General features: G+C 40.6%; 1 protein-coding gene and 1 long non-coding RNA gene across 2 annotated transcripts; one reads left to right on the top strand and one right to left on the bottom strand.

The window, feature by feature from the left end:
* Positions 1–18772: 18772 nt before the first annotated feature.
* LOC311054523 (transmembrane protein 104-like) lies at positions 18773–61394 on the bottom strand (the record flags this gene model as incomplete). The annotated part of the gene is made up of 8 exons (XM_084070537.1): positions 61202–61394; positions 60071–60141; positions 57033–57154; positions 54992–55076; positions 50092–50185; positions 47316–47408; positions 23420–23519; positions 18773–19040 (listed from the first exon to the last, which is right to left on the bottom strand). The coding sequence occupies exons 2-8, from the start codon at positions 60113–60115 to the stop codon at positions 18773–18775; spliced, it is 807 nt and encodes a 268-aa protein (XP_083926663.1). The 5' UTR covers positions 60116–60141; positions 61202–61394.
* Positions 61395–63753: 2359 nt separating this feature from the next.
* LOC311055473 lies at positions 63754–67161 on the top strand. The gene is made up of 3 exons (XR_014601796.1): positions 63754–63834; positions 66295–66321; positions 67007–67161. It is a non-coding gene; the product is annotated as an uncharacterized lncRNA (long non-coding RNA).
* The last annotated feature ends 4928 nt before the right edge of the window (positions 67162–72089 follow it).

Raw genomic sequence — 72089 nt, 5'->3', positions numbered from 1 at the left:
TACCCCCACTTACCAATTCCAGACATTTTAAGACATTTGTAGGCCTTGAATTGCAGAAACTAAATTCAAGGCATTTTAAGACTTTTTAACTCTTTGACTGCCAGAGTATTTTCATAAAGTACTCCCCCAGTGCCAGCTATTTTCGTGTTTTTTTATTTTTTTATTTTGTAATTTTTCATTCAAACAAATTGTCTGAGTGCGGTTTTAAACACGTACGACAAATCTGCCACTAGAGAGCAGCAATAGACAGCTTGATCAGCTCGCTGACTCACTCACCCAGCCTATAGATTATAGAAGTGGACCTATCCGTTCGTTTTTTATACCGTGTGAAAAACCGTGTGTTTCCCTATTCTGGACGAAAATGACCGGGGAAAAAAAATGAAAACCGGAAACGGAATCTGCGTCATAAAACCGGATGCAGGTGTGGGTGAAGTAAGTGGAACTCGAAAGCTAGATTGAAAAATAAGCAGAATAGCGCGATCATAAATTAAACAATGAACGCGCGTCTAACGCGTCGACGGCCAACTAGCAATTGACGCGTTATCGAGTCAACCGCAGTCAAAGAGTTAGAATCCGCAGAAATCCTGGGAAGATCCGCAGGAATCCTGGGAATAACAATTGTCAACCAGCGCCAGGGCGCAGTTTCTTCAGCCTAATTGGAACTGTAACCAAATGATGGCCCGGTGCAGGCCGGTGCAAAAATAAATAAAAACCTGCTGCAAATAGCTGCCTGGTTCCTTTTAAACGCCTGGGGTCCAAATCGATTTTGCGTATTAAACACCCGGGCTACTATTTGGACATATACGGTAGTCAAAAAAATAGCAATGGAATGATGCATGATGACATAATGTGGCCTTACTAAATATGAAATGTGACTAGGAGCTGCTATAACGTACTTTTACCCAAGGTCAATGGAATTCCTTTCTGGACTGGTCATTGATTTATGCCATAATTAATTTATGAGCAACAGCTTGCTCTCTGAATTGATTCTGTTGGTACAGGGTGGGCATGAGGGTGGGCAGCAACATTCAAAGAAAAGAAAAGAAAATTAATCAAGCAGGACTTTACATCAGCTCAGAAAGGTTCTGGTGTATTGCCATCCACTCACTACTTTGCGTGTGGCCTATCAGTTAGGCCGGTCATTGTTAATGATGTGGCCTTTTTGATGGCATTGGTATTGGCAGAAATGTAGTCGATGTGTCGCCATTTTAAACAAGTTTCAACCTGGCGTCCCTATTATAGGCGGAACATTTTCAAAAGTTTTCAAAGATGATCAAAAAGTGCCATCTATGAATAAATAATTACATTAAATGAAAATACCAGATCTACAAGCTCACAATGTGTCAAATGTATAGGAAAGAAAATTTTTATTTTTTTTATTTTATTTAAGTGGTTAAATAAAATAAAGTAAATTATATGTACCCGTTTGCTTGTTCACTGTATAAAGTTACATGTTATTTTCATATATTGATGTTTAATATGCATACATATTATTTGATCTATCAAAAAGTTATTTTTGTAATTGTTTCATTCATAAAATGTTATAAAATGTTCTCATATAATGGCTTGATGAACCGTCCAATGGAGAGGTGGTGCCATCCTTGAGAGGTTTTCGTTATTGCTTTCAATGGGGTGACGTTACGCTCACTTTCTAGATAGAAACTGTATCAAATTGTTTATTTGATGTTTTTTATTAATTAGAAGATGTTGGACTTTTTGATAAAATTAGACGTTCGGGAAAATGTTTGGACTTTGTGATAAAATAAGGGTCAAAACATTGTTAATCGGTGGTCTAGGACCCCAACAAACCCGGCACCAGTCGGGCTCTAGTCTCCTGGGGGCACCGCATTTCATTTAACCCTTTAAGACCTGCGGCGATAATTAAAAAAAATCTAAATCTTATCATTTTTTGAAAAAAAAAAAAAAAAAAGTTTAAGATTTTTCAAAAATAGCAGATCTACAAGCTCATAGCGCGGCACTTGGTGCCGCGCTATGAGCTTGTAGATCTGCTATTTTTGTATAGCCAAAGAAAGCTAAAGTGACACAGATGCGTTCCAGGTCTTAATGGGTTAAACATCTACACGTGGCTAAACGGCAGCCAATGCAAACATAAGCAACAGATAAAAGAAGGATGCTTCAGAGCAGATATGGAGTGCATCGATTTCCCATCACCTTCGCCACCCCCAGTGAGGAGAAAAATTAGTCGAGGCATTTAAATTCTGGAGGTTCATTCAGAATCCCCTCCAGCAGGGTAGACTGTTGGGCCACCGGCTGCTCGACAATGCATTGCAATTAAGTCCCTGTGGTGTTTAACCCAGTTAGACCGGTAAAGCATCTGAGTGTCATGTTTAGATTCCTTTGGCTATTCAAAAATAGCAGATATACAAGCTCATAGTGCAGCACTGAGTGCCGTGCTATGAGCTTGTAGAGTAGATCTGCTATTTTTGGAAAAACTCCTATATAACCTGCTGCGATTGTCTAGTGGCGAGGGTGATGGGAAATCGATTTACTATGGTAAATCTTTGAATATGTATATATCTTTTTTTAAAGCGAGTGTTTAACTCAAATATTTGCTTTTGGGGATTCTACAAATGTCTTCTAAATCCAAAAAACGTTTAGAAAAATGTTATATATCAGCGGTTCTTAAACTTTTTCATGTCAAGAACCTCCCAAAATGACATGTATTTGAAAACATTTTGTTTTCCGGGGATCCCCAGAAGCAAGGATTTGAGTTAAAATTGTATACATATAATTCAAAGATTTGAACGCATTTTCACGATTTCTTTCCAATAAAAAAATAGCAGATCTACAAGCTCATAGCGCGGCACCGAGTGCGAGCATGTAGATCTGCTATTTGTTGAATAGCGAAAGAAAGCTAAAAATGACACCGATGCGTTCCCAGTCTTAAAGGGTTAACAAGTGACATTCTATGTAATAACTCACCGGGGGACCATCAAGGACACGAGATGTTTAATTGAGGTCTGAAGGGGGACTGGGGAGTGTTCCTGCAGGGGACCGGACTGGAGTGTCCACACAGAATGTCCCACTGTTGTGCTTAAACCGGGGAAGCTTTAAAAAGGCCATCAGTTGTGATATTAAAACATCACTTTAAGCCAGGGATTCTCCAGGACACTTAGTTTTGGTATGCATTTGGCCAGACATCTGTACACTCTTGGGAGTTACAGCTCTGTACTTTTTTCAACTTTTTACGGTATAGCAGTGTATATTGTTCAAAATGGCCATTCCACATGTGTTTTTTGACAACTTCTCTGAACATTAGTTTCAGTCACGTGTATCTGCCCCCGACACTCACACAAAAGAAAAAAATTACCAAAGCCCTACATACTTTCATATGTTTTGATAAAAGTTTCATAAAATGTGCCCCAAAGGACACCAGGGTTAACCCATAAAGACCGGGAACGCATCTGTGTGTCATTTTTAGATTTATTTGGGCTATTCAAAAACAACAATCTCATAGTGTGGCACAGAGTGAGCTTGTAGATCTGCTATTTGTTTTTAAAATCGTGCAAGTTTGTGCAAATCTTTGATATATATATATATTTTTGAAGCGAACATTTGTAACTCAAATCTGTGCTTTTGGGGATTCTACAAATGTCTTATAAATCCTAACAGTTTTTTTTTTAAATTTTATTATGTTGCTATAATATCAGTGGTTTTCAAACCTTTTTCCATATCAAGGACCCCCAAATTGTATGTATTTGGCCGTGGACCCCCCCCCCATCTCAAAATATGCTGTTCCAAGGACCCCCAGAAGCAAATATTTGAGTTACAAATGTTCACTTTAAAAGAGTATATATTCAAAGATTTGCTCACATTTTCGCGATAAAAATAAATAAATAGCAGATCTACAAGCTCACAGCGCGGCACTCGGTGCCGCGCTGTGAGCTTGAAGATCTGCTATTTTTTGAATAGCCCAAAGAAATCTTAAAATGACACACAGATGGGTTCCCGGTCTGGGTGGAGTCTACAGTAGGTGGAGCGTAGAATGGCCAGTTATGCAACAGCCTTTACAACCTCCTCCAGTGACCATAGTGAAGCTCACAGATAAGATATGCCACACAAAAGCCCCCGTCTCCGGACACAAGACCCCCCTCATTCAACATGCACGGATAATGTGCGTAAGTTCTTAACCCATTAAGACCGGGAACTCGTCAGTGTCATTTTTACATTTCTTTGGCTATTCAAAAATAGCAGATCTACAATTTGTTTTTAAAACAAACATCAAATCTTTGCTTCTGGGGATTCTACAAATGTCTTCTGAATCCTAACAGATTTTTTTTAATGCTATAATAGCAGTGGTTCTCAAACCTTTTTCATGTCAAGGACCTCCAGGGCTGAACATATGTTGTTCCAGGGACCCCCCCCCCCCAGGAGCAAAAATGTGAGTCACAAAAGTTTGCTTTAAAAATATAGATATTCAAAGATTTGCACACATTTTCAAAATGTTTCAAAAGAATTGCAGATCTACACGCTCACCAAGTGCCGTGCTGTGAGCTTGTATATCTGCTATGTTTGGATAGACAAAATAAATTTGTGTTCCCGGTCTTAATGGATTAAGAGAGAAAGCCCGCCCGCCAGGCCCCACCAGACAGCAGAATTAATCAGTGGCAGATCAAATTTCCACCAATTGATCTTCTTAAGAGCTTTTTTTTTCTCCCCCCTTTCTTCCATGGAGCGGGATGAAGATCATGGCTGTCACGCTCCCCCAGAACAAGACTGTTGGTGTGTGTGTGCGTGTGCGTGTGCGTGTGCGTGTGCGTGTGTGTGTGTGTGTGTGTGTGTCTGTGTGCTCATCATTATGGAGTAATTAGTCCGTTTCAATGAATAAGAAACCTCGAGATCAATAGAGGCTCTGATGTCTTAAACACGAGGTTGATGGACTTCATGATGCGGCGATTCTCAACTGGTGGGCCGTGAAGGTATTACAAGTGGCCCCCCAAATAATTGGTAAAAGAACCTCAATTATTAAATTATGTTTCAAATCCATCAGTGAACTAGAAAAAGTGCTCCTCGGAGCACAGGTCTCCGCCAGGTCAGGTACGTTATTGTGGCCTCCTGGTGGCGCTATAATAGGCCAATGTGAAAAGGGTGCCATTTATTCTTAGGCTTTTCACGGCAATCGGACACTGCATTCATGATTTGAGGCATTTTGTTCCAAAAATGTGTCTTGCTAAATTAGACCTGCTGGTGGCGCTATAACAGGCCAATGTGAAAAGGGTGGCATTTCTTCCTCGGCCTAGTGGGAATGTGCGTGTGAAATTTCACGGAAATCGCACACTGCGTTCATGGTTTGAGGCTTTTTGTTCAAAACGGACCAATCCTGCAAACTTTGGAAGCCAACCTTAGCCAATGAGGATGGAATATGGGAAATCAGACGGATCCTTGTTGATCACATGACTATAGAGATACTGTGTACCGATTTGCATGACGTTTGGATAAAATCTGTAGGAGTAATGTAAAAATGCACAAATCGGCCTCCTGGTGGCGCTATAACAGGCCCATGTGAAAACATTGGGGCAGAGGTTCTGAATTGGCATCCAGGGAGTGTGTGTGCACAGTTTTGGAGCGAACAGGCCAACGGTGCCGGAGAATAGCTGCTAACACACAGACAGGAGGGACACACGGACGGACGGACGGACGGACGGACGGACGGACGGAGGGTAAAACATACTCTCTCGCCATGCCTTCGGCCTGGCGGAGACAATCAATGACAACTATGTCATATATTGTGTAATCACAAAGCAATCATCCCTCCAGGTGATGGGAAATAGGTCTCAGGCTATGGGACAGGAACTAGACAATCGCAGCAGGTTATATAGGAGATGCGTCCCGCCGGGGCTATGGGAGATGAGCCAGACAAACGCATGCGTGCACACCGTGGGCGGCGTTTGCTGCATTGGATACGGCGAAAAGTGTTGGCACGCGTCCGTTGTCGAACCGTTTCACAAGTTGCCCCATGTGAAACGGATGTAACAGAAGGCACAGAGTGGCCTGGTGACGCACAGACATACTGTACATACAGAGAGAGAGAGAGAGAGAGAGAGAGAGGATTTAGAAGACATTTGTAGAATCCCCTAGACGCAATAAGATTTGAGTTACAAATGTTCGCTTTAAAACTTATATATATATATATATATATATATATATATATATATATATATATATATATATATATATATATATATATATATATATATATATATATATATATATATATATACACATACTCAAAGATTTGCACACGTTTTTCACGATTTTTCAAAAATAGCAGATCTACAAGCTCATATCGCGGCACTCGGTGTCGCGCTATGAGCTTGTAGATCTGCTATTTTTGAATAGCCAAAGAAATCTAAAAGGTTGCAGTGGTGTAAATACATTTACTCAAGTGCCGTACTTAAGTACAATTTGAGGTATTTTTGTTTTACTTTACAGGAGTGTTTTCTATTCCAATATTTATCTCAGAGGTAAATATTGTATTTTTACTCCACTACAATTATTTGAAAACTTTAGTTACTAGTTACTTTGCAGATGTAAATTATTACATTAGAAAAACATACATTAACCACTTCATCCCTATTTCATACATAACCTATTTGAAAATAGCCGATCTACAAGCTCACAACGTGTCGCATCGCGACACGTTGTGAGCTTGTAGATCGGCTATTTTCAAACATTTTAGTACTTTAAGTATATTTTTTGCCAATACTTTTGTACCTTTACTCAAGTAACATTTTGAACACAGGCCTTTTACTTCCAACAGAGTATTTTTTATATTGTGGCATTGCTACTTTCACTTAAGTAAAATATCTTTAGTACTTCTTCCGCCACTGTCATGTCGTGATGGTACGTTTTCTCCAAATGAGGGAATGGCCAGGCCTTTTGTAGGATTTCTACATGAGGAAGAGGCTGGGAGGAGACGTTATTCGCACGTTGCTCTGTCCGCGGTGGAGAGGTAAATAAACGATGTGAAAAAAGGACATTTATTGTGTGGGCTGGCTTGTTTTCTCCCATTCATGATATTGTTTAGCCGTAGCACCTCGAGACTTCTGTTTAACCCATTGAGGCCTGAGGTTCCGATTCTGCAAAATGTCTTCTAAATCCCAACAGTTTTCTGAAAAACCTACGTTTCTATATCAGTGGTGCTCAAGCTTTTTCATGTCAAACCCCCAAAATGATATGAATTTGGCCGCGGACTCCCATCTCAAAATATTTTGTTCCAGGGACCCCACAGAAGCAAAGATTTGAGTTAACGTTTGCTTTAAAAGAATATATATATTCAAAGATTTGCACACATTTTCAAGATTTTTCAAAAATAGCAGATCTACAAGCTCGTAGCGCGGCACCGAGTGCCGCGCTACGAGCTTGTATAGCTGCTATTTTTGAATAGCCAAAGTGTAAAATAATGCTTTTTAGTTCCAGGTCTTAATGGGTTAACCCATTCAGACCTGAGGTTGGCTCTTAAAAACGCCTTCTAAATCCTGACCTGAAGTTTTCTGAAAAAGTATGAATTAAAAAAGGACAATAAATGTATGTTGCTATATACCAGGGGTGATGCAACTTTGATGATGGAGAGGGCCACTATATTTCCACACTCACTCCAGAGGGCCACATTGCATTATACTGTCGGGCAGAACCCTCTTATAGCTGTATTTTAACTTTTTTTCCGTAATTAATGCTCTACTTCTGTCATTCTATGTCACAAAACACGTGCAAAAATGCAAGCTCAAAACGCGTTGCTGTGCGTTGCGTTTTGAGCTTGTAGATCTGCTATTTTTGCTATTTTTTTATTGGAATCCTGAATTATTATTTTTTGCTATGTTTTTATTGGAATCCTGAAAAGTAACATTTTTATTTCAAATGCATTTAGTTATACTTATGTTAACTTTATGAAGTTGAATACAAATACAGTGGACATAAAAAAAGACAATAAAATGTTAATACTAGTCATCAACTCATTTTCTGCCAATAACGCATATATGCGTTCTTTAGAATCCATCACTTGCCTGCCAAGTTTTTTTTTTTTTTTTTGAACCAAGGAGATATGATTTTTCGAAGATCTAGACTCCTATCCACTTCCTTGTTAACTTAAAACTTAAAAATTCTGTATCTCGGCTCCTGAGTACTTTTTTAATTTCAATGAAAAATCTCTGGCAGACAACTGCAAAAAATCTGAAATAACTCAGGCAGGTTAAGTGTTAAGCTACTATAATATAGCCTGAAGTAATTAAAGCGGGTCATGTTTGCATGTTTGGAATTCTAACAGCTGAAATCAATAATATATCAGTAATCCGATATTAACCTGTGGGCCGCATTAAGTGAAGGTGTATGCTATATACTGTACATAGCAACAGGAACCCGAAAAGGGGTTCCCGTCCTGAAAGGTATAGTTACAAATAGGGCTTTCCGCCCAACATGGGTTAATATGGTGTTGCGGGCGTTCTGCTTTGCAGTGCTTTCTCCCAGGAGACGTTATTCCGCCAACAAACCACAACTTCTATTGCCTCATTTAACACTTTTAAAGCCCGTTTTTTTTTCTTTCTTCAGGCTCCAAAAGTGCCTCTTGGATATGCCCTCATGCCGCGTGACACCTCGCCGAGATTGCGTAAGTCGTGTTGTGACAGCGAGCCAGTAAATGAAGAGCAAATATGTAAGGCCTCCCGTAGACAGCAGCGTTCCATCCAAGAAACCCACCATGACAGTGCGAATATACACATGCAAATAATGGCCCGGTAAAGTTATTGATGGAAGAAGTGTCTTTCTGAAAGAATGAACTCAGTGGTGTAAAGTGACTAAGTACGTGTACTCAAGTATCGTACTTAAGTACAATGTTGAGGTATTTTTACTCTACTGGAGTATTTCCGATTGTCGGCACTTTTACTTCTACTCCACTACATCTCAGAGGCAAATATTGTATTTTTACTCTACTAAAATGATTTGAAAACTTTAGTTACTAGTTACTTTGCCGATATAAATTATTGCATGAATTGAGTACAAGAGGATCCTATTTAGTTAGGGTTCGTTATTTGAACTGTACCTTCAGGTGCGTTTTGTCTGCAAACTACCAAATGAAGTATTCAATCAATCAAACACATAATAAAACATACATTAACCACTTCAGCCCTATTTTACACCTAGGCTATTTGAAAATAGCCGATCTACAAACTCGCATCGCGACGCGTTGTGAGCTTGTAGATCTGCCATTTTCAAACATGTTAGCACTTTTACTTTTGGTACTTTAAGTACATGTTGATACCAATGCGTTTGTACTTTTACTCAAGTCAATTTTGAATTCCGGACGTTTTACTTGTAACAGAGTACTTCTAAATTGCAGTATCGATACATTTACTTAAGTAAAACATTTGAGTACTTTTTTTCCCCCACCACTGAACAAACTAGGCTAAGATGTTAGGCTGTTTTCTTTTTTTCCCCCTTTTTTTTGTCACCTCTCCCTGTGTCCCTGCTTGTTGCCCTAGTGGCTGTCAGGAGTGGACTACTGCCGGAGCAGGTCTAGTCATCTGCAAAAAGGGACAGCTGTTACGGGACCTAAAAATAACCCACAATCTGTCGGCCCGCTCTGAACAAAAGCACAGTGATCGCTGCGCAGCGTCCCGTCCGCTGGGGAAATCTGCCAGCGCTGAAGAGATTCACACGAAATCTAACACACGTCCAGTCGTGACAATAGGAGCGAGGTGTTTGGCGTGTTTAGGCCATAGACTGTAAAAAAAAAATGAATGGACAAAGTGACGCAATTGGTTTCTACAGACCGTAAATGAAGACGATTTTTCAGCTATTTGAAATCCACCATCTTTAATATATATTAACCCATTAATACCTGGAACGCATCTGTGTCACTTTAGATTTCTTTTGCTATTCAAAAATATCAGATATACAAGCTCATAGCGCGGCACCGAGTGCCGCGCTATGAGCTTGTATATCTGATATTTTTGAAAAATCGTGAAAAAATATTTTTTTGATTTTTTTTTCAAAAAACTGTTAGGATTTAGAAAATTCTTAGAAGCGGCCTCAGGTCTTAAAGGGTTAACAAAGCAACCGGAAATCAATCGCTATATACATGCTATTGGTTGGGTAGCTTGTCAATCAAGAGCGGGGGGGCGGGGAATGAATGCTATTGGTTGTGTAGCTTGTCAATCAAATCATCCCGCCCCCCTCCTAGAGCATACCCTACTTTATTGTCAATTTTAAAATAAATGGGACCATAGTTTAGCAAAACGCATACCATGATGATTGAAAAAAAGACTTTTAAGGTTTCATGACATTCAGTTTTACCACACATTAAAAGTCTTTGTCATGGTCCTTCAAACGCGTATAAAAAGTTTTAACAAAAAAATCCACTCCATTGATCCATGGCAGGTGTTTTTCTCTCACATTTCTAAAGCCTTTTCAACTGCAATGAAAAAAGAAATCTTTGCCTGCGGGTGTCGCTGTTGAGGGATTTTGCCTGTCTGAATGTTCAAAGTTCAGATTTTTTGGGTGTAATTGAGGTCATAAAACCGCCACAAAAACATAGAAAATAAAAAAAAGTGAAAATGAATGTCATAAAACCTTTAAACTAGCGACTGGAAGCATATAGTATTTATGACAACTAGACCATACCCGGTCGACGCATCCGTGGGGGGATATGCGCACATGATCTGGCAACCCGGGAGGCGACATTGTTTGACACATAAACGCTAATAAGAAGCTGAGATTTGATGAAATTGAAAAACGGGCTTCACAGTTAAGTTCAGATGGTAATGGTCAATGGCTGTGTGCAAAATCAGAGCAATTGGTCCAGCCACTGAGGAGAACCGGGTAGCTTCACCTACCACTACAGACGGGTTACTAGAATTATAGTAGGATGTGTATAAAGGTAATAAAATCAAGTCTAAAGTTTGTCAAAAACCCAACCACTTGCATTGAGAAAAAAATATTTCTGACACCAGCACGGGTAAAACAGCGAACCTACAGGCCATTCATATGAACTTTTACTTCCTATATAGACTCAATTTCAAAGCAGGAAGCTGGGCCCTTGGTTTAGAATCAGAGTCCGGTCAATGCCTAGGAGCTCTGCGATAAGGCTAGGTGTCCACCGATGCTCGTGGACGAACCGCGACACGAGTACTCGACGCCGCGGCATAACGTGGCCCAGACTGCTGGGAGTGACCCAGCAGGTCGAGTTAAGGTCACAAAGGAGGAGGAGGAGGAGTAGTAGTAAAGCTTTTAAGCTGTTGTGGACGTTGTTCCATCCTGCAGGCCACGCAACAAGAGTACCCCCCCCCACCCAGGAGAGAGTCCATCCATCAATGCAACATCACAAGACATGAGCCCCCCAGGTTCTCTGCTTCTTACTATCTCTCCTTCTCTCTCTCTTTCTCTGACATTATTATCCCATTAAGACGGGGAACGCATCTGTCATTGTTTGATTTATTTGGCTATTCAAAAATTAGCAGATCTACAAGCTCATACCGCGCTACGAGCTTGTAGATCTGCTATTTTTTGATGAATCTTAACAATGTGTGCAAATCTTTGAATAAATATTTCTTTTTTTTAAAAGCTAACATTTGTAACTCAAATATTTGCTTCTGGGGATTCTACAAATGTCTTCTAAATCCGGGTTGTTGTTTTTTTTAAACGTACCGGTATGTTTCTATATCAGTGGTTCTCAAGGACCCCCAAAATCATATGTATTTGGCCGCGAACCCTCATCTCAAAACGTTTTGTTCCAGGGACCCCCCCAGAAGCAAAGATTTGAGTTAAAATTGTTTGCTTTAAAAATACGTATATGTATTCAAAGATTTGACACATGTTCACGATTTTTTCAAAAATAGCAGATCTACAAGCTATTACATTAACCACTTAAACCAAAGCATCCCGATTCTGAGTGGATCAGGTTTGGTGTACAGGGAAAAAAGAGCAGACCAAGTACACGTTTTCTAAGAGGGTTTAAGTGGTTAACTGTCTGAAAATGCACATTAACATGAATCCAACACAACACTACACATGTCTATGAAGCCGTGACAATCTATGAAAGAGTTTGATCTGCAACACAACGTTGTGTTGCAGATCAAAAAAAACTCATGGTTTCGCCTGCCACGCACCTATTAGTGCATAAGCATGAACGTTTGAGTGCAGAGAAATGTGGCATATTTCATTTGATTGCTTGGCCATCCACATACAATGAAAAACAACAGCATCTGCTGCTGTGGGTAGACGCCTCTGATCAACGGCGTAACCCAGCAGCATGTATGGAATTACAAATACACAAAATCACCCGAAAGGGAAGGCAGTTGACTGACCACACACAGACGCGTGTGTGCACGCACGCATGCACACATGTGTTATTTTTGACAGCATTTGTTTAATTGGGTTTTAGTCATAGTATTTTGCATACTGGAATGAAGTTCCATTTTAGGTTTTTGTCATATTTTGGTCATCTGAAATGTTTTAGTTTTAGTCGACTAAATCTACAGTTGATTTAGGAAAAAAATAAGTATTTTGGCAAGCCTTAATGGCGTCGTAATGCCTGATTTAGACTTAGCTGTGTGCCGAAAATAGCCAATCTACAAGCTCCCAACGCGTCGGGAGCTTGTAGATCGGTTGTTTTCGGAGCGCGACACCCGCGCGCAACCAAGCACAAAATGGCGTGTCTTAATTCTACTGGATCTCTTCTCCACTAGGCCTCCACAACATTTTCATCTAGCTTGTATTCGTTGACGGTATTGTCAATATATTTAGTCATAGTTTTAGTCATCATAGCTTAGTTTGTATTAGTTGTTGTCAGTGAAAAAAAGTAGTCGACGATCATTCTTCGTCAGTCTTCGACACAATTAACATTGCTCATGACCAGGGACCACAGACACACACGCGCACACAAACAGCCTGGGCCGACGCAAAGCAGGCAAGCCGCCAGCAAACCAGGGTGAAGTGAGGCAGGTTGAGGTCACACACACACACTCACCAGGTCCGACAGTTCAATACAGTTCAAACGTGGGGGGGGGAAAAAGGAGAACAAAATGAAAGATGAATGTTTCAGAAGAAGAGAAGCACAGTATGGCCCCTATATCTCACACCCTGACACATTATTGAGCAGAGGCCACAATATGTCACAAAATTTCTGTCTGGTGGTGTGTGTGTGTGTGCGTGTGTGCAGACATACATACAAATGTGTCAGAAGTGGATCTTTGGTGAGGGGGGGGGGGCGATTTTGATAACTCTTTTCACCTTAGTTGGGTGCTATACGAAGTACTACCTTGAAGGGAATAGTGCATTATTTAGACTTCATCATTCAGTGTGTGGCCCAGTGTCTACAGGGCAAATTCAGACCGCAGCATTTTTGTTTCCCTCCGGGGAACGTTCTCCGTCGTATAGGATCGTGCAAAAATGAGTAAGTCTCGTCGCAATTTGACCATTCCGGAGTGAACGAATGGGAGGGGCAGGGGGCACTGGACAAGACATTGCCGCTACTGTGTACATTAACAGCTGTGATGAATGTTTTATCAAAACTCAAACATTTATGTGATTCGTTGGGCGGTCATCTCTACCGGGGGGGAATCTAATATGTTTCCGCAGGAAGAAAAACAAGTAATGGCAAAACAATACTCAAATGCCTGTAAGCTCAAGACAAAAAAGCTAATATCAAGAGAGAGTAGCTTTAACCCATTAAGACCGGGAACGCATCGGGTGTCATTTTAAGATTTCTTTGGCTATTCAAAAATAGCAGATCTACAAGCTCATAGCGCGGCACCGAGTGCCGCGCTATGAGCTTGTAGGTCTGCTATTTATTTATTTTTTAATCGTGAAAATGTGTGCAAATCTTTGATTATACATAGTTTTAAAGCGAACATTTTTAACTCGTGTTACAACTTCTGGGGGGGGTCCCTGGAACAAAATATTTTGAGATGGGGGTCCACGGCCAAATACATATCATTTTGGGGGGGGTCCTTAGCATGAACAAAGTTTGAGAACCACTATAGCATAGCGTCATAAGTTTTTTTCAAAAAACTGTTAGAAAACATGTGTAGAATCCCCCAGAAGCAAAGATTTGAGTTAAAATGTTAAAATATATATATATTCAAAGATTTGCACACGTTTTTCAGGATTTCTCAAAAATAGCAGATGAGCTTGTAGATCTGCTATTTTATAGAATAGGCAAAGTATACAACAATGGTTTAAGTGGCTACACAGATGCGTTCCCGGGCGCAATGGGTTAATAAACTGTTGAGGAAGTTCATTCTAGGTTTTCGACTGAAGAGTGGCCCACAAGGTTATTTTTTTACATTGAATGCCGGAGGCCTCGTTACAATGCTCGCAGACAAGGTCAACATTAAACATGGCAACAAACAAAAAAAGAATGAGCAAGCAATTATTATGGAAATATGCTTGTCATTTTATAATCATAATGAAAGGTATGAAATCTTGCAAAACACTCTAGAGAAATGGCCTTGAACAAAAGTCTGACCTCAATGAAGCATTGCATGCGACTAAGGCTTAAAAATTAACGTGCCCTGTTGTCCTCACTGTTCATTGATGTTACTTGTATATCTTTTACCGAAAGCAAAGAAAACCAAATGTATCCATTGCTAACTCTGAGTCTGTACGTGTATCCATCTCTACAGGCCTGTCCTCACCGATGCAACTAGTTGCAACTCCTTGCAACAAAACCGTTTTAAGGCCAGTCCACACCAAAGCAACTTACGGGTTCATTTGGTTACATGTGTGCAACCTCAGAGTGAGTATTTTACTGTGTATACAAGAATATATATATTTTTTTTTTATCTGCGATGAGACTGATTCTGATTAACTCATTGAGTGCCATTGACGTGTTTCATGTATTTTACCGCAATGGCGCAACGTGCCAATGACGTGTTTGATGTGTTTTGGAAAAAAACAGGACCCAAGATATCATCATTTGAAGATTTTCTGCTCCATTCACTTCTTGTTTAACGTATTACTGAAAAAGGCTGTATCTCGACTCCTGAGCATTTTTTTTTTACTATGTATTTTTCAATGTTATTTCCAAAAGGCAGACAATTAATGTCAACACGGTCCAATGACCTTGTTGACATTTGTGAAACCACACAGTGCAACCCTCAGTGATTAGCACCCATCAGGGGATCGATTATACTTGAGACAAATATTCTGTGACTACTTGAAAAAGGTATAAGGAAATTGGAAAATTGCTGGCACAGTTCGCAATTATTTTTTTTATTTCATTGGCACTGAATGAGTTCCCGGATTGAAGGGGTTAATAGTACAACAGCCAATAATGTCCGACTTTTCTTGGGACACCCTGGTCAGCGCCCTATAGCGATGAATAAGTACTCGTACATCAGAGTTCCTGGTTAGTTTACGGCTTACCGTTTGTACACTCCCTTTAGAAAACATTACCAGTCCAACCACAAGAAATCAGCAGTTGTCTGAACCAGACAATATACGTCGTCTGCTCATAAAAAAAATCTATATAGGTGTTAAAGCCATCAATTCCCCCCACCCGGAACAGTTTTAACCCATTAAGACCGGGAACACATCTGTGTGTCATTTTGAGGTTTCTTTGGCAATTCAAAAATAGCAGATATACAAGCTCATAGCACGGCACTGAGTGCCGCGCTATGAGCTTGTAGATCTGCTATTTGTTTTTAAATAAAATCGTGAAAATGTGTGCAAATCTTTGAATGTATTTTTTTTTTTTACTCAAATCTTTGCTTCTGGGGGGTCCCTGGAACAACATGTTTTGAGATGGGGGGGTCCGTGGACAAATACAAATCATTTTGGGGGTCCTTGACATGAAAAGTTTGAGAACCACAACATATGTAAAAAAAATAATAATAATAATTAGGATTTAGAAGACATTTGTAGAATCCCCAGATACAAAAATTTGAGTTACAAATGTTCGCTCAAATATAGTATAGATTTGCGAAAAATGTTTCACGATTTTTCAAAAATAGCAGATCTACAAGCTCGTAGCGCGGCACTCGGTGCCGCGCTACGAGCTTGTAGATCTGCTATTTTTGAATAGCCCAAAGTATAAAATAATGGTTTAAGTTAGGGATGTCCGATATTATCGGCCTCCCGATATTATCGGCCGATATTAGCATAAAAATTGATATCGGGAAAATATCGGTATCGGTTTTTGAAAAAAAAAAAAAAAAGGGTTTTTTTTTTTTTTTTTTTTTGGGTTTATAAATAAGTTACAGGAGTTCTTACTGTATATGGTGTGTGTGATATGAAATTTGAGCTTACCCTAATCACAATAATCCCCGCATATATCGGTATCGGTTGATATCGGTATCGGTAATTAAGAGTTGGACAATATCGGTATATCGGTTATCGGTAAAAAAGACAATATCGGACAACCCTAGTTTAAGTGGTTACACAGATGCGTTCCCGGTTTAAATGGCTTAATACAAAGACCGCAGCGGCAGCACACAGTGTAAACAAACCAAGAAGGGTGTTCCAATAAATCAGGCTGATTCAGTTTGCTTACACACGAGGCGAGGAGGATTATCCTATTTGAGATAAAAGGGTGGAGAGAGGGGGGAAAGAATCCTTTATTAGCCAATTGTTTTGGGCTCGTCTCTGGCAGTTTTTTTTTGGTTTGGTTTTGTTTAACCCATTCAGACCGGGAAAGCATCGGTGTCATTTTAGATGTTTAGCTAAAAAAAGCGTACTTCGGCTATTCAAAAATAGCATATATCTCTGCTGTCCGGCAAAAACCAGCTACCTCCAAAATGTTCATTTTTCAGGAAATGAAACAAAAAGTGGAGTTAGGAGGTTTTAGGGTAAAGGCTGTTCATTAGCACTGATTTATGGAAAATAATTCAAAGGCCCCACTTCGTGTCGCGCTACGAGTTTGTAGATCTGCTATTTTTGAAAGATCTGCTATTTTTGAAAAAAATCGCGAAAATTGAAAGCGAAACATTAGCTTCTGCGGGGGTCCCTGGAACAACATGTTTTGAGATGGGAGTCTGCGGCCAAATACATGTCATTTTGGGGTGGTCCTTGACATGAAAACGTTTGAGCATCCCCCGATTACAGCAACATAAAACTGTTAGGATTTAGAAGACATTTGTGGAATCGGCCTCAGGTCTTAATGGATTAAATGAGTGAGGAGGGTGATAGGAAGGAAGGAGAGAAAACAAGGGGGGGGGGGGGGGGCAGGGGGATAATACAGAAGGAGATCAGCGCATCGATCACCGTCAAGAAGGCAGAGTTAAAGCAAGGAGCGAGATGCGCCAGACTTTTGGTTCTCTTAACCCTTCCAGACCGGGAACGCATGCGTGTAATTCTTTTGATTTCTTTGGGCTATTCAAGAATAGCAGATCTACAAGCTCGTAGCGCGGCGCCGAGAGCCGCGCTACAAGCTTGTAGATCTGCTATTTTAGAAAAATCGTGAAAATGTGTGCACATCTTTGAATATACATACATTGTTTAAAGCGAACATTTGTAAAATATTAATTTTGTTCCAGGGACCGCCCAGAAGCAAATATTTGAGTTACAAATGTTCGCTTTAAAAAAGATACATATTCAAAGCTTTGCACACATTTTCACGATTTTTCAAAAATAGCAGATAGTTACACAAGCTCGTAGCTACGAGCTTGTGTAACTAAGCTATTTTTGAACAGCCAAAGAAACCTAAAATGGCAGAGATGCGTTCCCGGATTGAATGGGTTAATACTTCAAGGTCACATGCATACTTTGTGTCTGCAGCGGCACCGGGATGGGGTGTCAGGGAGAAGAGGTGCAGTGGGCTGAAGTCACTTTAGCATTGTCTCGAGCACTACTTGAGTACAATGTAAAAGGTACTTTTAATACTACTAGAGTATTTCCATGTCTTAATACTTCTACTCTACTACAACTCAGAGACACCGGTATTGTACTTTTTACTCCACTACAATTATTTCACGCTCATAGAGTGCCGCGCTATGAGCTTGTAGATCTGCTATTTTTGAAAAATCTTGAAAAAAAATGTTTTAGATTGTTTTCAATTTTTTTTTTATTAGGATTTAGAAATCATTTTTAAGAATCGTCTCAGGTCTTAATGGGTTAATGTTAAGAATCAATAATTTGCCAATAATCAAATATTCAAGCAGTAAATCAAAAGATTGTCAATTTGTTTCAGAAATAAGTAGATATATAAGTTCACAACGCGTCGCGATAAGCATCTATTTTAGAATGGCTGAAGTATGATATAGGGATAATTATAGCCCAATAATGTCATATATATTGTGTCTCTAAAATGGTCATTCTGCATAATGAGCACTTGCATGTTTGCTACTTCTATGCTAATACTAATAAAGTGAACCTTGACCTTGAGTTGAGTACCATTTTGAATGTAGGACTTTTACTTCCATACCCGTCGGGGGGATATGAGCCCCCCAAAGTATGTGCAGTGTGCGTCATGCGCTGTGCACACACAGTATATCAGGGATGGAAAGGGACTTTGTACTTGGTACCTGCAACACACACACGTGTGCGCGTCCCGTCGCCGCGTCGTGGAGCCACAGCGAACACACACACACACCCGCTCATAAACAGTTCCAACACACACACACACACACGCACGCACGCACGCACGCACGCGCACGCGCGCGCCCTGTCTCGAACACGCACGAATATTGTGCGTGTGAATCTGCGTGCTTGTAGCATGAAGATGATATCCAAGGTGCTCGTGTAAATGAAAGTCCTTTATAAGTGCCAGACGGCAACAGTCTTAACAGAGTGGGTCTATGGATTTGACGGAAGTTTGATTCATTCATCCCCACGGTCCCAACGACCCACACCCCAGAGGGGACGGAGGCGGGAGGCAGGGGTTTGTGTGCGTGGCTGCCAGACCCTCCAGGGAGGCCGCAGGGGGTCGAAAGAGAGAGAGAGAGAGAGAGAGAGAGAGAGAGAAGAGGGTGGGCGTTTGCTGCAAAGTACTTACCAAAAACACCCTGTAGGCGTCCTTCCGGGTGACGGCGCCCCAGCACGCGTCCGTGTCGTTGTACTTTGTGCCTTTGGCGCTGCATGAGTGGTTCCCACTGCAGAGGAGGGACAGGCAGAACCGCACGCACGCACACACACACACACACACACACACACACACACAGAAATATGGAATCACGATTTCACTCTGAAAAGTGTCTGCACCGGGAAAGAATCAGTGTCACTTTTAGACTTCTTTGGCTATTTTTGGGGGAAAATATTTCTTTTTTTTTGCAAATCTTGAATATACAAATGTTTTTAAAGCGAACATTTGTAACTCAAATATTTGCTTCTGGGGGGTCCCTGGAACGATATATTTTGAGATGGGGGGGTCCGCATTTTGGGGGTCCCTTGACATGAAAAAAGTTTGAGACAACATACGTTTTTTCCCCCAAAAAATTGAGGTTTAGACATTTGTAGAATCCCCCCAGAAGCAAAGATTTGAGTTACAAATGTTCGCTTTAAAAAAAACATATATTCAAAGATTTGCACAAACGATTAAACGATTAAAATAAATAAATAGCAGATCTACAAGCTCATAGCGCGGCACTCGGTGCCGCGCTATGAGCTTGTAGATCTGCTATTTTTGAATAGCCAAAACGGTAAAATAATGCTAATTAGCTCAAATCTAAAAGATGACACAGATACGTCCCAGGTCTTAAATGTGTTAGAAGAAAAAAAATGTCCCCACTTGATGTTGCAGAGCGGACGGGGGATGAATGAAAAAAGGGAGGGGCACGGCGACGCGGCGCGTCTGGCGTCTCTGGGTGGAAAATTAATGAGTGTCACTCAAGAGCCATCACGAGACAGCGCCGCGCCGGTGGTGGCAAAGTGTGCGACAGGGCTGTAAGCGTCGATAGAATCATTAGGAGCCTGCCTGGGCCACCTGCAGTCTGACTCTTAACTCGTTAAGACCGGGGGAACGCACCTGTGGCATGTTTTGATGATTTCTTTGGCTATTCAAAAATAGCATATCTACAGGCTCATAGCGCGGCACTCGGTGCCGCGCTATGAGCTTGTTTTAAAAAAATTGTGAAAATGTGTAAAATTCCTTGAATATATGTATTTTTTTTTAAGTGAACATTTTTCAAACATTTGCTTCAGGGGATTCGACCAATGTCTTCTAAATCATAACAGTTTTTTTTTTTAAACTTATGTTGCTATATATGTCAGTGGTTCTCAAACTTTTTTCATGTCAAGGACCCCCAAAATGATATATATATATATATGGCCGTGGACCCCCATATGAAAATATTTTGTTCCAGAGACCCCGAGAAGCGAAGATTTGAGTTACAAATAAATACAAAAATATCTATATTCAAAGATTTGCCCACATTTTCCCCGATGTTTAAATAAATAGCAGATCCACAAGCTCATAGAGTGCCACGCTAGGAGCTTTTAGACCTGCTATTTTTGAGTAGCCCAAATATGTCTAAAACAGTGACACATATGCGTTCCCGGTCTTAACGGGTTAACCCATTAAGACCTGGAACGCATCTGTGTCACTTTAGATTGCTTTGGCTATTCAAAAATAGCAGATCTACAAGCTCATAGCGCGGCAGCGAGTGCCGCGCTATGAGCTTGTAGATCGGCTATTTTTTTGAAAACATTTTTAAGAATCGCCTCAGGTCTTCACGGGTTAAGGGAAAAGAATGTTGCTTTCAAGTGTCGATTCATCTCGGCGCGCTTGGCATGCGGCGGAGGTTTGTGATCGTAATGAGGCTTTTTTTTTGGGGGGGGGGGGGGGGGGGGTTCAACGCCTGCTCTCGCTCTCCGTGCCGTCGCCGTGTCGGGTGGAGAGCTTATACGTTCAAAGACGTTACTTTTTCACGGAACACAATAAAAAAAATAACCTGTGTTACGACGGATTCAATGTGTTAGTTATTATTTAGTCACAAGCTCTTGTTAATTATTGTCATTGGTTTAAATATTTATAAATATTTATAAAGCGCACAAAACCTCTCCATTTTGGCCAAGTATTATAGGTGAAAATTTAAAAAAAGATATATATGTTTTTTTTTAGCTATATAGCGGAAATAGATGACTTACTAGCTCACAACGCATTGCAAATTGACACTTTCTGAGCTTGTCGATCGGATATTTTTGACAAAGCAGCCCTAATTTACGGGGGAAAAAAACATAAAAAGTTGAAACACGGACACACAAGGTTTCCGCCGAGCAGCGTTGACGTGAGAAGAGGTCGAAACGCAGTGTTAATGTCCTATTGTCGCCTGCTCACTCACCTGTGCTGCCATCTAAAAAAAAAAAAATGTTTTTATGAACGCCCATAAAATAAGCCTTACACAAGCCCTCATGGCTCATTGAGCACCCATGGGTGATGCTAGACGAGAGCATTGAGCTATAATGGGGGGATAGATGGTTCATTGTATGGGGGTTGTGTTCAAAAAAACGCAAACGTTTTGGCCACATAACTTTCATATTCTGTATTGTTTGAAGTCACATGCCTCTAAAGTGTAGACCATTATTTGAACGTGCACACGACTATGTTATACCTCATTTCTATTGGAAAACATGTTTTAGAGATTTCACTCATGTTCTGATTATTCAAAACACAAATAATAAGCAGCTGGGAACTTGAGTAGTCTTTTCACACAGAGGCAAATATTGTACTTTGTACTCCACTACAATTACCTGAGAACATTAGTTGTTAGTTACTTACAGATTTAGATTATTATTACAAAGCATATATTAACCAAGTAAGCCCTATGTTATTCTTCAGCCATTAAGACCTGAGGCGATTCTTAAAAATGTTTTCTAAATCCTAACAGTTTTTTTAAAAAAGATCTAAAAAAAAAATGTTTCAAGATTTTTCAAAATCCATGGAGAGTTGTAATTTTAAATCTATTATTAAATGTTTATTCTCCAATATAAAGATTTATAAAAACAAAACAAAAATGGGTTAATGAAGTATTCAAATCAATAAATCAATCAGTCAATCAGTACTGCAAGTATATTTCAACGCCAATACTTTTTTCTATTAACACTCAAGTAAAATGTTGAATACAGGACTATGCATTGTGGCGTTGCTACTTTTACTCAAGTAAAACAAAAGCAGAGTACCTCTCCTCTCCCACCACTGTCTCCAACTAAAATGAACTAGCTCATTCACACCCTGTCTGCCCAACTGAGCCGCAATAAAGAAGCTGTCGGCCAGCCAAGTCAACGGGGGGGACGCTGTGCCAGCCGCGGTGCCGGCATGAGGTCAGGAAACGCTTTTATTGTCCCTGTCCCTCGCTGGACGCGCTCAGAAGCACACCGAGGAAAACGAGCCAAAACGTACAGGAGGACCAAGTCTGGAGAGACACTGGGGAAGGAGCACAGAGAGGTCCTGCTGTGTCCTGCCAAAAAACCCAGCTTATCCCTTTAACCCATTGAGACCTGAAGCCGATTCTACATGTCTCCTAAATCTCAGCAGTATTCTTAAAAACCTATGTTTCTATATCAGTGGTGCTCAATCTTTTTCATGTCAAGGACCCCCAAAATGATATGTATTTGGCCACGGACCCCCATCAAAATATTTTGTTCCAGGGACCCCCCAGAAGCAAAGATTTGAGTTAAAAATGTTCACTTCACAAAATATATATATTCAAAGATTTGCACACATTTTCATGAATTTTCAAAAATAGCAGATATACAAGCTCATATACAAGCGCTGTGAGCTTGTAGATCTGCAATTTTTGAACAACCCAAGTATAAGAAATGGTCAAATGATCTAAAATGCTTTACCGGTCTTAATGGGTTATAGGAGGAGGAGGGGGGAGGAGGACTGGCGAAGGAACGAAGGTCGAAGGGAACTTGAAGCCCGATTCGAGACTTTGTGGCGCGCGGGGGGGGCCCCGAGAATAGCCGAGCCTACGAGCTCACGACGCGTCGTGGACGCAATGTGTTGTGAGCTTATACGCCGTCGCACAGCTGCTGCGGGGAGCAAATTAGGCTTGATCAAAGATTTGAGTTACAAACGTTCGCTTTAAAAAATATATATATATTCAAAGATTTGCACACATTTTCACGTTTCTTTCAAAAATAGCAGATCTACAAGCTCATAGCGCGGCACCGAGTGCCGCACTATGAGCTTGTAGATCTGCTATTTTTGAATATCCAAAGAAATCTAAAATTACAGAGACCCGTTCCTTGATTGAATGGGTTAATCAAATCGCTTGTAAAAAATAAAATAATATAAAAATGATTATCAATAAAGTCATGAAATAATGGATTAGTCATCATTCCCTGTTTTGAGCATGTCATAATAGAAAATTCCCCCAAAAATGTTGTTGTTGTATCGCATGACACTGTTGTGTGAAAAGGTATAGATATGCACAGCATATATATGAACAAATACACTTAAAAGTGTGTTATTTCCGGCTCTAACTGAAACGGTATGACATGTCAATGGATTTGGTGAGGTTTCTCTTACCAGGCCACTTCAGTGAGTGATATGGGCACGGCGGCGGCGTAGATGGCCAGGTCTCCGTACAGGTACACGATGATGCAGATGTAGAACATGTTCACACCAACTGCAAGACACAAACCAATGCATCACATTACATACTGTATAACTGTGCCTTTTCATGAGTGTTTTGTAGCCACGTGGTCATTACAGCATCTGTTCATAGCTTGTTTGTTTTGGTGCATTACCAGAAAGAATACATTTCTGGTTCCAAAGCCCTTCCTGTAAGAGAGTGTGTGTGTGTGTGTGTGTGTGTGTGTGTGTGTGTGTGTGTGTGTGTGTGTGTGTGTGTGTGTGTGTGTGTGTGTGGAGGGCTGCTGGTTTGATCCCTGGCCACCCCCTGTGTTACTGTGGAAGTGCCCTTGAGCAAGACACTGAACATGAAAACCGTGCCTTGCACGGTTTTCATGCAGTCCAGACACCGGCAGACACTCGAGGCAAAATAATCGTGTTCAGAGAAGTTGATCACACAACCCGTTTATGTGGAAAGATTGTGGAAAGAAAGTGAATAATTATATACATAATACGTTTTTTAACCCATTAAGACAGAGAAAAGCATCTGTCATTTTAGATTGTAACCACTTTAATCGTCATTTTAAACTTTGGCTATTCGCTCATAGTGCGGCACCAAGTGCCGCGCTATAAGCTTGTAGATCTGCTATTTTTGAAAAATCATGAACATGTGTGCAAATCTTTGAATATATGTATTTTTTAAAGCGAGCAAATATATTTTCAAATCTTTGCTTCTGGGAATTCTACAAATGTTTTCCAAATCCTTTTGAAATGGGCCTCCCTAAATAGGCCTTTCTATAGGCCTCATTGGTTCAATTTGAGTTAAACATGTTCAAAGATTTCCACACATTTTCAAGATAAAAAAAAAATGCAATCTACAAGCTTGTAGCCCTGAAATGTTTTCTAATAGCCAAAAAAATCTAAAATGACACAGATGCGTTGCCGGATTGAATGGGTTAAATTGACAAAGTTACATAGTATATGAACTTAAATTATACTTTGACGTATTAACACATTGACCGCCAAGACCGTAGTCCTACGGGCCGTTAAATCCAACCGTTAACCGCCGTACCCGTAGTCCTACGGGGCGGGTGTTTTTTCCTTTTTTTTTTTTTTTCTTTTTTAAATCGAATTTTTTTTTCGGGGACCATTTTCAGTGTAACACCACCGGAAGTGACCCGGAAGTAATTTCCCGTTTTTTGTTTCCCGTCGCCTCTATTCTATGTAACACCACTAAAACCCCTGTTTAGTCAGTGTAGTTTTTCCTCCTCGCATTTCCCATGTTAACATTAACGGTCAGAACTCAAACATGGCGGCTCCGTTTGACCCGCCGTCTCGACGATTACACAAAAGGACATGTGGACGATGTTTACAAACAGTAGATCGCGCAATCTAAAGGATTTTAACGGGGCCTATGGCGGCTTGAAAAAAACAAAAAACAACAATAAAAGCTTGGCAGTGGTAAGTGCATTATGAGATTAGCCCTTGGCGGTGGATGTGTTAAAGGCGTCACACACCAAAAACAGCCCAACTACACGCTTGTAGATCTTCTATTTCCGGTGTGCGACCCTGTCATACGACGGCATATATATTAAGCATCACTGAGCTGTAAGTTTGTGCGTATACATTTGTTACACGCGTGAGAATGCAAAGGCAGCAATATGTCCTCTTCACCAGCCATAATAAACACCTGAAATATGTATTATGGTCGACACAACTCCCATTTCAAACTGCATATCTTCGCCAAACATAGTAAATCTACAAGTTCACAAAGTATGAAGCAACGGCTAGTGGATGCACGTCCCACATCAGAGACACATTCTATTCCAAAAGGACGCATTAATAAAACACGATAAGGCCTGAGGTTCCGATTCTACAAAATGTCTTCTAAATCCTAACCGTTTTCTGAAAAAAACCTATGTTACTATATCAGTGGTTCTCAAACCTTTTCACGTCAAGGACCTCCAAAATTGTAAAATTGTATTTGGCCGCCGACCCTCATCTGAGAATATGTTGTTCCAGGGACCCCCCAGAAGCAAAGATTTGAGTTACAAATGTTCGCTTTTAAAAAATATACATTCAAAGACTTGCAAACATTTTCACGATTTCTCAAAAATAACAGATCTACAAGCTCATAGCGCGGCACTCGGTGCCGCGCTATGAGCTTGTATATCTGCTATTTTTGAATAGCCAAAGTATAAAATAACGTTTGAAGTTAAACTACCTATCGTTGCGTCCAAAGGGACACATGGAATGTTACTTTGACGAAAACAAAAAATCTGCAGAAGGATATAAACTTTTTCGATTTACCGTCTGCCGTGTGTCTGAGAGCTCCGAGTCTTGAGATATATCTTTTGATAAGAGGCTTTCATAGCTCACCATATTTAACTGTCAATGGATGGTTGGCTGCTGAGAGATTTGAGACCAGCTTGGAAGCATTCCACTTGGTCCAACGGGGGGGGGGGGGGGGGGGGTTGCCTTCAAGCAATGCTGCGGCATCGATTGCTTCATAGATTTGTTTGAAAAGCGCCGTCTGAGTCTGTCTGACCTGATTAACAAGTTCTAATTCGCTGTACATCGCCAACCACTAACCTCCTCGCCTTCGAAAAACAAAGTATGTCTGTCACACTGACATATGCGTAGTGTGTTTGTTTGTGTGTGTGTGTGTGTGTGTGTGGGGGCTGGTAAATTAATATTCGATTTGTGAATCGAATAGGGGGAAAATGTGTACATTTGAATGAGAAAATTAATATTCAAATTAACTCATTGAGTGCCAGGATTGCCAGCATTATTTCAGAATTCATTCTGAAAAGTGCCAGAGTTTGTGCTTAGGAAGCGAGATACAGCCTTTTTCAGTTCTAAGTTAAACAAGGAGTGGATGGAGCTGCACATCTTCAGATGATTTGGGTTCTGAACATGTTTTTCAATTTTTATTTTTTTTTTTTTACTATTTTTTCAAAAACACGTCAAACACGTTAATGGCACCCAGCGCCATAGCGGTAAAAACACGTGAAACATGCTAATGGCACTCAGTGAGGTAAAATAAATTAAAAACCTTTTTTTAATGTTTATTTGACAGGGAAATACAAAAAAACAATGTATCGTATTGTTATAAAAACAAACAAAATATATGTTTTATTGGATCCGAGCACAAAGAGGGACAATGGGTGAACACCATAAGTCTACTACAGTTAATTAACTAATGTCATTGTGTTCATGTTTTGCCTTGTCTTCTTGGTGCTACTTGTTCTGAATATGTGTTATTTAGTACCATAATGTATGTCAATGCTTTGGCAATATAAGAATGCTTGTCATGCCAATAAAGAATAATGTGAATTGAATTGAGAGACAGACAGACAGACAGACAGACAGAGAGACTGGCTGTTGTGTAGCCTATAATATCTGCATTACTCCTCCTCGTAGTGTAAACCAACCCAATTTTCTAATTTATATTGGTGCAATTTAGCCTACTTTAGCTATATGTTCAATAATATAGTTTCATGTGTCCGATTCACTATTGTGTGTCTTTAACTTGTTTCAAATACACGTTCAACATACACATGTATATATATATATATATATATATATATATATATATATATATATATATATATATACATATACATATACATATACATATACATATACATATATATATATATATATATATATATATATACACACACATACATACATATAGGCATAATTACAGCCACAGAACAGCATCGCTATAGGCTTCGAGTGGTTAAAAGGTCTCGTCCCTGTTGGAAGGCATACATTATCTTCTCCACAGCTCTGTTTCATCTGGTTCGCTCCATCACTCACTATCTGGGTCAACGGCACTACGTCACGTCACGCCCGGCTGGAAATATTAATCACACTAATTAACCCTTTAAGACCGGGAACGCATCTGTGTGTCATTTTAAAAGATGTATTTGGGCTATTCAAAAAAAAATAGCAGATATACAAGCTCATAGCGCGGCACCGAGTGCCGCGCTATGAGCTTGTAGATCTGCTTTTTTTGGGTTTTTTTTGTGGAAAGTTTGTGCAAATCTTTGAATATATATATATATATATATATATATATTTATTTTGTTAAGTGAACATTTTTAACTCAAATCTTTGCTTCTTGGGGGGGGGCATATTTTGAGATGGGGGTCCGCGGCCAAATACATATCATTTTGGGAGGTCCTTGACATGAAAAAAGTTTGAGGACCACCAATTATAGCAACAACATACGTTTTTTTCAAAAATGGGTTAGGATTTAGGAGACATTATTTTGTAGAATCCCCCAGAAGCAAAGATTTGAGTTACAAATATTTGCTTAAAAATATATATACATAGAAAGATTTGTACACATTTTCACGTTTATTTTTCAAAAATAGCAGACCTACAAGCTCATAGTGCGGCACTCGGTGCCGCGCTATGAGCTTGTAGATCTGCTATTTTTGATTAGCCCCAGAGAAATCTTAAAATGACACGCAGATGTGTTCCCGGCCTTAAGGGGTTAAAATAATTCACTTGGTGATGGTGATGCTGGTCGTTGCCCCTGTACCTTCCTCCTCCACGCCCACAAGCTCTCACAGAGGCGTAGCAGAGCCTTGTGGGTAATTTGTCATTCTGGTCTGTTTTTTTTTGATAGGATTTCAACCCTCAGAACTTGTGATTTGATGCATGTATTTTTGATGCAAACGACAAAATCGAAGCGAGAGCATCGTCGACGGTGTTTTGAGAGGTACCAGACTTCAATGACAATATACTCTATCTCATTATAAAAATATATATATATAAAAAAACAAAAAACAAGTTCCTATGAGGCAAAAAAAAATCTGTGCCCCATCTGTAGTAAGACTGAGCACCCTCTGGGGGGGGCGTCCTCAGTCATTAGAGCAGTGGTTCTATAAGTGGGGTCCGGGGCCGCTCAGGGGTCCTTGGAGAAGTCCCAGGGGGTCCCCAGCTAAATGAGAAACGATGGTTTCGGAACCAAATGGACGCTCATGGGTCTGTGACTCTGTGAGTGTACAAATGGAACCAAATAGACCTGTAAGCAAGTACAGGAATAAAATCCTATATCAATGTAAGAGTGGCAAACGACCCACATGTGGAAAAACAACAATTAACGAAACCAGAATGAATTGGATGACATAACCAATGTGAGAGTGTGTGAAATAGATCAAGATATCAACCAAAAACTCATACCAAATATCAACAACGTTTCAGAAACGGGGACAAACCGCAACCACCAGTCTTTGCAAGCACCTTCACAGAAAAACAAGGGCAATGTCGCTTACAATAAGCAGACATGGCAACCAATCATGACGCGTTGCAGAGCCTTTTTTTTTACCAAACACGCCCCCTTTCCACAGCCACGCCCCCACCATACATATATATATATATATATATATATATATTATGAACTGAAGTGCACGCCCACAATTCAGTCTAAACAACTCCCACGAATGGACAGGGTGTTTAGAGAGTGTTACACACACACACTCTCAAAAAAAGGTGGCATGGTCACCTTTTTTCAACTGTTTTCGGGCCCCTCCCTCTCTCTCTCTCTCTCTCTCTCTGTCCACAACACGGCGCTCTGAACACAGGGCCCTCCCTCTTCGGGCTGCGGTGGCGAGCGAGCGACCAGTGGGTGAGCCAGCGCAGCCCGGGGATTGAGAGCTTTCAGCGGGAGATGACAGATCGCCGCGCTGCCCCGGCCATCCATCAACGCGCCTCGGGGTCTCAGAAGGCGGTTTCGACCGTCCGTCCGTCCGTCCGACCGACCCGACCCTCCCTCTCTGCCCATTCATTACTGCCAGGGAAATGAGAGCGGCAGAGTCCATTAAGCCTTCAAGACCGGGAACGCACCCGTGTAACCCACTTTAACCATTATTTTATACTTTGGGGCTATTCAAAAATAGTAGATCTACAAGCTTTGCACCGAGTGCCGCGCTACGAGCTTGTGGACCTGCTATTTTTTGAAAAATCCGGAAAATGTGTGCACATCTTTGAATATATATATGTTTTCTAAAGGGAACATTTTAAATTATTATCTTTGCTTCTGGGGGGGTCCCTGGAACAAGATATTTTGAGATGGCGGTCCGTGGCCGAATACATATCATTTTTGGGGGTCCTTGACATGAAAAAAGTTTGAGAACCACTGATATAGCGACAACATACGTTTTTTTTTCTCCAAAAAAACCTGTTAGGATTTAGAAGACATTTGTAGAATCCCCCAGAAGCAAAGATTTGAGTTACAAATGTTTGCTTTCAAACATGTATATCTTCAAAGATTTGAAATGGATATAGCACAAATGTTCATGATTTTTAAAAAAAAATAGCAGATCTACAAGCTTGTAGCGCGGCACCGAGTGCCGCGCTACAAGCTTGTAGATCTGCTATTTTTGAATAGCCAAAGAAATCTAAAATGCGAACGGATGTGTTCCTGGTCTTAATGGGTTAAAAAGGAATAAAAAGGTGATGGGTTTATGGTTTTCATAGGGCAGATCGGTTTATCTTGTATGAATAAATGGCTGAGGGGTGGACGACACCAGCTGCGGTTGAATTTGCGTCAGACCAGGGGGGGTGGACATAATGATGCGGCACGTGATAAACATCCGTTCCGACGGCATGAGGGAGTAGCCACGCTGTTTACCTTTTAAGACATTACCCGCCAAGGACGCAGATATGCGTTCCATTAAGTAAAAGTAACCATATCACAATGTAGAAATATTCAACATTTGACCTGTGTAAAAGTACACAAGTATTAGCATGAAAACATGCTTAAACTACAGTAAGTAAAAGTGCTCATCACGCAGAATGACACATTTCATAGGTTTTCTCAAAAGGTTTAAAAATGTGTCAACATCTTTAGAAAATAGTAGATCTACAAGATTGCGTTGTGAGCTTGTAGATCGGCTGTTTTTAACAGACAATTGTTTGTTGCATGTTTTGTCATCTAAATATACAACAATATACAACAAAGTAATTAAGAGTAAATAGTGCGATACTTTTCTCTGAGACGTACAGCAGTGCATGTACTATTGAAAATGGACATTACTCAAATCAAATAAAAGTAACACAAACATGTAGTTACTTAGTTCTTAATTCGTTTCCCCCAAATAGAAGACGAATGGGCGTGTTCGCGTCAGCGCTCCGTACAATTACCGTGAGCCGCGGCTAGCCTAGTTTTCCATGTCAGATGTGTAAAGGATGCACTTTAATTTCAGGGGGGCGCGCCATTACGGCTTAACTGTGATTACCCCCTCCTCTCCAAATCGATATCCCAATTTGAAGTCTCCAGAGTTGGTTGGAGCGCGCTCAATGAAAGCTTAATTCGTGTTTCGATAATGAAACCCCTTGAAAGCAACGCCCATTCTTGTAGGCCGGTGTTGGTGCATTTTTTGGTACAGTTTTAGAGCACTGGTTCTCTACCAGGGGTTCCGGACACCCCCAGGGAACTTTAGTTTTTAGCTTTTTTTATAGGCCTATAGCCTTTTTCTCCCCAATTTAGTCGTTATACCAATTGAGTCCTCCCCACACACGTCTTTGAGCTCGCAACGTGACACGTTGTGAGCTCAAAGATCTGCTATCTTCAAAAAATATTTGGAAAATTGGGACTTTTTTTTTTACATTTTAAAAACACAAATCTTGTATGGGGGTCCCTGGCACATATTTTCAGATGGGGGTCCGCGGACACATACATATTAATATGAGGGTCCTTGACATGAAAAAAAGGTGAGAACCACTGGTTTAAAAAAACATTAGGAAGCAAGCCCAAATAAGCAACTACACTTAAAAAAAAAAAGCCCTAAGTTGCTTATTATAAGCAGACATGGCAACACTGGTAAACAGGAAACCCCTTGATATGGGGCTCCCCAACTCCCTACACTCCACTACCTGGCCACACCCACAGTGAGCGTGGCCAGGAATAAGGTGAATAAACGCTCGACAAAACCGGATGCGCGGTGGCGTATAGGCTCTATTCACAGCAGCCATATTTTCACTTCCTTGACAGGTGTTACCAATGATACTAATGAAGGCTCTGTTCCATTTAGTCTAGCACAGTGGTTTCCGCGACCCCCACAACTCTGAGAGTGTACAAATGGAACCAAATGGACCCTTACGGGTCCATTTGGTTCCATTTGTACACTCTCAGAGTTACACACCAGTAAGGGGTCATTTGGAAGCCCATGAGGGTCCCTGGACCCCAACTGTAGACCCACTGGTGTAACAAAGTGTTTCCAGTGAGCCAACATGCACATTATCAGCACCCTGACTCTGTTTGACCAGAATGGAAAAGAGCCTTCATTAGTATCATTAGTAACACCTGTGAATGTCTTCATAATATGGCTGCTGTGAATAGAGCCTATTCGAACCCTCAGACCCCGCGTCGGTGGGCAGACGCTTTACCACCGCGCCACCAGCTGCGCGTCGTCGTGTGCAGCCGGTGTCTGGTGAAAGTGACAGTAGCGTTTGCACCTCTGCTGCGGTCCTGTCACTGCTTCTGACCGACTCTCGCACAGGGCTCTGGTCTGTCTGCAAAATGACCTGCAACACAACTCCTTTCTTTCTCTCGTTCCTCTTCACGCTCTCACAACGGGTCACATCGCAGCGTCGTGTTACTATGTTCGCTATTAAGTCAAACTTTGAGGTATTTTTTTACTTTGCTGGAGTATTTCCAATTGTCTGTGCTTTTACTTCTACTCCACTACATCTCAGAGGCAAATATTGTACTTTTTACTCACACAATTTCACTACAATCATTTGAAAACTTTAGTTACTAGCAGATTTTGATTGTTATTACAAAACATACATTAACCACTATATACATTTTGGCCTTTTGAAAATAGCCGATCTACAAGGTCACAATGCGTCGCATCGCGACGCATTGTGAGCTTGTAGATCGGCTATTTTCAATATTTTTTAATAGATTTTATACATTTGAAAACGTGTAGAACGGGACATTCTGCACAATGAATACTTTCTACTTTTGGTACTTCAAGCTCATTTTGATACCAACATTTTCGTACTTTTAATCAAGTAAATTCTGAATTCCTGACTTTTACTCGTAAAAAAAAAATGTGAGTACTTTTTCCCACCACAGTTAGTTACTGGTCTTATCCAGCACCATGGCGAATGTGTTAACCCATTAAGACCTGGAACTGTGTCATTTTTAGATTTGAGCTAAAAAGCATTATTTTACACTTTGGCTATTCAAAAATAGCAGATATACAAGCTCATAGCGCGGCACCGATGAGCTTGTAGATCTGCTATTTTTGAAAATAAGTGAAAATGTGTCCAAATCTTTGAATATATATATTTTTAAAGCGAACATTTTTAACTCAAATCTTTGCTTCTGGGGGGTCCCTGGAACAAAATATTTTTGATGGGGGTCCGCGGCCAAATACATATAATTTTGGGGGTCCTTGACATGAAAAAGATTGAGAACCACTGACATAGAAACATACGCTTTTCAGAAAACTGTTGGGATTTAGGAGACATGTAGAATCGGCTTCAGGTCTCAATGGGTTAACCGTCATTATTTCTCAGAGAGCAGAGGCCTATAACTCTCTCTCTTCCATTCCAGTCTGTGCTGTTAAAAGAGGGCCATCAGGCCGGCTGTCATTCAGAAGCAGGGTTAGCATGATGGATAGACGACGTGGTGGCCAGCCACATGGGGGGGGGGGGGGGGGGGGAGAACTGCAGCTCCTATGGTTGAAAAGAGGCCGTTTTGCAGCAGTTTGAGCCCGTGGACACGGCCGTAATGGGGAGGTATTAGTTACAGTGCCTGGCAGGCACCGTACCCGGCATCAACTTCTCTTCGGTCACGCGGCATCCTCAACCCCGGCTATCGCTCACTGACAGCCCCGCGCGGGCTGCAGAGCTGCCGCTAATGTGCTCTCTCGCCCTGCACCAGGGCCAGGTGCACACATTATGAAGAGAGAGAGAGAGAGAGAGAGAGGAGAGAGGAGAGAGGAGAGAGGAGAGAGGAGAGAGAGAGATATACAACTATAGGGCTGAAACCATCGATTTTTTTTTTTTAACCCATTCAATCTGGGAACGCATCCGTGTCATTTTAGATTTTTGAGCTTCTTCAGAGTGCCGCGCTACAAGCTTGTAGATCTGCTATTTTTTTGGAAAGATCTTTAACATTTTGTGCAAATCTTTGAATATATGTATTTTTGGAAACACATTTTTTTTTAAACTCAAATCTTTGCTTCCTGGGGGGTCCCTGGAACAACATATTTTGATGTGGATCGGTGGCCAAAAACGTATCATTTCGGGGGTCCTTGGCAAGAAAAAGTTTGAGAACATATGGCAACACTAGTTTTTCTGAAAACTGTTTTAGATTTAGAAGACATTTTGTCAAATGTTTGACAAATGAACATTTGACAAATGACACATGTTTGCTTTATATTAGGGGTGTGCCGATACACTAATTTCACGAAACGATACGATACGATATTTGGCTCACAACTTCGATACGATTTCGATACGATACGATACGCACTTTTTTTATTATGAAAATAAATGGGGGAGAAAAAAAGGAAATGCAAACAAATAATTCTGTTTTTGCATTATTCAGACATGCAAACTTGTCGCTTTTCAGCCGTTTTGAATCCAAATAGGGCAATAGTGTGACACCTGACCCGAAAAAAAACAACATTTTGTCACCCTTTTCACCTCGGGGCTGTTTGCATGCCTGATTATTTTGATTGGTGTAAAAAAAAAAAAAAAAAAAAAAAAAAAAAATGTTCAAAACGATATTTTTTTTTTTTCCAAAACAATACATATCGTCGCGAAAACGTATCGCGATATATCGGCACACCCCTACTTTATATATATATATATATATATATATATATATATATATATATATTCAAAGACTAACACATTTTCATGATTTAAAGAAAATAGCAGATCTACAAGCTCGTAGCGCGGCACTCGGTGCCGCGCTACGAGCTTGTAGATCTGCTATTTTTGAATAGCCAAATAAACCTTAAAATAACACGATGCGTTCCCGGTCTTAATGGGTTAAATAACCTTTAGATTAGTTGTAGGGTAAGTGATATTTTTTGGTTAAACCAAAACATATTTTTTTTGTTAAAAGGTGCACTATGTTCTGATAGTGATCACTGTCATACTCTAGAGTGTTCGTTCAGTAACAGCAGCCTCCCTGTCCGTCCAGCTCTTTAGTACAATTTACAATTCAGGGATTTGGCAGGCGCTCTTAATCCAGAGCGATTTACAGTAAGCACGGTAAACACGAGGTAATACACCAAATGCATAGAAATAGTAATCTAGGATCATTGGTAAACCAAGAACCCATCATCAGTCTAAACAGTATAATATCAATAAACTGTAGTAAACAGAAAATACATTATCGAGTGGGATGCCAATTTCAGCCAATCAGAGTACCTATTTATCTGCTTCAAGCTTATAGTGTTCCGGTATCAATTTTGTCTGCTTATTTCTTTGTGCCATCACTTCCAATTGCACTTCTTTAATCTGTATCCTGTGTGAGTTCTCACTCCTGATTGGATCAAAATGGTATCCTGACTAAAAAGCTGGTATCCTTACTAAAGAGCCGGGGAGACTCCTGTTACTGAAAAAAACCCTCTATAACAACGATTACTATCAGAATCTAGTGCTATTTAACACATATTACACATTAAGACCCGAGGCCAATTCTAAAAACGCCATCTGAATCCCTACATACGTTTTATGAACAACTTTAACCCATTGAGACCTGAGGCGATTCTTGAAAAAAATCTAAATCCTAACAGTTTTTTGAAAAAAATATAAAAAATATTTTTTCACGATTTTTCAAAAATAGCAGATCTACAAGCTCATAGCGCGGCACCGAGAGCTTGTAGATCTGCTATTTTTGAATAGCCAAAGACATCTAAAGTGACACAGATGCGTTCCAGGTATCAATGGGTTAATTCAATCAGTCAATGAGGAGCATATTTTGAATGATTAATTTCTAATTTAATGGAGCAACTGTTTTTGATTTCTCCACCTTTTTGGAGTTACATCGTGGCAAAGTGTCACTGCCCTTTTAACACATTACCCGCCAAGAAATTAATGTTTTTTTTATCCCCTTGCCAGCGTTTATTACCATAAATAGACGATCTTTGAAACGCCGTGGAAGCCACGTTGTGTACAAAAATGTCCTTGGATTGGGGGAGGGATCCGTGTATCCACTGTGAAAACAGGTGGTTTTCATCACAAAAAAAAGAATCTGAGTTAGAAGTGTTTTTATAAAAATCATATGGTTGGGGCGGACGGACGTCCGTTTTTCTGGAATGACGTCACATCCGTCTATTGCTTCTGAATGACGAGGGATCATTCCCAAGCTGCGTTAGAGCACCCCTTGTGGAATAAAAACAAAACCATTGAAAATAGAACGCATATCTGTGTTCTTGGCGGGCAAGTGATGCATTTAACTCATTCCCTGCCAATGACGTCTTTTGACGGCTGTAAATCGAGTGCCCACAGCGCCAATGATGTCTTTTTTTTTTGCGTTTTTCACACAGAACCAGGAGATAACGCGATCCAAATAGTTACTGCTCCATTCACTTCCTGGTTAAAAGCATTTGGGAAATATTCTGAATCTCGGCTCCTATGTTTTACTGAGCAAAACATGCTATTTTTAAGTGAACGGGAGGTCGCGATGACATTTTTTTTTTTCACGGAAGCACAGTGAAACCCTCCGTGATTAGCAACCATCAGGGGATCGATCATACTGGAGATAAATATTCTGTGACTACTTGAAAAGGTAAGAAAATCGCAAAATCCTGGCAGTCTGGGCTTTTTGGACTATTTAGTGAATGGCAGTGAATGAGTTAAAAAACAAAACCCACCACTGGCCGTGGCTCACGGTAATTGTATGGAAGGCCGACACAAACATGCCCATTCGTCTTGTGCGTTGGCACATGCCGCGGCTCTCCCCCCTGTTTGCCATTTTCCGAGCCCGTGCTGCTCTTACCGGCGCAAGTATGACATTTAAGAAAAAGTCATTAGGGTATTAAAAATGAATGTGCGCCGCGCCGGGCTCTCATTAACGCCAAGCGGAGCGGGCTGATTATCCCTTTAAGGCCAGGAACGCGTCCGTGTGTCATTTTCATATTTATGTGGCTAATCAAAACTAGCAGATATACAAGCTCGAATGCCATTTTTGAAAAATCGTGAAAAATGTGTGCAAATCTTTGAATATATATATTTTTTAAACGAACATTTTTAACTTTGATACAACTTATGGGGGTCCCTGGAACAACATATTTTGAGATGGGGTCCACGCCGGCCAAATACATTTTTGAGAACCACTGGTATTATAGCAACATCCGTTTTTGTTTTTTTTTAACTGTTGAGAAGACATTTGTAGAATCCCACAGAAGCAAAGATTTGAGTTATAAATGTTCGCTTTAAAAAATATATATATTCAAAGATTTGCACAAATGTATTATTTTCCAAAGAAATAGTGGATCTACATCCTCATACTCGGTGCCACGCTATGAGCTTGTAGATCTGCTATTTTTTAATAGCCCAAAAAAATCTAAAAATGACCCACAATGCGTTCCCGGTCTTAATGGGTTAAGTATTCTAAACCACAGCCTCTGTGGATGTCAAGGGTAGGATGACACACACACACACACAGAAAAGGCAATCCCCTCCCCTGTTTGCACAGCCGGCCCCGCGGAGCGCAACACATAATCGCGCCACAGGGCGAGCGAGGGTCAGCGGTGGAAGACGTACTCGGATTAGTTTAGTTTTTTTTACTTAGGTAAAAGTAGCGATACCACAATAGAGAAATACTCTGTGACGCAGAGTAAAAGTCCTGTAGTTCAGAATTGTACTTAGCTGAATGTGGTCACTATGAAACAGGGCTTAAGTGATTAATGTATGTTTTGTAATAATAAGCTGAATCTGCAAAGTTAACTAGTACCTAAAGTTTTCTAATAACGAGTAAAAAGTACAACATTTGCCAGCGGAGTATAAAGCATAAAGTCTTGAAAACTGGAAAATACTGAAGCGTAAAAGTGCCTCCAAACTGTACTTAAAGGGATAGTTCACCCCCAAAATGATTTTTTTTCTATCGATTAGTCACCCCATGGAGACGTTGAATTAATGGATATTTGTTTTAGTTTTTGTCACATTCCTAAGCCAATAATTTGATGACCATCGGTAGGCAGCGGTTCCGGTAGGAGACACAAAGGAGACTTGTTTTGTCTCCAACCGGAGCTGCTTCCGGTCATCAAATTATTGGCCTTTAAGTAACAGTACTTGAGTAAATGTACTCAAGTTAACTCTCAACCACTGGCGAGGGTTGAGAGACGATGCTGAGGCAAGGGCAGGCCTCTGTCACCCGCTCATCCGACCGCCCTAGCGTTTTGCGACTTTAGCCAAAGTCGCCCCGTAATCAACTTTACAAATCATCAATGAATAAGGTTATAGTAACAGCTCTCACCTCCGGGGGGGACGCTGCAGATAAAACCGCAGCCCCCCCCTCCCCCCACCCCATCAACATTCCTGTCAAGTATCACCACCAGTGACTATGCTGATACCGCCACACACACGTGGCCTTATTCCAAGCCCTGTTCTCTTCTTTCTCTCTGTCCTTCTTTCTTTTACTGCTGCTATGTCAACTAGAGCCCAGGAGGAAATCAAAAACGCTCTCTCAGGAGCGCTTCTTAACGCATTGAGACCGGGAACGCGTCCGTGTCATTTTTATTTTTTTTAGATGTATTTGTGCTTTTCAAAAATAGCAGATCTACAAGCTCGAAGTGCCGCGCTACGAGCTTGTAGATCTGCTATTTTTTCGAAAAAACTTGAACATTTGTGCAAATCTTTGCTCATATATATTTTTTAAAGCGAACATTTTTAACTCAAAATCGTATTGCTTGTGGGGATTCTACAAATGTTTTCTAAATCGTTTTCTTTTTATTATTAGTTTTTATGTCGCTATATTTCAGTGGTTCTCAAACTTTTTTCGTGTCAAGGACCCCCAAAATGATGTGTATTTGTCCGTGGACCCCCCCCATCTCAAAATATTTTGTTCCAGGGACCCCCACCAGAGGCAAAGATTTTTTTTTTAATTTGCAGTATACTGTATATCCAAAGATTTGCACAAATTTTCACAATTAAAAAAAATAAATAGCAGATCTACAAGCTCATAGCGTGGCACTCATAGCGCGTGCAGTGCTATGAGCTTGTACTGCTATTATCTATCTGTATCTACTATTTTTGAATAGCCCAAAGAAATTTTAAAAAATGACACAGATGTGTTCCCGGTATTAATGGGTTAAACAAGCAGTCCTTTTTAATGACTTGGAAAGGTTTAGCTCAGAGGGGGAAGAAGAAGAAGAAAATGAACACATCAGAACAGCCATATTCTGTTTATGGGTATAATGTAGGACGACTTGAACCAGTGGTTCCCAAAGTGGGGGTCCATTCGTGCACTGTCAGAGTTATGGGGGTCCGTGGCCTAATGCAAAACAAACTGGGGGTCCTTAAAATGAAAAGATTTGAGAACCACTGACTTAAGCCTTATACTGTAATGTGTCGTAAAACGAGTAGTGAAAATAGCCGATCTACAAGTTGACAATGTATTGTATGGTGACACTTTGGTATCGGTATGGCATCAGGGATCTCTGACAGTGGGTACGATATAGCCTGGTAAACCCCTCCCTCCGGATATCTCATTTCCATTTGATATCAGGAGTATCATCATAACATCAACTCTCCAATCAGCGTCCTCGCTCATTGTTCTGTGATTGACAGCGGAGGTAGGCCAATCGGGTGGAACCCGAGTGAACCCGAGTGGAGCCGACAAAAATGGAACGGGCCGCCATTGAAATTATGTCCACGTTTTTTGGTTGCGGTTTTAAAACTTTCACTCTCAAACTTATTTTTTGAGGTAATTCGGTAATTTACTTTTAAGATATCGTTCGGATAGAATTTAGTTGTTTAACTTCATATATGTGGTCAATTAATCATGAAAGAGCCTATTTAAAAATAAAAATTCAGAGAACCGGCAGGGGCGGTTAGTGACGCGCATGTATCCGAATAAAGCAACCTATTTTCGGCATGGCCCTTTCTAAAGTCCCCTTTCGTTAGATGAAACTGGTGTTGGGGAAAACAAACTGCTGATTGGCTGAAGGGGTTGTCAGTCAACGGTACTAATCGCGCCCAGCTCCCGGGCACAGCCAAATTGCTCACACAGGCCTGTAGGCCAGACAAATTCCTGAAATCAAATGCAAATGAGATTTCCGGAGAGGGTATGGTTTACCAGGCTAGGTACGATAGGTAGTACGAGTATTATTACATAATCGGGTCGAAAATGAGTTCCCCACGGGCATCGGCGTCGTAATTGTTGAAAATGTTTGCCTAGAATGACATGCTCAAAATAGGATAAAACCAGATTTTAAGTGGTTAAAGGGATAGTTCACCAAACATTATTTTTTTTTCAACATCGATTAGTCACCCCATGGAGACTTGAATTCATGAATATGTTTTTTGTTTTTGTCGCATTCCTAAGCCACTGATTTGATCACCAGCGGACCGGTGAACAAGGAACAGTGAAATAAAGAAACAGGGGCCGGCTCAGACCCGTCAATGGTTCTCTAAGAGGGGTCATTGATGCGGTCCAAGGGGTCCCCAGCAAAATGAGGAACAGTTGACACTTTAACCCTATTTTATACTTCAGCTATTCTAAAAGAGCAGATCTACAAGCGTTGCATCGTGAGCTTGTAGACTGGCTATTTTCAAACATTTTGAAAGAAATTGAAACATTTTGGCTTTTTCTTTTCAAATATCTTATGGAGACCCCTAGCACAAAAACCTGTTCAGATAGGCAGTCCTAACACGTATCAATGTGGGTGTCCTAGACATGAAGATGTTTGGTAACCACTCCGCTACATCCCAGGGCAGCTTGGCTTCCGAACAAGCCAAAGCGGCTCCGTTGCCTCCGCTCACAGGCCTAGCGGCGCCGGCGCGCCTCCCAAAAGTCACATGGTTAACGGGGAACGGTCAGAAGTCACGGAGGGGCCAAGTGGGCGGCTGAGTGGCTCCGTCACCTCCGCCCCCCACATTAAGAGGTCTGACCTGACACTCCGGCCCTTCGACTGCTTAAGGAGCCCAATTAGCTCCGACAACACATTCATCAACGATGAACTCCTTTCTCCTCGTCACACCAAAAAGCAGAGGTGGAACCTCTGCTGAAAGCTACAAGATCTGATGCCGATTCTGCAAATGCCTTCTAAATCAGTAGTAGTCGTAGTTCTCAAACTTTCAAGATTTTTTTCACCTGACCACACTGTCAGGTGATAATAAGTGGCTTGCTAGCTCCTTATGCATTGAAGGAGGCATGGGCTCAGTTCTGGGCTCTCCCCAGGCTGGCAGAGGGAGAGTAGCGCCTAGGATTACATAGGCAATTGGCGCTGGGTGAAAAAAATGGGTTACAAAATTGTGGGATAAAAAGAAAAAAATCACACCCTGTGTGAAGGAAGCGGTGCCTTTGATGAGCCCCGTATTAATGTCGTCATCAATATTTGTTTATAGCCCAGCCAATAAGAATACAGAGGACACCCGGACACACGGACAAAGTCAGATATAGAGCGGTTGGCACCGCCATAATGTAAAAGAAAAATAGTAGATATACAAGCTTGCAGCATGGCACAAAGTGACGCCCTGTGACCTAGTATAATATCTGCTATTTATGAATAGCCAACGCACAAATCTAAAATGACACAGATGCGTTATCGGTTTTAATGTGTCAATTACTGTACTTCAGTACAACTTTTAGGTACTTTTACTTTACTTAAGTACAGCAATTTTTCAAAAATAGCCGATCCACAATAAAGGACTATTACGTGTATTGTCATATTGTGGCATTGCTACTTTTACTTGAGTAAAAAAAAAAACCTGCCCAGTAGCTCCGACAACGCATTCATCAACGATGAACTACCTCTCCAAACGCACAAAAAATGACGTCCCGGCATAAAGCCTATGATTACTTACTAACTGTTTCAGGGCTAGGCCCATCACGTCTCATTATGTGCAGCCGTTAATTAGCCCATTAAGACCGGGGACGCATCTGTGTGTCATTTTTAGATTTCTTTGGGCTATTGAAAAATAGCAGATCTACAAGCTCATAGTGCGGCACTCGGTGCCGCACTATGAGCTTGTAGATCTGCTATTTATTTTTAAATCATGAAAATGTGTGCAAATCTTTGATTATATATATATTTTTAAAGGGACATTTTTTTAACTTGAATCTATGCTTCTGGGGGATTCTACAAATGTCTTCTAAATCCTATTTTTTTTTTATGTTGCTATAATCAGTGGTTCAAAAACTTTTTCATGTCAAGGACCACCCAAAATTATATGTATTTGGCCGTGGACCCCCATCTCAAAATATGTTGTTCCATGGACCCCCAGAGGCAACAATTTGAGTTAAAAATGTTCACTTTAAAAAATATATATTCAAAGATTTGCACAAATGTTCACTATTTTTAAAAAATAGCCAAATAAATCTTAAAATGACACGGATGCGCTCCCGGTCTTAATGGGTTCTAGACTAAATAAGAGTAATGTGCAGCGGCCATCAGCCTCGTGTCACAGACGTTGGGACGGCGAAAACAGCCGACGTCTCTCACGGTCCTCAAAGCCCTGATTTATACCAGGCTGTGGGCCGCGTCTCGCACGGGCTACAAGCGTATGTGTGCTATACTGAAAGGGTGGAAAAAATAGCTGATCCGCAAGCTCGCAAAGTGTCGTGCTGGAAGGTGGCAAAATAGCAGATCTACAAGCTTGTGTGTTGTACCGAAGGGCGGAGAAATAGGTGATCTACAAGCTCGCACAGGATCACGCTTGAAGGGAGGAAAATAGCCGATGTACACTGTATAAAATCACAAAGCGTTGATGGAAGGATGCAAAATAGCCGATATACAAGCTTGTAGATCGGCTATTTTCGATCCGATGACACCAGCGCGCAAAAATGTAAATACCCCCCCCCTCCCTTCTTGATTTATATGTACATGTACAGCTTATATCATCTACATTATCGAGTCATTACATTTACCTTTATGGCTTGTAAATCTGCTATTTCAAGTGCGAGACTCCAATGTATAAATCAGCCACCCCCCCCACCCCCCTGCCGCGCCGTGCGCTGGGCCGCGTGCCCATCTAATTCATTTCTGATTAGCGGTCACCGGGCAGCTCTCCACGGCAGTGACACGCGGGGGGGTGGGAGCACGTGAGAGGGTGAGAGGGGGTGAGTGGAGTGGAGTGTGTGGGTGTTGCACGCTTCCATTCCCGGTCGATCGATTCCTCCTCACCTACGAGGCCAGAGAGAGGGAGAGAGGGGGGGAGAGACAGAGAGAGAGAGAGGACGAGCGGGTCCGGGCCACGCACGGCCCACCGTCTGTTCCGCGGCAGGGAAAGGTCGTCGCCAAAGACTTTTTTTTTTTAGCGCTGCGAGTGGCTAAAAATTCTCCAGACTGATTTCAGTCTTTTTTTTTTCATTTCCTTCTTGAGAATAACCCATTCAATGGGAAGGCATCTGTGTCATTTTTAGATGTATTTGGCTATCCTACTATAATTCTAGTAACCTCACGGAGGGTGGTTGTGTCTTGGGGGGGACTCTTGATCAAAATGCGCATGCGTCGTTGCCAGGTTTCGCGAGAGAAACAAGCAGCAAGGTCTACGAAAACAAGGCCAAACCAAACGAACCCTACAAGCAACGAGGTCTATGAAAAGAAGGCCAAACGAAGCACCTTCAGGCCTAGACCGTGGCGTCGCGGTCTAGGCACCCTGGTTGCAAATCCTTAATAGCAGTGTGCCGCGGGTTCGCGTCCCGTTCCCGTCGGCCTTTCCTGCATGTCTTCCCCCATCTCTCTCCCCATTCTTCCTGTCGACATACTTTCCCTGTCCCTCTCCAATAAAAACAATAAAAAAATACCAAAAACAAATCTTAAAAAAAAGAAAAGAAAAAAACGAAGCACCTTCACACATATACCTTGCCTATTGGAAAACAGCCGATCTAGAAGCTCACAACCCGTCCCCACACCCACCTGCACTTTCACAACCAACGCCAAAACACAATACCACCAATATTGCCACTAAAGCGCTTACAATAGGCCGACATGGCAACACCACGCTGCACCATAGACCCCGCCCACTCTTTGAGTGTACTCTTACGGGTCGGCCAATGTACACAGTACACGCCAGACTTTTCAAAGCGAGCGTATGCGTTGTGCGTACCGTTTGTTTAGATCCAATTGATTATCAATGACACCGGCTACACCAGGAGCGCGGATACGCGAGTCCCCCATACGCAGACTTTTAAAATAGGACTGGATCTAAAAGTGAGCGTGTGTGCGTCGTGTGTGCGAAAAAAGTCTGCTGTGTTTCCACAGTCACGGATCTGTGTGTGTGTGTGTGTGTGTGTGTGTGTGTGGGAGATGATCGCCCGTGTGTGTTCGCGACGGGCCACGGGCCGCATGGATGTACCGTGGTGTGTGTGTGTGTGTGTGTGTGTGTGTGTGTGTGTGTGTGTGTGTGTGTGCTCGCGACGGCCGACGGCTCCGCCTGTTATATGCGCGGGTGTGTGTTCTGTGCCTCCACGACGGGATGTGTACACACGACTGACTACACAGTACAAACTCACTTTCGATCCCTGATAAACTGTCTGTTCTCAGCGCATAAGCCAAACTGCACACTTTGGGTGCTCATATTCCCCTACGGGTATGGTCTAGTTAAAAAATAACAGATATACAAGCTAATAGTGTGGCACTGAGTGCCGCGCTATGAGCTTGTAAATATGCATTTTTTTTTTTAATCTTGAAAATGAGTGCAAATCTTTGAATATATATATATATTTTAAAAGCGAACATGTGTAACTCAAATATTTGCTTCTGGGGGTCCATGGAACAACATATTTTGAGATGGGGGTCGTGGCCAAATACTTATCATTTTGGGGTACTTGACATGAAAAGGTTTGAGCATCACTGATATAGCAACATATGTTCTTTTCAGAAACCAGTTAGGATTTAGAAGACATTTGTAGATGTGTTCACGGATTGAAGAGTCATTGGAATGGGTCAAACTAGAGATATAATACATGTTCTATTGCTGAAATTATAAATCGATTTCCGTTTCACAGAGCACAGACTGGGAACTTTGTAAAATTGTCGTCGTGATATTATCGTTTTTTAGCTTTTATTCCCTGTGACTTCGGCCCTTCGTATAGGGGAGGAAGACGGAGGTGGAGGGGAGGACACGGGACGGCTGTGGAGGGACAGGAAGTTGTGGCGTGTGGACTGTGTTCCGGACCGGGGCGGAACGGGTGTGTGGAGAGGAGAGGAGAGGAGAGCACTCCGGCAGCGCGAGCTCGCCCTGTACGGGGCTGTACGCATCGCTGAGTTAGTGCGTGGCTGTGAACATAGCTCTGTGTGTGTGTGTGTGTGTGTGTGTGTGTGAGTGTGTGTGCGTGTGTGTGTCTACAAGCCTCTCTCTATTTCCCACCCTCTGTATATCTTTCCCTCTCCACACACACCTCTCTCTCTCCCTCTGTGTATGTGTGTCAAGATCTCCCCCTAGTGGCCGTCAGCAGGGGGTGACAGACGGGGACACAGAGAGCGGCAGGGATGATGTTGTCAGCAGCAGAACAGGGAGGTTTGACCTTTCTCTGTTCCCTGCTTTTTACTTATTCATTTTTTCCAACAGCCGTGTTGCTGACTGAGGAGCTGGCACGGGTACACCTGCAAAGGCTGATGTCGGCTGTAAACCTTGTATTTCCAAAACCATTCCTTTCTTATCATTTTTGAAACATTAAAAAGTACTGATAATAGCCGCTAGATCGGCCATTTTCACTACATTTGCGTGACACTCTTGCACGATGAAGGAGGGTTGAATAATGGAGATACAAGGTTTCTGCCCGACACCGACGATAAGCTGCTGATAAACGCTGATGGCGTCTATAATACCCACTGCTGTCGGGGCGCTCGGGTGGCGCGGTGGATAAGTGCCTGCCCACCGCCGCGGAGGTTGCGGGTTCGAATCCACCGCGGGGCCATCCGGCATTGTCGAGCGTCTATATACAAAACACGATTGACCCCGTGTTCGGGGGAGGGGAGAGTGATATCACTGCACGTATTCCTACGGGCTGGGGGGCGGTACCTGGCAGCGGGGAGTGTAATAGGCTCTATGCGCAGCAGCCATAGTGGAAAGAAATTGTGCCTCTTCCTTCACACCTGTGTTACCAATGATACTAATGAAGGCTCTGTTCCATTTAGTGTGGCACAATGGTTCTCAAAACCTTTTAATTTCAAGGACCCCCATAACTCTGAGAGTGTACAAATGGAACCAAATGGACCCGTTCCATTTGTACACTCTCAGAGTTACACACCCGTAAGGGGGCATTTGGCACCCCCTCAAGGAACCATGAGGGTCCCTGGACCACACTTTGAGACCCACTGGTGTAGCAGAGTGTTTCCAGTGAGTCAACATGCACAATATCAGCACCCTGACTCTGTTTGACCAGAATGGAACAGAGCCTTCATTAGTATCATTGGTAACACCTGTGAAGTAAGTAAGAAGTCTTTCCAATATGGCTGCTTCTACCCAACTAAATTGGGTAGAAAAGGAGGGTAAAAAACACAAGAACAAACAATAACAATACACCTTGATTGTACCTATTGTATTATCTTATTAGTATTAGCCTACTGACTCTTTCTGTGCTTGTGGTTTTCCATCTTTCTTTCTTTACTATGATTATCTATGCTGCTATCTATGGTTAAACTACAAAAATCTGGTACGGGGGTCTCTGGCACAAAAATGATTTTCAGATGAGGATACACGGACAATAACATATTAATTAGGGGGTCCTTGACATGAAAATGTTGGAGAAACACTGATTTAAACAACATTTAGGAGGCAAGACCAAATAAGCAACTACACTTCAGAAACAAGCCCAAAAAAACGCAACCACCAATATTTACAAGCCCAAAGTCGCTTACAGTATAATAAGCAGACATGGCAACACTGTCCGCTACAATGACTTGAAAACTTAAGTTACTAGTTACTTTGAAGTAAATTATTATTTCAAAACCTATATAAACCACTTAAACTTTATTTCATACTTTGGCCAATCGGAAATAGCCGATCTACAAGTTCACACCGTGTCGCCATGTGACATGTTGCGGGCTTGCAGATCAACTGTTTTCTAAAGGAGGGGAGGGGGAGGGGGGGGCATGGAGACCGAGGCGACTTGGCCGCTGAACATGAAAGAAAGCGTGACAAGGTCACGGGCGGTCCACCGGTTCAAGGTGAAACACGGTTCTGCTTTCAATTTTGCCGTGGCGGAGCTAGCGGCGCTTTCATTAGCTCCCATCACTCAGACACACACGCACGCTTTTAACGTCTTCACCTGCCGACGCCGACTTTACGCACACGCACACACACACACACACACACACACACACACACACACACACACACACACACACACACACACACACACACACACACACACACACACACACACACGAGGGAGATTAAAACAGCAGCCTTGATGGGGCTCTCAAACAGGTAATTAGAACCAAAGGCAATTTATCCATACATATAATTACATTTCATTAGACAGCCTCGCATTATGAATGTGAAAATCACCCACGAAAAAAAAAGAAAAGGTGATGGAACTTCCTCCAAATCGTCCCGCACGACCTTCAGTCGGTCCCCTGGCCGTTTCGCATGAGAAACGACGGCGGTGTCTCGGAACAATTGCGGGAATAATTGGCGGTGAAAATAGCGGCGTTTATGTATGAACCGAGGGGGGAGGGGGGGGTATTACCTTTGTTGAAGAACATGGAGGCCATCTGACCCATCTCCACCCGCTCCACGATGTCGAAATGATCCACGTGACCTCCTCCTCCTCCCGACCTCTCTGTGGAGACATGGGACAATGTCAAGAGTTATAATGACACTCGAGTGAAAAGCATTAAGGCTTTGTCACATGGCGGTGTCGTGTGGCGAAAAATAGCCGCGATATACAAGCCCGCATCTACAAGCGCATTTACGAGCTTGTTCAGTTTGCTATTTTTTGCATTACACGCACAGGACATTTTACTCTTCTCTAGAGTCTAGAGATGATGGGTGGTGCTATAGTGTATTTATTGATGTTCCATAAAACGTAAACACATTTTTTCCCTCTTTTTTTATTTTACCAGTCACTTAAAGTGTAGTGATGACACAAGTGATATCTTAGTTAACCCATTAAGACCAGGAACGCATCTGTGTCACTTTCTTTGGCTATTCAAAAATAGCAGATCTACAAACTTGTAGATATGCTAGTCTTGAAAATATGTGCAAATCTTTGTGTATATATATATATATATATATATATATATATATATATATATATATATATATATATATATATACATATACATTCAAAGATGTGCACAAATGTTCACGATTTGTCTAACATAGCAGATCTACAAGCTCATAGCGCTATGAGCTTGTAGATCTGCTATTTTTGAATAGCCAAAGAAATCCAAAAATGTTCCCGGTCTAAATGGATTAATAGGATAGGAAAATAGTTGGAACATTTTGAGATTTGTAATGGGGGCATTGCCCATTTCCCGTAGCATCTCTCTGATACTGCTCAAACATGCAGACTGTCTGAATGCAAAGAGAAACCAAGAGAATTAAACACAGCTCAAACGTATGTCTGTCAGACGGAGAGACACGTTTGAGCAAAAGGGTCTAGACCTCTGCGCCCCCCCCCCCCCCCCCCGCCCCCCCAACTCCATTTGTCTACCCTGTACAATGACAGTGAGATGGATGGATTGGGCTTCAGGGTTTGTGAATGCTCAAGAATGAAGAGGGCTTTGTTTGTCACTCACTCATACATACAGGTACAAGCAGGGACATGTTAAGGCCAATTTATGCTTTGAGTGAGAGGTGTTGACAGACAAAAGTGACCTAAAAAAAAAAAAAAATATATATATATATATATATATATATATATATATATAGCTATTTTTGAATAGCCGAAAGAAATTTAAATTGACACCGATGCGTTCCCGGATTGAATGGGTTAAATATATATATATATATTTAACCCATTCAATCGCTATTTTTTGAAAAATCTTGCAAATGTGTGGAAATAGATATATGTTTAAAGCAAACATCTTAAACTCAAATCTTTGCTTCTGGGATGTCCCTGAAACAAAATATTTTGAGACGGCGGTCTGCCAAATACATATCCTTATTGTTGTTTGGTTGCTATATCAGTGATGCTCCAACTTTTTCCATGTCAAGGACCCCCACATTATAGGCATTTGGCCGCAGACCCCCCCATCTCAAAATATTTTGTTCCAGGGACCCCCCCAGAAACAAATATTGGGAGTTAAAAACATGAGTTATGAAAGAAGAACAACAAGAAGGAACAAGAAAAATAAGACGCAGTTAGATAAAACCAGGTTTAAAAAAGTACAGGCAAAACACACACTCTAACCTTCTATAAAGAAAACCTTATCAGCAATGTAGGCTGTGCAAAAAGGTGTGGGGGAGGAAATTATTATCACATTTATAGAAGGTATAACAGTGCATCTAATACATCAAGTACACTTATCTCTGTACATAGTGCAAGTACGTTAACAGTGAGCAAAATAAGCATGATTATTTACAGATGGATGGAGTTTGTTTTATTTACTTCTATCTATCTTGTTGTTCTTGTTTTCTGTCCTTGTTCAGACCCGAAGGGTCATTTCCAGCTGGTTTGCCAATTTCATCCAATCAAGAGAGAGTACCCATTCATCAGCTTCAATTTGAAAGTGTTCCGGTTCCAATTTTTTTGTCTGGTCACTTCTTTGTGTCATCACTTCCAATTTCACTTGTTTATCGTGTATGCTGTATGAGTTCTCTCTCTTGGATAGAATTGATATCCCCACCTGAACATTTCTGTTTATTTAAGAGCTGGAGAGACAAGGAAACCCCTGTTACTGAACAAATACTCAACAACAACGATTACTATCAGAATATAGAGCTATTTAACACTTATTTTCTTGATTTGAGCTAAAAAGCATTATTTTACACTTTGGCTATTCAAAAATAGCAGATATACAAGCTCGTAGCGCGGCACAAGATCTGCTATTTTTGAAAGATTGTGAAAATGTGTGCAAATATTTGAATATCTATTGTTTTAAACCGAACATTTTTAACTCAAATCTTTGCTTCTGGGGGTCCCTGGAACAACATATTTTGAGATGGGGGTCGGCGGCCAAATACATATCATTTTGGGAGTCCTTGACATGAAAAAGTTTGAGCACCACTGATATAGAAAGATAATTTTTTTTCAGAATACTGTTGGGATTTAGAAGACATTTGTAGAATCCGCTTCAGGTCTTAATGGGTTAAGAACAATAGAACCTACCTTTAAGTAGTAAAAAAATACAATACATTTCAATCACAAAAAAATATACAGAGAATAAACATGAAATTTAAAACAATGTATGGTGTAAGATGTGTCCTTATCTGCTGACTTCTGAATAACAAAAAGGGGAACCAGCAGAGATAAGCGGGCACAGGGCTCCACCTAGTGGCCAAAAAGTGGATGTACTCACGGACAGACAGGATGGGTCTGGTTTCTGGCTCTGATCGTCCCCTGACGATGACGTCGTCGTCAGAATAGTCCGAGGTGGAGTCACTCTCATGGACCTGATGATGACAGAAGTGGAGGGGGAAACCTAAGATCTCCAAATACCTCTCTGCTCCCAAACGTAAAAAGGGATATTTCACTTTCAAACATGTGTGGGGTCATTTTAACGTCTGCTTGGGTTTTTGTGTTTCACCCCAGAGTAGGGATGCAAATTATCGATCAATTCATTAATTGATAATTGATAACCTTATCGACCGATTAACCGGTTAACTGATAAGCGGCTTTTTTTTTTTTTATCTGAGAATCTTAATTTCAGATTTTTTTAAAAGTGCTTAGAAGCCGAGATACAGCCTTTTTCAGTAAGTTAAACAAGAAGTGAATGGAGCAGAAAATCTTCAAATCATCATATCTTGGGTTCTGAACATTTAATTTTTATTTTTTTTGTTTCAATTAATTGTTTGATTTAAATCGGATAATTTCTTAACGGTAGTTAATCGAAAATCGATTAATTGTTAATATCCCTACCCCAGAGAGTTTTTACATTGCTTGAGTCAGTATTTAGACATTTGATATGCACTGTATCAGACATGCCCCCTACCTATACAAACTTGTATAGGGGAAAAATGTGAAAATGGCCGATCTACAAGCCGATCTACAAGCTTACAAACGCCTCGCGTAAGCTTGTAGAGCTCACAACTGTTCATTGTGAGCTTGTAGATCTGCTATTTTCAATAGATTTGTATACAGTTGAAAACTTGAAATGGGGACATTCTGCATGATGAGTACTTTTACTTTTGGTACTTTAAGTACATTTTGATGCCAATACTTTTACTCAAGTACATTTTTTATTCCGGACTTTCACTCAAATATTTCAAATTAGCAGTATTGATACTTGTACTTAAGTAAAAAATGGTGAGTACTTTTTTCCACCACTGCTAAAAGCATCTACAGTCTGACTGCACAAAATAGGCATTATAATGAAAATATTCATGAAAACGTTTTTCATATGGTTTTGGACAAGGTTTCCACATGACAGCGACAACACAGAGTTTAAGCGGTTAATCATTGCCCAGCCGTTGTCACATGATGCAGGCTGAACTGACAAATTGTTATCTGCTTTCAATACTGTACGTCCCCACGTTGACCTGGACGCTCATGGGCGTTTCGGCTGCTGTTGACAGTTGGTGTAACTCAGAAAAATGGTACTATCACCTACATTGTTGAAGCAAAAATAAGATCTCATGACTGAACATGTTATGTCGTTGTTTAGGCCAGTGGTTCTCAAACTTTTTCACGTCAAGGACCCCCCAAATTGACACTTATTAGCCCGTGGACCCCCATTTGAAAATATAAGCCAAGGACCCCCCCCATAAGAGAAGATTTTACGGCTCTAGCAGTGATTTTAAACCATTTTAAATTCAAGGACCCCCAGTTTGACATGCATTAGGGCTACGGACCCCCATTTAATGACATTTCTATCTCTGGGACCCCAATTTATATTGTAAAATCTATGTTAATTTAACTCTGAGAGTGTACAAATGTGTGTACACTCTCTGGTGTACACTCTCTGAGTTAAAGACCCATAAGGGTCAATTTGGTTACGAACTATCTATCATTTAGCTGGGGACCCCCTGGAACTCCCTCAAGGACCCCTCAGGCATTATCATTCTAAACCTGTGTTGCTGCTGTTTAACATGCAGCCAACCAGAGTTGAAGAAATCACAGATTGAGCCTTTAACCTTTGCTTTTATTGAATATAAGAGGCCATTCATGTTCATGTAAAATGCTTCCAAACATGTGTTCTATTGCTAGTTTGATCACTTCAAATACGTCCTCATCTTAAAATAACGAATAGCCGAAAATAGCCGATCTACAAAGCTCACAACACGTCGTGCTGTGACATGTTGTGAGCTTGTAGATCTGCTATTTGCGGTGCCCTAACATAGAAGACATATGCTGCGTCTACCATGGAATCCAAATGGCTGCAATCAGTCTGAGAACTTTCATCTTTAATCCGTGAAGTTGGCATGTCCTGGTTTCAAAGAGAAAGCAGTTGGCTGTTGAAATGTGGACTTACTGGGTGCATACCCTCGGTAGAGGTATAACACTCTCACTGCAAAGAGCTTAGATTTGATCTATTGACTAAATAACTTAGAACGACTATTTGGTTATTCGCTTGGAAAATGTGCAGTGATAATCTTTTTTTTTTTTTTTAAGTATTCAGGACAGAATTCCCCTATGACTTTCCTTTAATTCTCACTAACTCCCATATATTCCCAAACCATATATACTAGTTGACCGGTGTCCCCCAGGGCTCTTGTAGATTAGATTACTATTTTCACCCAATGTTCGCCCCAGAATAGGAACGCTAGGGTTCAATTGCCAAAATACATTTTAGTCCACTAAATCAACTGTAGATTTAGCAGACTATAATCTCATGATATTTGGTCGACTAAAACTAGACAAAAACAAAAACATTTCAGACGACTAAATTGACTAAAATATTGACTAAAATATGACTAAAACCAAATGGAATTTTATTCAAAAGACTATGACTAAAACAAATCAAAATTAGCTGTCAAAATCAACGCTGTCAAGCAGAAACCTCTTATCTCCATATGTTAACGTTTTGTGTTTTTTTTGTAAATGAATGCCCTCATCATTGTACATCTGCTATTTTTTTGCGATTTTTTGAAAAGTAACAGCTTTGGACGTAAGAGGTTTCCGCCTGACAGCGACAACATGTTCCTGCTAGCTCCAAATGGGAATGTTCTATATCAGTGGTTCTCAACCGGTGGTCCTTGAGGGGGTTCCAGGTGGTCCCCAGCTGAATGATGAAGAGTTGGTAACCAAATGGACCCTTATGAATCTTCATTCTTTAACTCTTGAGAGCGTAAAATGAAACCAAATGGACCCGCAAGGGTCCATTTGGTTTCATTTTACGCTCTCAAGAGTTAAATCATTGTTAAACATCTGCATTACTTAATTTACAAGAAGTCTACACAACAGGCTCTATGCACAGCAGCCATATTGGAAAGAAATTGGGCCGCTTCTTACTTCCTTCACATGTGTTACCAATGATGCTAATTAAGGTTGTGTTCCAAACAGGGTGCTGATATTGTTCATGTTGGCTCACTGTAAACATTCTGCTACACCAGTGGGTCTCAAAAGGTCCAGGGACCTTCGTGGTTCCTTGAGGGGATTCCAAATGGACCCTTACGGGTATGTAGCTCTGAGTGTGTACAAATGGTTCCATGTGTACACACTCAAGAGTTATGGGGGCCCTTTAAATTGAAATCACAGAGCCTTAATTAGTATGATTGGTAACACCTGTGAAGGAAGTAAGGAAGCAGCCCAATTTCTTTCCAATAGGGCTGCTGTGCATAGAGCCTATTGGAGAATGTAGAAGAAATAGGGCCTGAGAGGCTAAATCTCATCAAATGGTGGTTCCGTGGCTCAAATCCCGAATAAATAATGGTCCTTGATATGAAAAAGGTTGAAAACCACTGTTCTACATTTGGAACTTGGCCCGTGTTCAGGGGGAGGGAAGCCGGGCGGGGGAGGGTGATATTTGGTCATTGCACATACTCCTACGGCAAGTGTTAGGCAACAGGCGGCCCGTGGGCCAGGACTGGCCCGCCAGCGATGACATCTGGCCCGGCAAATTATTTAGTAAATAGTTTACAACAGGGGTCTTCAACAGGGGGTCTGGGACACCTAGGGGTCCTCAGAGTTACTACAGGGGGGGGCGCCAAATCTTTGTGATATATATATATTTTTTTTACCTTAATCTCTTGAACCCTAGCATCCTTTTTCTGAGGAGAACTAGCCAAAAATAGCCGATCTACAAGCTTGTAGATCGGCTATTTTTGGCAAAGAGGTACAGGTGTAGAGGGAAAAAAAGGACAGACCAAGTAAACAAAAAAAGTATAATCTGAAACACCATGTTATACAATACAGAGGGCATCCCTGCCTCATCTCTCTCTCTCAGCTAGGGGGTCCCTGGTCTGAAAACGCTGAAGACCCCTGATTTAGTAAATAGTTTACAATATGTGAAGGGCTTCAAGGGGGTCCCCAGCTAAATTACTGATAGTTTGGAACTAAATTGACCCTAAAGGGTCTGTACTACTAGAGTGTACAAATGGACACTCTTGTAGTTACAGAGAGCACAAGAATGTACAAATGTGTACACTGATATGCAAATGTAGGTCATGGACCCCCATAACTCAAACTGGGTTCCTTGAATTTAAAAACGTTGAGGACCCCTGGGTTATAATGTCCAAATACCAGTGGTGTAAAGCAACTAAGTGCATTTACTCAAGTACTGTACTTAAGTAGAATTTTGAGGTACTTTTACTTTACTGGAGCATTTCCAATTGTCAATACTCCATTACATCTCAGAGGCAAATATTGTACTTTTACTCCACTACAATTATTTGAAAGCTTTAGTAACTAGTTTCTTTGCAGATATAAGTTATTACATTATAAAACACACATTAACCACTTTAGCCCTATTTTATACCTAGGCTATTTGAAAATAGCCGATCTACAAGCTCACAGCGGCACCAGTCGGCAGGGAGTGTTGGGCGGGAGGAGTAGGTCGAAGGCCCTACGTCCTCCCGGTAGGGACTCCTCACTGGCAGGTGAGGAGGACACAACAGCAGTGACAACACACAAATGTGTGTGGGGAGGAATTCATTTGGCATAACGACTAAATTGGGCAGAGAAAGGGGGTAAAAAAGAATAGGCTTTTTTTTTTGTTTTGGCTACTACTACATTTTTAAAATACATAAATATATGTATGCATGTCGGAAAGTGCTATCGTGCTCTTTCTATGCGATATCACCAGATCAAATCGAGCGTACCTCCTCCTCCTGTTCTCTCCTCTTCCAGCGCAGCTGAGCGTTGGCCGCCGCCATCGCCTCGATCACAAACGTCGTGGTCATGTAGCTGCACAGACGGAAAAACAAAAACACGATTTAATTTCATTCCACTCATATTCAACTCATCGTGTCCACTGGCTTTCATGTAGAGCGCTCACTGGTTCAGAGCAGTCTTAGCAACACCAAGTGTGGCCGTCACCATCGCCACATTTTCCTTGACCGTTTTATTGTCATACAAATAATTGAGATTAACGAGTGAATTTTGTGGCTTTTAGGCTTTGTAAACAAAAGTTGCACGGGGCAGATATGACAAGAACTGAAATACACTAAGAGATGACCGATGGCAATAATCAAAATACATGGCCAGAAATAGCCTGAAATAATTCTGGCACTCGGTGAGTTAAGTATACTCTATTTGTAAAAAGAATTGTGGATATAGCCGATCTACAAGTTCACAACGCGCCGCGAGCTTGTAGATCTGCTATTTACACTATTTCTGAAAAATGTTTCAAAATGCATGAACCTTTCTCAACATGGAAACGATTATCATGACGATAACGCAAAATAATAGCGATGGTAAAAATAATGACATATTGTGGTGACCCGTTTGGTCACCAGGGGTCTAAAACTGTGGTTTTCAACCCTTTTCATACAAGGTCCATTATTTATTCGGCATATGAGCCATGGACCACCATTAGATGATATTTAGACTCCCAAAACTTAGAATATTTTGTTATGTTGGATAAGATTTTGTCTACAATTCCATTCTGTATTGATGTTGGTACCACAGGAGAGATAACAGGCAAACGTTGATCAAAATAATGATTTAATTAAGTATTTTGCAAATGTTTAACAATAATTTAACTCTTGAGAGCGTAAAATGAAACCAAATGGACCCGTAAGGGTCCATTTGGTTTCATTTTACGCTCTCAAGAGTTAAATATCTATAAGGATAATATCTGCTGTCCACTCATATCTGAAGGCCTAATGCAGGGATGTCAAAGTGACACGTTGTGGTGGATTACGTCGTATCTGTGCATGTGTGCTCCCAACTGACAACAAATGAGTACAAATCTAGGCTACTGATTTCACGTCTAGGACTTAACAGGAATGTGTAGCCTACAATAGGAGTTTCCAATTCATAAGTCTGTGTATCAAGGAGCATTCCAACTGCAGTGCCCAAGCAGATACTTTTAAATCTATTAATGTGACTAGAGGTTTGGGCCGCTTAACGGCCCTCACATCTAGATGTTTAATGTTTCCCCTCCCCTCCCCTCCTAGCTCATAGATCTGCACACACGTCATGCGGCATATGACGTGTGTCCGGCATAAAAGTTATGCAAAGCCCATGCCAGGGCTCCCCCCTCCCTCGCCTGGCATGTTTCCCTCCCGTTTCCATATCATTCGGTGCCGCGCTATGAGCTTGTAGATCTGCTATTTTTGAATAGCCAAAGAAATCAAAAATCACACCCAGTGTGAAGTGGGCGGTGTGGTCACAGTGGTCATCACAGTGATGGAAGTGATTCACTTAAAAAAAACATAAAAGTGTTTTTTTAACATAAAAGTGTTTTTTTAAGTCCATACTGCTATTCATAGGGCTGCACATGTGTCATGTGTTTCGCTAGCCAATCACAGTCCTGAATTTGCAAAGTCAGCCAATCACATTACAGCTAGTGGTGATGACACTAGCTGTAATGTGATTGGCTGAATTTGCAAAAGTATAGATTTGCATTGACTTTGGAAGGGTTAGGGTTGTAGACTGCGTTGTAGACTATTGGCCAATCACGGTGCAGGATTGGTCAGTGTCCAAACCTCACTTATAGGGGGTGGTTACACCGCCCCAAAAATGACACACAGATACGTTCCCGGTCTAAAGGGGTTAATCAAAATCAATACGTTTGAGAACTGGCCTTTCCAGAATCTGGTTCGGCCCCAAAAACTCTTGGCATGGGTCGGGGTTCTGATACGAGTTGCGCGAGGCGGTCAAGCGTCCAGGTCAGAGGTGTGGTAGACCAGAACTCACCTCATGAAGGACAGGAAGCAGATGAGACCCAGGCTGACCACCCAGCCGGCTTCAGCGAAGGCCTTGGGCATGGTCAGAGCTCCTGTCCCTACGATCAGGTTGAACATGTACACCAACCCCACCTGGAAAAAAAGCACAAAGGATACACAATTGTGTTTAGGGCCGAAAATATTGATCATCCTTAACGATTAGTTTTTCATCATTTTAAGATCACTTTTGGTGAGAGTGCGGGGTAAGCTTTCGGACTACATGCAAAAAACATGCATGAAATGAACGCAGAGTAGGGATGGAGATGCTCCGGACCCATGTATACATTATGAGTATGTCAGTAGGATGATGTCATCAATACTATGATTGATGTCAGTACTATGATGTCAGAACTTTTTTTTCTCCCTTCTTCTGGGACAACACCGTAAAATCCTCAAGTGTTTATTTGGTTCCATTTCTACACTCTCAGTCAGAGTTACAATCAATTCATTGATATATAAAAATAAATTAAACAATCTCCTGCTTCTCACTTGCTTGATTAAGCCAGAAAGTAATCAATGGAATAATCGATAGTTGCTGCTCTACATTAATGGACGTGTCACACCACAGCTATGGGTGGTGCGATTGTGGATTTTGAAAGTACGATTACAGTGAGAGAAAGAATCACAGTTTCACGATTTTTGCACATAAATGTATTCCACAAAACTATGGATGTATAAAATCCCATTAGCTTTTGTAAATTAGAGGTTTCATTATATTTTCCCCACAAAATGTCTATGTTGGCTGCCTTTCAAAACACAAATAATACAGTAGACAAATAATACAAGCAAAACAAAAAGGATATGTCTATGAAAGTAAATAAAAGCTACCCATGTAGGCTGCACAACCTCTGTCTGCACGGCTCTTCAGCTGTATTGCAAAATAGTGTGTTCAGCTCGACCATTTCTTTTGGACATGAGTAGAGAATCATTATTGTTATTATTAATATTGTTGTTTTGCATCAGGATTATACTGAGCCCCTACCATTAATTAATGGTGACTTTTAAACCGTTGGTTAACCCATTAAGACCGGGAACGCATCTGTGTCATTTTAAGATTTCTTGGGCTATTCAACAATATATATTTTTGAAAAATCGTGAACATTTGCGTAAATCTTTGAATATATATATATATATATATATATTTTAAAGCGAACATTTTTAACTCAAATCTTTGCTTCTGGGGGGGGGTCCCTTGAACAAAATATTGTGAAATGGGGGTTCGCAGCCAAATACCTATCATTTTGGGTGGTCCTTGACATGAAAAGGTTTGAGAACCTCTGATATTAAAGCAACATAAGTTTGTTAAAAAAGAAAACTGTTAGGATTTAGAAGACATTTGTAGAATCACCCAGAAGCAAAGATTTGAGTTACAAATGTTCACTTTAAAAAGTACATATTGAAAGATTTGCACAAATGTTCACGATTGTTAAAAAAATGTGCAGATCTACAAGCTCATAGTATATCTGCTATTTTTGAATAGTCCCAGAAATAAAAAAAATGACACAGAGATGCGTTCCCGCTCTTAATGGGTCAATCGTAAAAGCGGTTAATAGTCGAATCCCTAAGCACAGCACAAATGTCCTTCACCCCACTTCACCCCAACTACTGCTGCTCTACCACAATAACAGGACGCTGTACAGGTCAACGTAAGGAAAGCCTTTACAGGAAGCCCTTATTATCCCTATCAGATAGCGGAGTGCTTTAAATGATTCAAGGCCTCAGCAAAGCCACAACGCTCCCATCAGCAGACACACCAATGCATGTGTTTGCGGTTGAGTCACGTGCATAATACGAGCAGAACTGAAAAAAGTCAGTCAGCAGGTCGTAAAAAAATGAAAAAGAGCTGGACACAGGATGATGGCCCAACATATGTGAAGTGTAAGCACTTTGCCTTCCTCTTTCGAACGAGAAGGACAAATTGATTCTCTGAATCATTCTCCGTTGCATGTAGAATCAGAGAGTTGTCATTAGAGAGCCGCACAGCAACTGTTAAAGCACTGATCATCAACCAGAAGTTAATTGTCAATTCAAAAGAATGTAAAACCTCAAATGCATAATATGAACTTTGTATCCAGGACAGCTGACCACTTGAACACTACACAGCAAAATCCATGTACAAATGGAACCAAGTGGACCCATAAAGTGTCCATCTGGTTCCATTTGTACACTCATTAAAGTTACATTAACCCTGGGATTTTAATGTGTATAATATACACCAATTAAATGCATAATTCTAATCCTGTAAGACTCAAAAGTTATGGATTTCACCTTTAAACCTCCGGCTCCTACACATATGAACTTTGCATCCAGGACACATGACCACTTTAACCTCTTAAGAGTAATTCCATAAAATGCATTAGTGATGATGATGATGATGACCCACGTGTTAGTCAGTCACACACGCTCTCTTTTACACCAGTGGTTCTCAACCTTTTCAGGCCGTGACCCCCCAAAATAAATCATATTTTAACTGGGGACCCCCCAAAATAAATCATATTTTAACTGGGGGCCCCCCAAAATAATCATATTTGAACTGGGGACCCCCTAAAATGATCATATTTGAACTGGGGACCCCCCAAAAAAATCATATTTGAACAGACAACCCACCCTGACAAGCACTTGGAATGTCAGAGTTGAGGCATTACATTTGGTTTGACTCGAGTTTGCACGGATAAATATTGCGATCTGAGCTTGTAGATCGGCTATTTTCAAAATGTTTGCCTCTTTCTTATATTATTTGACAATTCGGCCAATGTTTGAACAGTTTGTATAGAATAGTTTGTTGACTACTTTTGAAGTAGTAATGGACTTCATCTTATCTTTCTTTTTTGAGGTATTAAAAAAGGTCTTTAAATTGTCATTTCACTGTCATCTGAGGACACCACCAAAATCAGGTGGAGACCCCCACCAGAACCACTGCTTTAAACCACAAATCACTCCAGTGTAATGAAGCAGAAACCCACACAGATCAATTCAAAGTACTAACAATGCCGTTGTCTAAATACTTACAAATGGGGAGTAGGGGTCCCCCGTTTCTGTGATGCCACCTGCCATGTTGTTGGGGGTACAGCCAGCAGTCCCTGCATATAAGGGGGGAGATATTCACATATTATTCATTCAGATATTATTGATTTACTGTTGTTTCTAGCCTGGGTCAACTGCTCAATGCCACAAGTGCAGTGGTGGAAAGTAATTAAGTACATGTACTTAAGTACTGTACTTAAGAACAATTTTGAGGTATTTGTACTTTACTTGAGTATTTCAAATACTTTTACTTTTACTCCACTACATCTCAGAGAAAAAGTGTCTTTTTTACTCTACTATTTGAAAACTTTAGTTATTAGTTACTTTTTGTAGATGTGGTAGATTTTGATTATGATTACAAAACATACATTAACCACTTCACCCCATATGCATTTCAGCCATTTGAAAATAGCAGATGCTTGTAGATCTGCTATTTTCAACCGATGTGTCATACATTTCAGGGGAAAAAACTGAAATGGGACATTCTGCATAAGGAGTACTTTTAACTTTTGGTAGTTTAAGTATTTGATGCCAATATAGGTGCCTTTACTCAAGTGAATGTTTGCCTTCCAGGCTTTTGCTTGTCAGTTGTCACAGAGTATTTCTACATTGCAGTATTGATACTTTTAACTAAGTAAAAACAAGATCTGAGTACTTTCTTCCACCACTGCACAAGTGACTTGGGTGTAACTTGTTGAAAGAGAGCGGACAGCACAACAACAATTGTCAATAGGCTCTATTCACAGCAGCCATATCATTAAGACATTCATTCACAGGTGTTACCAATGATACTAATGAAGGCTCTGTTCCATTCTGGTCAAACACAAACAGAGTAAGGGTGCTGATATTGTGCATGTTGACTCACTGGAAACACTCTGCTACACCAGTGGGTCTAAAGTTGGGGTCCAGGGACCCTCATGGGCTTCCAAATGGCCCCTTACAGGTGTGTAACTCTGAGAGTGTACAAATTGACCCGTAAGGGTCCATTTGGTTCCATTTGTACACTCTCAGAGTTATGGGGGTCGTGTGTAAACCACTGTGCTAGACTAAATGGAACAGAGCCTTCATTAGTATCATTGGTAACACATGTGAAAGAAGTAAACAAACAACCCTCACCTGACTTCTTCCAGGTACAGTTAGCGTTAGCTTCGTGCTAACTCACCCACTATGGGATTCCACCAGCAGCAGCAGCGTAAGCTGGAGAACCAGGAGCACACACTGTGCTAACTCGCTGTAACTATAGTGTTCTTATTCTTTATCCGAGGGGAAGTCTACGTGAAGCGAACGCCTTTAAAGCGGTCATAAAACACTCATAATGTTTCACTGTAGCAGCTAAACTAGATGCTGCCAGCGTTGCCAGGTTCTGTGAGAGAAGTAAGCAACCGGGTCTATGAAAACAAGCCCAAGGAGCAGTGGTGGAAAAAGTACTCAATTTCTGTACTTAAGTAAAAGTACCAATACTGCAATATAAAAATACTCTGTTACAAGTAAAAGTCCAGCATAAAAAAAGGACTTGAGTAAAAGTACAAAAGTATCGGCTTAAAAATGTATTTAAAGTACCAAAAGTAAAAGTACTAAATATTTGAAAATAGCAGATCAACAAGCTCATAACGCGTCGCGATAGGTTTAAAGTGGTTAATGTATGTTTCATTATATCATAACTTATATATAAAAAGTAACTAGTAACTAAAGTTTTCAAGTAAATGTAGTGGAGTAAAAGTACAATATTTGACTCTGAGATGTAGTGGAGTAGAAGTGAAAGTATTGGATACATATATATTACCTTTTTAAGACAAGGGTCAAAGCATGGCTATTAGAAAACGTTGCCGAATAGGGTCACTTATGTTAGCAATGTGATTATATGTATTTATGCTGTAGGTAGTGTAGCAATTGATTGTTTTATTTATTATTGTGTTGTTTACCTGTATGTATTTTGTTGCAGTGTTGTTTGTCTCAGACCAAGGACCACAATGAAAATAAGTCGCAAGACTTTTATGTGTCTGTAGGCCTATCCTTGACGTTTCTATGATGAACATGATGTAACATGTGTTTTTCTCCTGTATAACGTCTAATACAATCAAATCAAATCAAATCAAATGGAAATTGGAAATACTCAAGTAAAGTACAAATACCTCAAAATTGTACTTAATGTACTTAGTTACTTTCCACCACTGACAAGGAGTGACAACACAGGCCACAACGCATGTGAAAATAGCCGATCTGCAAGCTCATTGTGAGCATGTAGATCTGCTGTCTTCAAAAATCTTGAAAAAAGGTGAACAATTTAGAATATTTTTAGATGGGGGGGTTCTTGGATAATAATTACATATTCACTTGGGGGTCCTTGACATTAAATATTTTAGAACCACTGGTTTAAACAACATTAGGAAACAAGCCCCAAATAAGCAACAACACTTAAGAAACAAGCCCCAAAAAACGGAAACCGCAAAACTACTAATAATATATTCAAAAGCAACTTTGGAGAAAAATAAGCCCAAAGTCGCTTATAATAAGCGGACATGGCAACGCCGGTCTGTGTCTGTGTCGCTTCATTCATTGGCTGCTCTGTTTGTTGTGCGCTGGACGTAAGCTCGCGTCATCAGCGTCTGTTTACCGTTCTGTGTTCGCAGTGCGGTCTAGAGCCCGCCTACTGTTTCCGGTTGTTTACACGCACATACATTAACGAACACAGCCGTTTCCGTATCCGTCCAAGACCAGAAATGTAAACCGCAAAGTGAATTGATCCACTAGTGACACCATAGAGGAGGATCATATGATTATTGCTAAAATCATGTGTCACATTCTCTCTATATTATGATAAAGCGTGGATAAGCCTGAGGATGTTGCTTTTCTTCACGTATATTTGCATTCTATACTGTCTGCCGAGGGGGTTTCAACTTGCCATTGTTGTCTCTGCATGTGGATGGGCCCCTGGGACAGCCTCGCCTCGGGGCCCCAATCTGAACCGCAACATATCATGTCAGGGTGTGGCACAGTGTGAATTAACACAGGAATGACCCTAGCAACAGTATCAATAGTCCGGGTGTGTTAGGTGTCTAGTAGGTCGTCTAGGCTGCCTACAACTATTTTTCAACCACAGTTAATGAGACGCGGCATCAGTAGAATGAGCTTGGGTCTGGGAACAGACGCCATGAGACAAAGCACACACAGTGAATCATGTTTTAGTCATTTGGAATAGGAAATGTGATATCTCATTAGTAACAACAATGCAGGTGATTGGTAAACAAACAGTGAAAGACGTATAATAATACAATTATTTTCGGTTGTTTGTTTACCATCAAACAAGTGATTTGGGCTGGGGGCTGGCTTTTTGGTCAGGTCACAGCCCTCATTCCTCCACTTTATGTGAAAAGTGGAGGAATGAGGGCTTGCATGCTGGAATGTGATGATGGTGTGTCTTTAGGGATCCCTTTCAAATTAAATGATTGTCTCGTTACATCCTGTCCTCACTTTGGTCATTATATTTATCATCAAGTTATTAAGTTATACATAATGAATGCCACAACACTATTAATGTCTTCTACAAGGAGGACATCCACTGGTCAGAGTGTGTCATTACATCGTGAACAGTATAAGAGCTAATGGAATGCTGTGTAACATGATCTGACATGAATACTGTCACTTTAGTTTTGGCTGTTGTTGTATGGGAGACACTCAGTAATGTAGGCTACGTGAAGGTCTGTTTGGATTTTGCTTTTGCCCTTGCTTTGTAAAGCAACTAGTCAAAGGTAAGTGAATGCTTTTGAAAGGTCAAAACCCCAACTTTGATGTAGATATTTACTGGATGTTTAAATATAGGGTAAGTTAGCCTGGGATCCAGCCTGCTTCGCTACGTTCGGCGGATTTTTTTTTCTCTGAAGAGAGAAAAAAAAATCCGCCGAACGTAGCGAAGCAGGCTGGATCCCAGGCTAAGGGTAAGTGATATTTTTGGGTTAAAACAAAAAGTATTTTGTTAAAAGGTTAAAGCACTATATTCTTATATATATTGCTACTATAGAGTGTTTGTTCAGTAACAGGAGTCTCCCCGTCTCTCCAACTCTTTAATAAACAGAAAATACATTTTCCGGTAGGTGTCAAAATCTCGGGTGCAGTACCCGCACCCTAACCGCACGCGGATGCCACATAGTCGGAGAAAAGGTCTGTCGGATTAACGCATGCCTCCCCAAAATCTCAGCCAATCAGGAGAAAGTACCCATTTTTAAGCTTCATTGTTATAGTGTTCCAGCTCCAATTTTGCCTGCTCATTTCTTAGTGTCATCACTTCCAATTTCACTTGTTTAATCTATATCCTGATTGAGTTCTCTATCCTGATTGGATAAAATTGGAAATAAAACTGAAACTGAAACGAAAATGCATTTTCTGTTTTATAAAGACCTGGAGAGACAAGGAGACTCCTTTTACTGAACAAACACTCTATAGCAATGAGTATCAGAATATAGAGCTATTTAACACTTTAACCAAAGAAAATCACTTACCCTACCTTTAAGTGTTTGTGACCTGGTAGTTTCTGTTGGTTCATATTGTAATGATTTGATTTGACACCCGGCATCACTGTTCAAAGAAATAAGAATGCAGTGTTAAACTAATGATGCAAATTATGTGTCTAGCACCCATTCTTGAGAATTGGAACATATGATGTCCTACCAAGACATTTCAAATTATTTAGCATTTATACATTGCATATCGTCACCTTATTAAACTAATGGCCTAAGTCCAGGGCCGCATTAACCGCGGAACTTAGTGGAACTGGTGTTCCACGGCCCGCAGCCTGCAGGGCCCTGTGAGAATTGTGTATTTAATTTTTGTGTATTTAAAGAAAAAATGTTGATTTATATTGGTCAAATAGAACCGAATTAGACCGAATTAGACCCGAATTAGACCGAATTAGACCCGAATTAGACCCGAAAAATGTGCATGTGCGTGAAATTACGCGACTGGGGGGGCCTTTGATTTTGTGGTGTTCCACGGCCCTGAGGGGTCTTAATGCGGCCCTGCCTAAGTCATTTTTTGAGGAAATGATATTTTTGCCTAAGTCAGGTCCTCATGACACTGGCCACCTCTGGTAAAATCGCCTATCTCCTAATTGAAAAGTATCATGCTGTTCACGCCCCTTTTAGTATAATGGCCTAACTCCCTAGTGTGACTTAGGACAAAATAGGCCTTTTGTTTGGCCTAAGTCACATGTTTTTGTGACTTAAGCCAAATTATTTACTGATTTAGGCCATTTTGTAATTTGTTTTGCTTTTTATTTTGGCCTAAGTCAGATTTAATCCTATTTAAACCCATTTAAATCTCTTATGTTACATAACTGACAGACAGTGTTATTTCTATTTAAATAGTCATAATTTGTTATAAACATTTTGGGTGAAATGATTAAGAAATATCATATAGTTTTGTTCTGGATCAGTTTTTTATTATTCCTGAAAACCTTGAAAAAATGACTTAGGCCATTAGTTTAATAAGGTGACGATATGATTTATAGAATGTTTTGGTCTGGTTTCCTTTTGTTTTACATCTAAACTTGCACCACAAAACACCCTTGTCTCAGACAAGGATTCCCTTTTTTTTGTTAAAAGCAAAAAAAAAAACTGAACCATGTGTATTGATAACATAGGTGTAAGAATGTACTATTATTATCATCTTTGTTTAAAAATATATTTTTTGTCAAAATGTTGGACCTTTAAAGTTGTGTCCAAGATCTTTTGTCAACACATCATTTTATCAGGGATAAACAGGCTTAGCTCTATCCTAAGTCCCCTGTCTCACTTATCCCGGCTGCTGAAGCTAGCTTTCTATTTTTTAATAAATGCATTAAGTAATATTGCTATCAGATGTGTCTTAACCATAACATGTCAACTCCGTAAGTTCTTCTAAATCCAAACTAAATAAAAATTATGGTTAAAAATGTGTAATTTTATTAGCATTAAAGGAGTAGTTCACCCCAAACATTCATGGATATTCTTTTTGTTTTTGTCGTTTACTTAGCCAATAATTTGATGACCGGCGGAGTATCCGGTATAGGAGACATTGACCTGCATCTGAGTCTCCTACCGGAGACACCGCCGGTAGGAGATATTATTCGATTATTCATAAAATAAATTAAGGTTCTGTCCTAAAGAATGGGTGCTAGATAAATATTATGAATGTTGTGTAAAATTGTGTTAATTTGTCTATGTTTCTTTATACAGGAGACATGGCAGAAGCCACAGTTCATGGTAGGTCACAACACTGTTTACTTCCTTATATAAACCATAGACTGAACACAATCATGTTTACTGAGCGGTTAAAGGACCACTTCACCCATTTTCAACCTTATCTTGGTCCTCACTGTGCTCATTATGAGATGGCACAATTTCCGTCACTCACACACGCAGACGTGCAAGCGTGACAAGTCTACGTGTTTGTCAGAGGATTTCCTCTAGGCACAGGCTGCTTGATTTATTGCGGCGGTGTGTGTTGCTGGACTGAGTTTCCCCTCTGGGCCAGGGATGTCCAAACGTTGTTTTTTTCAAAGGGGGCCATACAATTTGGAAATATGAAAATACCTTGGGACTGACTGCATCTCCTGTCAACTTATTTGGACCATAACAAAGTCACACACATGGAATGCATTTATAACACTTCTATTTAACTACAGCATCTATGAAAAAAAATGAAAAAAGATTGAGATGTTTTCCAGCCTTTGTCACATGCATATTTATGTACAAACTGAAACATTTGTAAATGTATACAATAAAACCAATACAATTGTCCGCCTGACTTTGAACTTTTAAAAAACATTTCAATTATAAAAACAACGATTTAATTAAAAAAAAAGTGAATTGCATAGCTTTAATATTAAGCTAAATAAATTATCAATTGCCACTGTGAGGTGCCACTAATGTCTTGTCATTGTTCCAGGAATGGCAACTGCTAAACTGCTGTTGAGAATTATTGAAGAGCTGACAGAGGAGGATTTCAAGAAGTTCCAGTGGTTGCTGATTTCTCATGCCTACCCATCCATCCCAAAGAGCCGTCTGGACAATGCTGACCGGCTGACCACAGTCGATCAGATGGTGCAGACCTACTCTGATGGAGCCCTGGAGATCACTGGGAACATTCTACCGATGATCCGCAGGAGTGATCTAGTGAAAAAACTCAATGTGAAAACAGGTATGAAAATCTCACACATATAAACGGTTTCCAAATGGTCTTCAGAACACAAAGAGTTAGGAAGAAATAAAATACAACATCCGGTAATGGTAGCATGCTGTGACCGTGACTGCTTCTCTCCTGGTCCCATTTATTCTCCTCTTGCACAATGCCGTTGGAGGGACCTTGCTAAAATACAGTGCAGAGTCTGTATACTCCGACATTTTTAAACATCTTTACAATGCTTTTTTTCTCCTTCAGTTTCACCGTTTTGTTTGTATTATTAATAATATCATTGACCATTCACTTTTTTTGTATAGTTTTAGTGTTTTGATCAATGTCTTTGGGCCCAATGTCAAAGGCCTCCCCCTCAATATCTTTGCATAGGGCCCCCAACATCCTAGGATCGCCTCTGATCAAAACTGTTGATTAAACAACATTATTCATACAATTAATAATAATAATCATACAAAAATAATAATCTTCATCATGTGTTAGACCAGTGTTAGATCTTCAACTCTGTGAATCATTACGATCAAGTTCCCCTTTCTTGTCTAACTTGGGGACCTCCCTTGTGATGTTGTAATGGCAGAGTAACTTTCCAGCATTATTCTGGACAGTGTGTGTGTGTGTGTGTGTGTGTGTGTGTGTGTGTGTGTGTGTGTGTGTGTGTGTGTGTGTGTGTGTGTGTGTGTGTGTGTGTGTGTGTGGGGGTGGGTGGGTGGGTGGGGGTGTGTGTGTGTTGCAGTAGCATCTTGTCTCAAACCCAGAAATACAAGTTTTTCGTGTTTTGACTCCTTCTTCAAAATTGTAAGCTTATAAGTGAGGCACAGCTGTGCTATACTCTTTCCTATTATAATAATTCAGTAATAACTTCTACTATTGGGGTGTATTTTCTCACTGTATATATATACATGTATACACATACATATACATATACGTGAAATTTGTCCTCTTGTATAATGGCAGCTTTTTAGATGTTACTTTAAGTAAGTTAAACAGATCAGGAAATGCAGGACTGCAATGTCAGGAATCAAATTTCATACTTTATTGTAGATCTCATCAGAGCAGAGAGACTAGTGTCTCCCCCCAGAGCTTCCCCCAGCACCCCCCAACACCAATGTCTTACACACATTTATACTGTCAGGAGAAGTACACATGAGGTAACAACAGATGGTCACTCCTTACATGGGCTTTATTCTATAGTTGACTCACACATAGTCGGCATATGTTTGAAATAGGTTTGTCAAGGAGAGAAGTTTGACAAGGAAGAACAGGTGATGATTGTTGCATCTACTAATACATTCAATTAATAAATACCACAATGACTGTTACTGTATATGAATTTTATCCACCATACTCTGCGTCTACCCATCCTATAACAACTAGGCACTTGGGGAGTTAAGACAGGAACACACATCGACACATTTCTAGCCTGTCCTGGAATCTAACCTGCGACGACCAGGGCCTCTGGCTGCCCAGGCGTACTCACGAGCCACTCAGCTATGGCCGCCCCGTACCATCATCCACTTGCTATGTTACCAAAACTCTTAGAGGTGCTGGAAGTGATTGTTTAGGTTAACAACTTGAACCCCAGCATCCATATTCAGCAACATTAGCCAAAAATAGCCGACTAGCTGACAACGCGTTACTGCGATGCGTTGTGAGTTTGTAGATCAGCTAAAAGCAGTGGAAGTACAGGAAGTGCCCCCCCTCTCTTTTCTGGACATAATCAAAACGATGGAGTTTGCACAAAAACACATATCACCCACTGTTTTACACCTGTCAACAATAAAAGGACAATAAAGGTGATTCTGATTCTGAGTTTGTTTCACAAAGTCAAGAGGATTCATATTCTGATACCATTGCTATAGCTTAGAGTCAGAGTGTTTATTCTGTAACAGGCGTTTCCCTGTCTCTTCAACTCTTTAGTAAACAGGGGGGAAAATCAGGTGGGTTACAAATTTAATCCAAGAGAGAACCTCATAAAGATCATATATCAACGTTTTGTATGCTTTTTGTTTTAACACTTCCAATTAACTTGTTTATCCTGTATGTGTATGAGTTCCCTCTCCTAATTGGATGAAAATGGCATATCAGTACATACAGTAGCACTCATTATGCAGTCTGTCGAAAGAAGTGGCTTTCAGATCAGCCTTTCAAACCTGCTTCCCTTAACCTTAGCTACCTTATTATATGGAGTTACATTTGTGTCTTTATTAACCAAACAAAAGAAAAATATTTGAGAGAGAAAAAATATAAACAGAGCAAAGAATAGTTTTGAATGAAAACAAAATAAAACAGCAAGCAAAGAATTATAATTAGTAAGCAAAGGAAATTATATAAAAAGAACAAAAACTTTTTTTTCATTAAAACAAATCAAAAACGCAATCAAAAAAAAGTATTTGCAAGCAAAAAAATATAAGACTTGAAAGAAAAGAAAAAAATATTGAGAACAAAACTTTTAAAATTCAAGAGTTTATACAATGAACATAAACATAAAACTACATAAAACAAAATACTTAGTAAAATGTTTGGGTAATAAAATGTGTTGTGCTAAATAACATGTTTTTAATGTTTTTTTTCCTTGTTTGCCAATGAAAGTTTTTTTTTTCTGATTGCAAAACGTCTTCTCTCTCAAAACCTAAGTCTTTGGTCTCGATTCTTTTTTTCTCTCTCTCGGATTTTTTTGTGTGAGGGGTTGAAGTTCAGAAGGCGTGTCCTACGCTGAAAAGATGTAAGACACCTCTCCATTGGTCACTCGGAGTCTGAGTGACAGCGCCTCCCTTCCTTATGTAGTTTGTTGAATGCAGGGATGGAGGTGTGTTACGGCCAGCACTGTTTTTTGATTGATTGAAATATTAGCAGTTTGCCAAAAAAAACAAACAAACATGAAAGTACAGTTTAATGCAAGGTCAGCTAAGAGGATTTAAACCCAAGAAAGCCTATGACTTGTTTCCATTAGGGTCCTTCCTACTGAATTCATAGAGACATTTATGACAGACAGTATATACACTACTATGCAAAACATCATAAAAACAAAACATAAATATATGTACAGTAAACAGTTTGAGTAAACAGATTTATGGAATACTTTATTAACAGTAGGATACAGAGGTACGATTTTTACAATGATGTTATAAGGATAACACACAAAGGCTTGTTTCCATTGTGGTCCTCTGGGACTGAGGTCAGAGCTCCATCCCAACTCTGGGCGCTACACTATTGAGCATTTTAGGCTATTAGCAATTCAGATGATTCCCTAATGCTAGGTTTCTGTTCTACTTACAGTTTGTGATCTGTATTTAAAATTGTTGTATTGTTGTTATTGTTATAGTAGGCCAGTGGTTCCCAAACTTGGGACCGGGACCCTCAGAGGCGGTCCCCAGATTAGCTTAATGGGCAACATAGTTTTCTCTCTCAACAGTAAACAAACCAACCTATACATACCAAGTGTATACAGGGTAACATATTTTTAAGTGACAATTTAATGACTTTTAAGACCTTCTTAAGGCATTGTGCGCAGTGCGCTTGTAGTTTGGCTATTTTCACAATATTTATCTGTGGAACCGAGTAAAACTAAATGTAATTCCTACAATTTCAAGTGCTTGTCAGGGTGGGTGGTCCCCAGTTCAAGTATGATTATTTTGGGGGGTCACAGCCTGAAACGTTTGGGAACCCTTGAAGTTATAAAATAAAGCTATACATTATTTCATGTTATATTCATTATTCTAATTAAGGCAAGGCTGAAGTGACTGGCCTACTGGCCAGGCCCATTCCAGATAGACTGCTTTGGAAACGTTTAGTCTGATTGTGCGCTTACTTTATGATCCATCATCCAAGGCCTGAGGGTTCGAATCCACTGCGGGTCACTTTTTTATGATAGGTTAGTTAGTGTCAGGTTAAGGTAAGGTATAGTTTTCTGTGAGGCTATTGAATTACGCTGGCAGCATCACAAGAGCAGAGGTGAGGGACCCACATACCCATCAAGAGACTACTGACTCACTCACTGAAACTCATACCCTAGGGAAACCTGGTGGTAGACTTGGGTTGGATTTCATTTGCCCCATTGAATTAAAAAGGTAATAGTACAGATTATTTGGGACTGTAGCTTTAAATGCCACATGCATATTTTCAACCTGCCAACAATACCTTAAATCCTAACAAATGCAGTTCTAACTTAGTATGCAGAAGCACTTTTTGTTTTTGCATTCTCAACCAGCATTTCAGTATACACAGACAAGGCCTAAATTGAGCAGAAATGTATTTATCCAACATTGACTTTCCTATAATTAGCATAAACTGCATTTGAAGGTCAAATTAACAGATAGCAATTCACCATGTATTCATACACCATGTATTCATACAACTACATTTTCAGTGAAAAAGATTTTAAAGATGTATTTTTTTAAACAGTTACAATGTCAGTGTTACACTGCCAGTGCCCTTGAAAGGTGCAAACATTTCAAAAGTTAGGGAGGGTAAGTGATTTTCTTTCGTTAAATTAAGTGTTAAATAGCTCTAGCTCTAGATTCTGATCGTACTCATTGTTAGAGGGTTCAGTAACATGTCTCTCCGGCTCTCTAACAGAAAATGCATTCTCAGGTTGGGATGCCAATTTTATCCAATCAAGATAGAAACCTCAGTCAAGATACAGAAGTGAAATTGGAAGTGATGACACAAATAAATAAGCAGACACAATTGGACCTGGAACGCTATAAAAATGAAGAGGGTGTTCTTTGCATTTCATTTCTACACCACAGCTGACATTTTTAAACAATGTACCCCCTCCTGCTGTGATGTCATCCAAATGTCATAGTATATGATGTCCTCACATCAGGACAGTGCAATT

Source organism: Gymnoscopelus microlampas, assembly GCF_963454915.1.
Source record: "Gymnoscopelus microlampas genome assembly, chromosome: 11".
In the NCBI taxonomy this organism is placed as follows: domain Eukaryota; kingdom Metazoa; phylum Chordata; class Actinopteri; order Myctophiformes; family Myctophidae; genus Gymnoscopelus; species Gymnoscopelus microlampas.
This window is presented reverse-complemented; position numbering and strand designations above follow the sequence as displayed.